The following is a 72,089-nucleotide window of genomic DNA, read 5'->3' on the forward strand; positions in this document are numbered from 1 at the left end:
CAAAGCACTTTTTTAGTGCTTTCAGATTAGGACTTTCTTAAGGTATTCCCTTTGCTAACCAGGCAAATTGGTTCTGAGGAATTCATATAGCTGTGAGATTTATAGATTGTTGGTTTTCCTCCAAAGGTTAGCGGAGACAAACATCTATATTAAATTAAAAAAAAACATTTGTTTTTTACTTCTTTTATTTTGTTTGGTCTGTTTTCTAATAAAACAACATATTTGTTAAATACTTGAAATAACACATTTAAATTTCGTATAACTTCATTCTAAATATTGGTCTACTGTAGATAGGCATCTATTGTGGATTCTCTTTCTGTGTATTGTGACAGAGTTTACGTTTATCCAGGAGTGCAGATTCTTAGTCTTAGTCTTTGACTTGGAAATAAGAAATATGTTCTGTTTAATCAATTGGACTCTGTGCTGCAATTATACTTAATTATAGCTATATCTGCCTAGTGGAGAAAGTCCTTTGCATGAATGAGTATATTACTGAGAAAGGCTGATTTCTAAACTTTCCTGTTGTACCCCGCAGTATTCAAAGTCTTCCATACTGGCAGACATAATCTGTTTACTTTGGTACAGGAAGCAGAGGAATTCACCCGAGCTGAAGGGTTTTCTGTGTTTGACTGGGTGAGTTGTGCCATTCCTTGGTTATGGTGGGGTTGAGAGTACGATCAGTCGTGCATCTTTTTGGTGTGTGTTTTTCCAATATATAACTTGTTGGGACTGATGTTTGGTTGTATACTGGGGTATTAGCACAGTGAATTCTTGTATTAAAGTAATTAATATTTGGAACTGGGATCGCAGGGACTTCATTCCATTCCATGCGGCATCAGATATGCTTGTATTTATTCTGAAACTTTTTTTTTTTACTTTTTACAGGGCATTTTCTTTATTAGATTTCTCCTTTCTCCTTCTCCTGTTCTCCTCCCTACTGGTTCCTGTGTTGGGTCCCACACACCTACTGATAGCTGATTTGTGGTGAGTGTACTGGTGCACTATGGCTGTGACACACTTTGAGTGGAGCTTCCAGAAAAGCGCTATATAAGTCAATTATTATATATATAAGCTATATAAGTAATAAGCAATTATTATCATTGTATTTCTGTATTTGGAATATTTAAAGTGGCCTGGACGAGTGGAATTTCAAGTGTTACTGTCTCTTGATATACTTTATGCACTCAAAATATTATTCCTTGATGACATCGGACTTGGTCTCAGACATACTGTACAGTATATGATAAATACTCCTATTTTGTTTTGTCATTCTAGCTGCGTTTGACAAAATAATAATCCAAATATTTGTATTTGTCATGGAGCAAGAAAAAGGAAAAAAGGAAATGTTGCTACGATACACAATTCTCATTTGAAATACAGTTCCATTTTGGTCCAGGGCCATACTATGGGTAACGTTTGAGCCAAGGTGATGACTTTTCAATGGAGCCTCCCCTCAGTTCATTATGAACAAGAAGATGCTGCCTTGAACAGATGTACACGTGAACTCAGTACTCCTCATATGGAAAATGAAGTGACCACGCAAGTGGACTGTTCACTTGGCAGCATGAAAAAGCTGTGGGTGTCTTAGCTAAGCCAAACATTGTCTGGCACACTTATTTTCTGATCACTGGCCTCTTGAAGAAAGTCTAGTCTTTCCATATAGATATCAGTATTTTATTTATACTGGTGCCAACATTAGACATTGCACATGTTTTCAACCTATAATTACACAATTAAATACAACTTGACATTTGGTGGAAAGACTCGCAAATTTAATTTAAAAAAATAGCATTTCTGCTTATTTCTTCCATAATCATAAATTCCTTACAGGTACAGTAATTCCCTTTTCTCTTCTCCACTTTGGAATGATGAAGAGACTAATATTGTTCAAGATTCTCTTTTTCAGGAGAGTGGTCTTTTACTATGATGGGACCTGAAATTGCCATATGAGCTAAATTCCAAGTAGGCTTGATCTGCTGGAACTGCAAAATAACTAAATTGTCTTCTCTTATCACAGTTAACTGCAAAGTAGAGTATGAAGAACCAAAAGCATCTCATCATTTTGCTTATGCACATATGTTTTTAGAAAATAAAGTATTTTTTCAATATTTTTTTAATGTACACTTAAAATGTATTTAATTGAAAATACTTAAACATCCTCACAACCTTGTTCTGGATAATGCAGTTTAGAAAATGGATGGATATTTTTATATTCTGGCTCATTACTACAAACCTCACAACTTCACACGGAAGAGCATGCAGAGAGGTAGTCAGTCACATGCCTTTTTTTACAACATGTCAGGGGCACCACAGCTCCATACTAGCAGTTCAGTGCTGATTGGAGCAGAGGAGTGTCCCTCAGACAGAAGTTCCAGAAAAGATTAGGTTAAGCCCAAGGTTGGGTTAGGGTTAGTTTTCCCTCAAAACAAAGATATTTGTTAATAGTATGGCTGTGCATTGGGAAGAATTTGAATTCAAAGAAAAAGTGTTATGCTGTAACCTTCAGGGTTTTTTTTCAGACTTAAATTGGAATTTACAGTATATTAAATTTATAACCATAAACCATAAATAAAAGTGTGCAAGTAGACACCATCACTCGATGCCTTAATGCCTCGATGCCACAAACAAATCAGCTTGTGCTCTGGCAAGAGACTTTATGAGCAGAGCCATTCTGGAGGCCCAGAACATTTAGGACATTAGCATCATTTTGATTAATAGTCATTACTAACTGTGATACACTCAACTGACTTTGACTTTTTCATCAGTGCTTAATTACCTCATGATTTGAATGGGAGGGAGTCGATTGGACACAGGTGATGAGATGATTTTACTTGTTGAATGTCAATTCCAGTGAAAAACAAGAAAGAAAAGTGGATGGAATAAACGAATAGGTCCTACTTATGAAGAGCACAATGCCTTTAGTATGATGTAGGCTGGACAAAGTCTGGGCACTATCGCTTGCCATCTGGGGTGCTCGCAGCCAGCAATTTCTAACTTGGCAAGACATTGCAGCCAAACACAGTCTGGCGATTGCAGGCCACAATCTGGGAGGCCACAACTCCCCACATGGAGCAGAATCCCACAATGGAACAAGTAAAGGTTAATTCCACATTGAACAGTAGAAAGAAAGAAAAGAAACAATGTTTTGGTTGCTAAGCTTATGAGCTGAAACATTGTTATTTCTTTCTTTCTTCTTTTCAGGATGGAATTAACCTTTACTAAATAATTACTTTAATTAATAACTTAATTATTATTATTTTAATTGTTCATTCTCAGCTAATGTACACTGATGCAGTTCCCCACTAGAAGCCCACAATTTCAGTGCACCTGCAACAGAATGATTTTGACATTTTTGTTTGATAATAACAGTAAAATAACAGTTAGAAGTGTTACATTCCATTTTAATGGTCATTATGTAACACTAACAAGTAATGAGTAAATAATGCCTAAATGGTAAGTATTACTAATGAGTAAATATTAATATGAGGCATTTGTTGACATAACCTCAAGACTATTGTGGTGTTCAAAATGAATAACATTTATACTGAAGGAGAGAATAATGGGATTTTCTGATATTAGGCCATTTGAGGCGTTGTTTTGATATGCAGAAAAGAAACAGTATCTCTCATTTAGTAAATTATGATAATTCATTGTGCTTGCAGTAAGTGTCCTTATTGTGTGCTTTGTACACCTGGTGTATTCATTAACAACACAACTGCTAGTGGCAGGCAACCTAGAGCAAGGAACAAAGTGCATGGAACAAGCACCATATTCAGATCAGTTTTATATAAAGAATAATGTTAATAAGTGGAAATACATGCAAAGTAGGTAATCAAATACCACCTGAAATGTTTGATGTGCAAAATGGTATTCATAAAAGTGTAACTCCTTTGTTCAAATTAGCATGGGGAGTGTTAGTGACTACAAAACCAAGGCAGTGTGTCTGCAATTTAAAATGTGATGTTTTTGATCGATTTGTTTTAATTTTTTATTAACTCAGAACAGGTCAATTTCCATAGAATCGTTTGCCTATAAAACATGTGAAATAATTACGAAACCCATTTTGTTTTATGAACCCAAATCACACAATAAATTCTAAATAAACATAACAGACAGTAGATTAAAAACCAAGAAGCAGAACATTTAAGGGTGTTGATATAAGACATTGTTTGAAAACTATAGTTTAAATGATGAATCTTCAGTGGCCTCTAAAATAAATAACATTAATCAGCTACTGTGTTGTCAATATCATTTCATTTAAAATTTAAAGTTTCTGTGTAAAATACTGCATTCTCCCAATCCCTTCCACAGCAAAATACCTTACATTTGAGAATTAACATCATGTCAAATTTCATTAGTGAAAGTGCAAAGAAAAGCCATGCAAGCACAGAATAGTAAATACATGGTAAAATGGCTAGTACTAACTAGACACACAATACAAATGTCTAACAAAAACTTTAGCAACAAGAACTTCAACAGTATGACGATTGTATGGTCAGTATGTATACCATGTTTAGTTAATTAAGTGCCATTATCAAGATGAGCAGAGAGAAAAACAATGCAGTTGTCAGAATTACACTGTAGTTGAGAGCCGAGCGATTGCATGTGTTGCCGGCACCCAAAAGGTTCTTATGGATTGAGCAGTTCGGATTTCTGCCGATGATTCACTGCATCGCAAGGAATGAAGGTGGAGGATTAAAGGAGATGGAGAAAGGAGATGTCTGGCAGAAAGTTGCCAAGCTTGAGGGATGTCAGAAAGAAGTAAGAGACTGAAGATACAGTAGGCAAGAACAGAGTGCAGCAAGTGAGAACAATTGTATGGAATTGGATGTGTGCAGCAACAGGAAGCCAGTTGTAGAACAAGAGTAAAACATTTGAAAGGAACAAACAAAGGTGTATTCCATGCTGAAAAGAGAAGAAAAGAAACAAAACATTTTGGCTGTGGAGGCTTCTTTGGGTGTGACACTTCTCTTTTCAGCATGGAATAAACCTTTACTTGTTCCTTTGCAGCCTACGCACACTAACGCAGCTACCCAGTTGAACTACTAAAGTATTTGAAAACTGAAGAAGAGAAAAGACAAGACAAACAGTAGAATTCGGGATTAGTTTTAATGGTTTATGCAAACGGAAATGTTTTAACGTTTTAACAGAAATGCAAAACAACATGGAACAGGGCTGTGATAACAGAATAATAAGAACTAGGACTTACTTGTGATCAGGCATTTGCTTTAGCACAAGATTCTGTGGAGGACTGATGTTGCAGCCTTGTCTCACATGGGACCAGGAGGGCAGTTAATTATGTTATTAGAAATGGTTGGATATGTTGACAAGGCCAAAACAGGAACTGACTTATATACCCTTCATTGAACATCATAATCCTCTACATAAACAAATCAAAATCATTATCTTCTGTGAATTGCACACAGTGACCTACCCATTAGCCACTAATTATATCAGATATAGTTGGCCTCGACCCCATGTGAGGCTTGCCCCGGGTCTTGCCACACTTAATTTCCAGGTTGACCTGGATATTACCTTGGGCCAGCCCCACTGAGCCTCTTGCACCGTTCTTGCACCATTCCCACTATTCTAGAGACTGCCCCCTGTGCTGCCTTTCCTGGCTCACCATCTTCAGTCAACATCATGCTTCACTAAAGGTGAAACATCAGCCTGGTCAATACGCTTGTAATAGATTAAATGCATCCAGAATGAATGAATGAGTCTGACACTTAAAAGCAGAGTGAGTGCAAGTCTCCATGGTTTCTGTATCAGTGAGGAAACACAACTGAGTGTTCTGAACAATACACTTGTATTGTTCAGAATGTGCCAATTAAGACTTTTGGAGGAAAAGTCTACAGTATTACTTTTATCTGGTGGCCATAGTGTGTTACAAGAGCACCCAACATAATGGGCTTTTTCAATACAGCACATTAGTGGTCACCAGCACCCTTTTTACCTTCTAACCAATGTAACCTTTCCTCCTCATGTTGTGCATTTCTCCATTCATAATTCCCAATAATCTAAACACTCTCACTCTGGGTAGAGAATTATGAATCTTTTTAGATCTTCCCTGTCAACATTAATTTGCAGCTAATATTGATGCACACAATATTTATTGCACACCTCCATATACAGTACAGTAATTCCAAGCATATATCTGTTAATGTCTTGTCTGGCTAGTGCAGCAAGGTCTCATACAATAATATCATAAGTCTGCCCTCATGAAATATTGACAGTTATATTAAATACAAGGCCTACCCTATGGTTTGTTTCTGTGTCCTTCAGTGCATTTTCAATGTATTGAGCTTCATGCTTCTTACCACTTGCAACCTGGTCAGCTACCCCTGCTGAGTATCTACTAAAATGAATGAGGTTCAAAGAGTTCAAAACAAAAATAGCAAAGCTTCAGAGTTATCTGCTCAAAGAGTATAATAACCCCAAGAAAGCTGCATTTTATCTACTGGTTATTGAATTCACTTATTTACAAACCCAGGTACCTGAAGAAGGAATACTGTCAATTGTCAATTATTAAAACTCAATCACATTTTTGTCACTACTAGCACTGTCACAATTGGTGTGATACATTATAATAAGGTTTTTAAGTTCCCAGTAGTTATGAAAATTGTATCAGCCATCTCAGCAGTGGTCAGGTACTAAATAAGCCTCTGGTAACCACATGTGGTTAAGTGAAAATATTTTAGATCGCTACACCCTAATTGATTCCTTTTAACTTGACATTTCCCTTGGCTATAGTGCTCCCAAGTGAAGCATGGTACATCAGTCCAATTAGATTAAATCCCAATGGTTATTGTCTATGGGCATTATAACAAAATAGAGTAGTTAAATATGCAGAGTCCTATTCCACTGCCAGTTCTGGCCTTAAAATCCATAATATCCACTGAGTATTAGCCCCATAATTGAGGACTACTGTGTCCTTCATGTTTAGTCATACACCTTAATGAAATGGGAACAATAAATCTAACATATTTACAGATGGAATGTTATTTCCTGTTTAAAAAAATCACAATGTTATACAGGAAACTTAATGACACCGCACAGAATAGCCACATATGCTGTAATAATCATCATCATCATAATAATAAGAATAATTTGCCATAAATAATTTAAGTCCAGATAACATGAGATTCACATTGTTTCAAACTCCTGTAGTATTTTGTAAATCAGTCTCTGGAGGAATTGCACTGACTATATACCTCCTGTTGTGAGCTATGGATTTCTGGCAATTCAGATGGAAATTTATGAACATTCCTCCATGTTAAATTGCTCCTTCAGACCCTTTGATTAGCATTAGGAAACTGACATCTTGAGTTAACATGTTCAGGATTTAAATCTGGAGATAGACATGGTCAGTTGTGAACATTTATTTTGTGTGTAGTTAAGTCCCTTGTTGATTTGGATGGATGCTTTGGAACCCAACCTAGGGGTTCCCAACCTATTACAGATCACGTCCCACATGACCGACCATAAAAACTTCTCTGGCCCATACAAGGACCAGGCCGTCCTTATGGTTTTGAAACAGGCTAGCTACAGTATATACATCAGCAGTAGCCTAATCGATATTCAGAGAAAATACGCATATTCAAGCTACAAACATGGCTTTACAAAGACCTTTTATTGATTACAGAAGGAGTCCAGTCAGCACCTCACCCAAAAATAAATACATGAAATAAATAAAAATAAAAATAAATATTGTAAAAACTAAAGCACCACTACAGCTCTTTCTTTTCTATGATCTCTCAGGCACTTAACGTTAGCCTGTCAAAAACAAAACTGAATGGGCGGAATTAAAACGAACTGATTTTTTTTCCAGAAGTGCGGAGTAGCCTTCTGTGCCCATGAACTTATGAAGATGTTGAGAAACAAAAATATGCTCAATAACTATCAGAACAATTACAAAACAGAAGTAGATGTTAACTCCCCATCCGTTACATTATATTCAACACATAGATTTTTCAATGGACGCAGGAATTCACAGTCACTCAACAGCCTACAACTAGCCTGGCAGTAAACACACACACCTTCTTTCTGGCTCACTTAGTGAGAGATCCAAATGCTGGATGTCGGGCTGCAGAGAGGAAAACCGCAAGAGGTCTGGCTCAGCATTAGGCTTACTCCTGTATTTGGTCTTTAGTGCCACCAGCGCAGAGAATCCAGTTTCACAAAGATATGTTGTTGGAACTGGCATCAAAAATCTCACTGCTGGGTCCTAAAGATCAGTATACTCCGAAATAACATGAAGCCAAAAATGTGTTAAGAGTTTCTGTGAAAAACTCCAGGACAGGTCCACAAGTTTGTAAGTTTGTCTCCTTAGCGTTCAAACTTGCAAGGGCTCTTCACATAGGTTTAAAAAAGGATTTTCAACCCAGCTAAACTGAACATCTGGAGCCGGAAGTAGTCATGGAATTGGGTCCTCAAACTTTGCAGGTGCTCTGTTATTAACTTTGTGACAGAGGCTGGTAGCTGCATTTTTTCTTTTGTTAGAAAATCTGACAAATTTTCAAACGAGACGTAGTTTGACTGGTCGATACGTTCGGCCCATAGTTCCAGTTTCTTTATTGTGGGTTCTATTTTCTATTTAAAAATTGTCGCTGCTTTACCTTGAAGACCAAGGCTGAGTCCATTTAAGTGACTGAAAATGTCCGCAACATAAGCATATTTAGCGAGCCACTCAAAATCATCTAAACGATTTGAGAGCTCAAATTTTGAGTTGGATAAAAAACGTACTTCATCATGCAGCTCAAAAAGCCAAGAAAGCATCATGCCCCGAGAAAGCCGTCATACCTCAGTGTGCAAAAGAAGCTGAACATGATCACTACCCGTTTCTTCACATAGCACTCGAAATAAGCGTGGCTGTACAGGCTCTTTATGAAGTTGACTATTTTAACTGCCTCATCCAAAACACTCTTAAGATTTGCTGAGATTTATTGTCAGCCAACGCTTCCCTATGTAAACTGCAGTGCACAGATGTCACAAGTGGTGCAGTAGCTTTCCCATACGTAACGACCCCGCTCACCCCCAGACATTTTGACCATTCTATCCCACACAATAAAACATCAGAAATGGCTTCAGCAGTTGAATGTGTAGGGAAAGACACAAGTAACATTATGTTCATATCTAACATATGCAAGGAGATTGGAAAGGTTTGCAATATCCGTAGATTCACCCAAAAAAGCGGCTCTCTCACGCTCTTTGTAACAGCTGCTGAGTTACATTATATGCCATCTCATTAATTATTCGTACTTGCGGGTATTCTCTCCTAACATGACACCAACCATTTCTTTTGCAGCAGTCAAAATCAAATTCTCCCCAATTGTATGAGGCTTTCCAGCCTTTGCTATTGTATAAGCTGCGCTACACTGTAGGAAGCTTCAATTGCTTTAGTTTGTTTGCTTCCCGCACAAGCAGATTCAAGAATTCTTTTCTTGCTCTAGTGTTCTCTAAGTTTGTTAAAAACAAACTCAATAGGTTTGGACACATTATGTCTTCTGGTGACCACAACATTTTGTCTCCAGGTGTCGACTTAATTTGTTTGGCTTTAAAGCCTCATTTGATAACACTTCGGAACACACAACACACAGCAACAGCGGCTTGTTCTCAGTTCCCACACACGTAAGCCCAGAGCCAGGTACTCACTGCTGTATTTTCTCTTTTTAGTTTGGGTTTGGATTTTGGGTTATTGGTATGAGACACTGAAGCGGTTTCGTTACTTGTAGATAGGCCTTCCTCTGTGTCTTTCCTCGTAAGAGAACCAAATTCAAGCCACTTAGATAGATGCTTTATTAATTCCGTGAGGGAAATCGCAGATTTATCCATGATATGAAGGGTAATTAGGCAGTCATATTACATTCTGTATTAGCTTTCTTGTCATGTCACTTTTAATTGCGCTAAATTGTAGTCTGTCAGTCACGCAGTGTCTCCCTGCAGTACCACCGCGGCCCACTGGTTGAAAACCACTGCTTTGGGTCATTGTGGTGCTGCCCGTTATCAGCCAAGTTTGGGCTTAATAGAAAGAAGCAGGTGGCAGGCAAAAATATATTGTATATATTAGGGTTCATGATTTTTAATAACAAACAACCCCAAAATTAAACATATCACAGCAGGCATAAATGTTTTCTAATTCTGGTCTCCTAACTGTCCCCCAAGCCCGTCTACATTGTATGGGTGACAGGGCCTTCTCCTGTTATTCCCCCAAGCTCTGGAACTCTCTGCCCAAGGATATCAGAGAGTCACCTTCTCTAAACACCTTCAAATCCAGACTCAAACCCTTTAGAAGAGCCTTTACTTAACTGGTTCCATTCTTTACCCCTCTGCTTCTACTTTTCTTAGTACCACCATCCACGGTCTCCTCTGTATATTGTAATGTGTTTTATCTTGTGTATTCTTTTTATTTATTGTTGTTGCCATTCTGTAAAGCGCTTTGAAAAGCCACCTTTACAGCGCTATATAAAATAAAGTTTATGATTTATATTATTTAGGATAAATGTTAAATTGCAACCCAAACAAACAGGCTGCTCCAACTTCATTAGGTCTTCTCAGCCCACCTACATTATGGGTAGCAAACACCTCAACCACTGAGGTCCTTCTCAGACAGATTCCTTAAATCTGCATGTAGGCTTCTGAAATCCCTGTTTGGGTGGAAAGGCAGTATTCATTCAGATTCTTATAGTGGGTGCTTTAGGCTGTTCACCATGGGTCTTAATCTAATGTTTTAACTTTAAATTTTATTATCTCTATTTATCTTAACTGACTCATTAGTTTCAGTACCTTCACCCAAGACTTGTTTAATGTACCTCCTCAGTCATTTCTTTCTCCACACATTTTATTTCTTAAACCTTCTCTGAGATCTACATTCCCAGCAGTCAATGTGTGTCTGTATGAAGTATCCCTTCTCCCACTTCCATTAAACCTGTTATACTCTCTCTTATTTCCCCATGCGAAACCTGATACATACCTGTACCTTATACACACTACATAATACACTCACAAATACACTGTACCTGCAGCTGTCTGCTGCATGTCCCTCATTTATAAAATCTTTTGTAAATGTGCCTTTTCGGAAAACGCACAATTGCTTCAGATTTTCATTCTTATCATCTACAGTACCTGTATAGTTTAGAATATCAATTTACTTTTTGACAAGTGTTGATTTTTAAATAGTTATCATATCCATGCTCTATTATTATAAACACATATCTGAATGAAAACATTAACACTGCCCTGTTATTTTCTATATCTTCAATGTGATAGAAAAGCAGCTTTGCTCCCAGTTCTCTTGCATTCCTAGTGTTGCGTCTGTATTTCCAATAAACTCTTTCTAATTCAGATCTCTTGTTTTTTAGTAATAGGGTTCTTATCTCCTGCCCTTGTTTGTGTGCTTTTAACCACAAGTATTCTGTTAGATCTTTTTGTTTAGGACTTACTGCATGGGCTAATAGTAATTGTCTTTCATCCCATTTTGTCTAAATTCCCTTTTCTAACTACTCGGGTCTTCCAGATCGTAACTCCAGTTTAACACTATCATCTCCTTTTGCTTTTTAAAACCCTAGTCAAGCTTGTACTTATGTCCCATAACACCAGCACATCTCATACCAGCTCTACTTGCCTTTTATATTGCCTTTTTTATGAACAGACTTTCTTCGACAGGTTTTCTAATTCCAAGCTTTCTCGCTTTTATCCTGACTTGCTTTTCCCCTCAGTTTAAATTCAGTTATCTGCTGGGCCCTTACCTAATTTATTTAATGATTCTGCCTTTGTGGCATGTCTATTATTTTACATAATGGTACATGTGCAGGACATAAACTAGTAAATAATCCATAACTTGATTTCTTAATAACTTGGCTTAGAGGTAGACAGCTTACTTATGAGCTATGTAGATTTGATATATTGCTACCTCTATACAAATTAAAAAAACATTGAAAGGCAGTTTAAGATATCTCTTAATTACTGCCAAGTAATGGCATGGGTCCTGTTAACCATGAAGTAAAAGAAAAGCTGCACAGCAGACGGCTGTGTTAACTAAATCTGGAATTGTGCAGTAACTCAGCATTGCTTGCTCAATCTGGTCCATGATAAAAAAATGTTCCGCCAAATTCTGTGAAGTATTCTGCAGATTCGGTAACAGATTGTGTATGCCATTGTTCTTGGAATTAGGTTCCATGTGATTATAACTATTGTGAAACAAAGAGAAAAGCAAAAGCAGTGTCCTTGTAGATTAAAAAAATATATTATACTGTAGCTAACTGACATCAATTAAAATTCACCCTATAGTTTCAATTTAAATTAAAAAATGCAAATCTGGTATATCTCCAAGGTAACCTGAGTTATAAAGGCAAATATGGTTTCAGCAGTGAAACAGAACCAATGAAGCTGAATTGCTTGTGGGAAAACAGTCCCAGTTCCCTTATGTGCCATCCTGCAGGTACCTAGACAACTGAGGAAATTGAGGATGTACAGTATAGCAAGCTGACGATATGAGAAAATCTCCCATCTAATAGTCATCTAATTGTGTGTTACCTCAGTAATATTGTATTTGACTTGGTAATTAATACATTGATTTTTTTTACATAATATCACAGTAAGAGGATTAATATTCATTAGTTTTTGCCTAATTAATATTTATACCCACAATCCATAATCACCTTATGCTCTTAAAAAGCTACAGTATATTAACCCTGGAGAGTGTTCCTTGGAAAGTAGATTAATTAAATAGCCTGAGCATCATACAAAGTTTATCACTCTATTTGTATGTTCCTAGAAAAAAAGTGTACAGATTTTGGATAATTAAACATTTTTGGCATCATTCATGATCATGATACATTTGATTGATTTTGACTGTTTAATAAGTACTAACTCATCGAGCACAGCTGTTGAAGTGATTTAGTCTGTCGAATGTCATATCTGGTCAGAATCAAGACAGAATATCACAGAAAGAAGCCCCTATTCTCCTCCTTTCAAGAGAAGATTGCCTTCATGCCACCAGTGTGTTGGAGTAAGGTGGACTCACCCAGATGGAGAGACAAATCGAGCCAAGTAAGGAATCAGGGTTTTGTACAGACCAACATGCTGGATGTCACCGATCATGGTGTACCAGAATGAGATTCTGAGTAGTATACTGACATATTCATGGTGAGATCTAAGTTTGATATTCTGGGCAGGAATGTCTAGTATCTACAGAAATTTACTCGCAGTGATGAACAGGTACTTGCTTATCCAGGTTCCACAAGCCAATATCTGCAACCTGATACAAAGCCTGCACTGCAGATGTACAGCTTAATAATGCGACTGCCCTGTGAATGTAACTGTAGAACCCATGTTTATCAACCCAATTGATGACAAAAGTAACCAGTATTGTAGCAGCCAGTGTTATCTCACTGGACATTCAGCAAGGAAATAGCCTGGGGCTGGAGTGGCTGTCTGCTTAGGGCTGGGTGAAGGGAGACGGGTGATGGATCCAAATGTTTCTCTGGCAGCTGCAGGGTGCTGACTCCTGCCTCTGCCACTTTAAAATCTAAAGTGAAAATTAGAAGGAATTATTAAAAATGTTTTAAGGGTACTAGAAATAGTACAATTTCTATAGCAACTACTAATTTACCATAAGGATATATGGTGGGAAAGCTATATTCATCAAATCAAGCAATGCACCTTTACATACTGTATTTTTTGAAGAATTGTCATATTTCTATTAACTTTAATGCCTTTGGTGTTACTGGCATTCCAAATTGGAATAAATATTAAAGACTTTAATTAAACATTTGTGGACATAATCCTTTATTAATTCAGACAGAGTACAAGCAAGGAGGAACCCTGTGCTGAAATGTGAGAATTAAGTTAACTAATTGGATTTTGCTCCTGAGCCCTATTCACTTGGGATAAGAAGGCAAATCACCAGAATTTTGCATGATCTTTGTATCACAGACAGTCTCCTGCAAAAGACTCAAATGTAGTTTAGACATGAATTTACCTTCTTGAGCACACCTACTTTGAATAACTTTTTCCTTTTAAAAAGTTTTTTTTTAAACTAGTAGTTTTTACTACTACTAGTAACTAGTATTTTATTATTCTAAATTATTAGAAAATACAGGACTTAGGTCATGATTTTTGAAAGTGCAAATGTCGCAGTGGGTTTGGGCAGTGAGATCCACAGGGAAGTGCTGCACACAAAAAGGTTCTGTTGTCCACAGATTATGGAGACATAATTCAGCAACAATCAGGTCTTCAGGAGAGAAAGTAGGCCTGAATTTCCAGTTCTGTGAATAAGAGCCAGACTATGAAATGCATGAACTGCAACAGTGGTGTCTGATTGCGGCAATGGTGTCTGGGTGTGTTTAGAACAGTAATGAAGCAAGTGCACGAAGGTGAGTGATCTGACCAAGAAGCAACATGCAAATATTCCCAGCACAGAAACTTTTGGAACACCATGATTAAGCAGGGCAACTGTAACGAAAGTGTTCTTTCCAGACCCTATAAAGATGACACAATCCAGGGATGAGTGAGGAAAACACGGGATAAAAAGCATGCGGGAGTCGGGAATGAAAACAGGGGGTGTGTCCATGGTGCACTGGTGTTCGGAGGAGGTGTGGCCGAGGCAAACAGTCCAGAGCCGAGTCCAAAAGGGGAATCCAAGATGGGCAAAGTCCAAAGCCAAGCGATCCATCCAAGACAGACGAGATTAAAAAAAGAACCGGGTTGGGACCGGCACGGGAACGGGAACAGGAACAGAAAGTAAAACCTTGATGGGACCAGGCGCTTCCAGGTCCCGGACTCGCCTGGTACGGGATCCAATGCAGAGCCCAGAAGAGAGTGAGCGCCCGGCTTTTATAGGACGAGGGGCAGGAACTGGAGGCAGGTGCAGGGAATGAGTACTAAACAAGGAAGGGCTGGAGCGTCCTTAAGAGGAGGGGTTTACGATTGTGACAACAACCTCAGAATTAAAACAGGATAGATTTGCATCTTGGTTCTTGGTAGCCAAATAAGAGCCAAATTATCTTAGGTAAGCACTTGTGATCCAAGACAATTCCCCATGTGATTCAGCAGGATGCCAAGATTGATAGTATCAAGAACTGCACTTAAATCGAGAAGGAGGGAAATATTAAGTGACCTAGTGTCAGACGCCATAAGAAAATCATTAACTGCTTTAACCTAAAGGGTTGTTTCAGTACTGTGTCTCTGTCAAAACCCTTACTGAAAAGGTTTGAAGAGCTCCATAGATGCAAAATGAGATTGTAATTGAACTGCCACCACTCATTCAAAACTTTCTGTGAACTAAGGCAAGTTGGAAAAAGGACACAAGTTGGTAATTACTAGGGGATTATGGCTAGGTTTTCTTTAACACATATGTGAAAGCAACAGCCTACAGGAACAAGAGTAGATTTCAGGAACTCATTATGAAGTTAGTAACAAATCTACAAAGAGCAGAGAAGGTAGTGAGAGAACTGAAATGCAATAGGAGGAAACATCTAGTTGTCATGTGTGCAGGAGGTGAAGTCTGTAACTGGTTATGAATATTACAGTATGTATCTTGATGTGAAAGAATTGCATGAATGTGTCACATTTTTTCAGTAGAATTAGGGAAAACAGAGTTATTAACTGATTCAATTAATTGATCGGGTAGAGGGGACTGAATGATTATCGCGACCTCTCTCAATAAGGCTGGAACAGATGGGGTATCTGGATGCCTTAAGGGCGTCTCTATAGGACAGGCTATATATCAACAGTCAGCCTGTCTTCCTCCACTGTAGCTCAAATCTTCATCCTGCAGCCCTTCATTGAATGCATTATGATGTGGAGGCATGAGTCAAAGAAACAAGCAGAATTTCAAAACAGCAAGACTATCAGTACCTTGCGTTAGGTTATCATTATAAAGAGCAGGAGATTCCTCAAGCAAAACAGAGCCAGCTACTTTGAGGGGTAGTAGATTGCTACTTTGTGAGGTTTTTGTAATTTCCCCCACCAAACTTGCTGAGGTTTACAAAAGGTCATAGTCAAATTTCTCTAGGTTTGAGTTGGAGGGATAGAGCATTCAGTAAAAAAAAAGGCCTACTAGATAGTCGATGTCAAGGTCAGGATAACTTTAATTTCCTGTACTGAGTTTATAAAACGAGAATACAATGTCTTTTTAAAAGTGTAAGGGAACTACTGGGCATGACAATACTGGATCTTTAAAAAAGGCAGGTCCAGAACAACAGCCACAAACACAATCAATAGGTTCAAAAACTGTGCTCTTTATTTAAAGTGCAGGGGGGCAACAGCTATCACAATCAAAACAATAAAACAAACAAAAGCTAAACTCTCTTTTGAACTCCTGTCTGACTTCTTCAATTCCCTAATTATCACATCTAGTCACATACAGTATACTGCTTACTGGCTTGAAAACTACTCTTCAAAACTCAGTCTCCACAGAGACTCTTCAAAAACAACTCTCAAAAACTCATAAGTTCAATTTGACAAAACTCACACATTCCTCGTGCCCACTGTGTCAGTCCTTCCACTGGTGAATTGAGCACACAGAGGGTGGGCCTTTTTATCCTTCAAATGGCGAATATCACTGATTGACCAAGAAACCCTCTGCTTCCTGCTTTTTAAATACACCTGACCAATTGTCTTCTCACAACTGGTCAGGAGACTGAGGACAGAAGAAGCTCATTCCCCAAAGGATTCTGGGGAATATGGTCCAGACACAGCTACAATCTTGTCCAAAGATCCATTAGCTAAACATTTGTTTTGCTCTTGATGAGTACGATTTTCTCTTCAGAAGCCATAGTGTCCAACCCAAGTTTAATATTCCATCCATGATGAAAAGTCACTGTCTTAACTATGTACTCCAGGCAGTGTGGCTCTTTCTAATGGGTTAGCCAAAAACCAATGACACTGTTGCATGTGATCATAATATGGTATTAGGTAGCATCTCACTTTTTACACATAAACAATTAATGCTTTAATTAGTTATTCTCACAATATACCTATTTTTCTTTTGCTTCAATATTATTTCAATACAGTAGAAGTACTCAGTGTATATCCCCAATTTTTATTATTTTTTTGTGATATGCAATGCTTTAAGGTTTAAGGTGCTTAATGCTTAATGCTTAAAGCTTAATGCTTAATGCTTTAAGGTGTTTGACAGAAGATTGTTTATTCATATTACATTGTTTATTTTTGTAAGAAACATAAAGTTATTGTTTTGGAATACTCTAACTTGTGTTGATATACCCCTTCCTGACCTAAGCAAAGGGAAGATTAATCTGATAAATTGTTGTCCAAAGAAATCCAAAGTTTATATACATAGATAGACAAATTAAACAGCATTTATATTTTACCATCTTAAAACTACAAACTATTTTTTAAGAACACAGGAACATAAATACAAGGAGCAGCTGTCTAAAGAATGTCTTCTTTTTCATTTTTATAATAGCCCAATGTGAATCCATTACTTAACAAACCCTAGTTCTCCTCCATGTGATCTTCAAAATATTATGTATTGTAGGTGTTAACCTCTCTTTAAATTCCCTCCCTTTTACAGTCTTAAATACCTTCATTAGGTCACTTAGGACTCTTGTTTCTAAGCTACTTACAAGTAATTCTTTTCAGCCTATCCTCATGACATGGCTTTTAGAATTAGAATTAATCATTTCGCCCTTCACTGTACTCTTTCCCCAACGATATTTCTCTTATCGCAGGGGTAATAGTATTCTATGAATGGTTGTGCTAGTGAAGAGTATACTTCAAGTATGTCCCCAAATCTAAATTAAGCTGTTTTAGTTGAATGGACACTAAGCACCTTTTTAATCACATACATGCTCTGAAAACTGCTATAACTGCCTACTACAGCATCTGATTTCTTCTGTTTCCTTCTTCTTGCTGTTGCCCTTACCATTCTAAATTCTTAACATGACGTAGATGTCTGCGTCAGCATGCGTAGGCTGCAAAGGAACAAGTAAAGGTTTATTCCAGAAAAAGACATTTCAGTTGTGTTTCTTTTCTTTTCAGCATGGAATAAACCTTTAGTTGTTCCTTTACATTCTTTACATGTGGCCCTCATTTCACTTTGTTTTGCTTGTTTCACTTTTATGACATTGCACTTTACATACAGTTTTGAATCCTACTGAAACACTGATTCATGAAGAAAACACAAAAGTTTAAGTTTTACATCACTAGCCTCTGGGCAAATTACTTAATAGTTTTTATTTTTTAAACAGCAAACAGGATTTGGATAGGTTTCATGCCTGTTTCAGTGATATTGGTTCAAGGGATGACAATGCTTTTACATCTGAAGGAAGTTATTGTGCAGTTAACAACAGCAGATCATTGTCCAGTTTAATACTTTAGTACTGTACGTAATATTATAATTATAGATTTGATCCTTCATTATTTAACATATGGTTTTCTGTAAAAAAATAAAAATGTGCAGTGAACCAAATAGTAACCTTAAATATTGACATTTAACAAATAGCAAGTATCAATACTTTAGCAAGTATCAATATTTGATATACAATTTCAGTTTTTCTCCGGTGAAAACTTCATATTTAGCTGATAAACCTACTGTACATACCCATTCATCTTGCATAATTATTTATATTTAATTTACAGTAAGGTTTTTTTTAATAGTTTCTCAGATAAAAAGACTTCGATTTCAAAAGGCACAACAAATCACCAGATGACTTTAACAGACAAATGTAACATTTTAAGTTGCCACTCTTATAAAGTACATTTACTGTTGCTTTCACAAGGGTCTAATTCATTTTCTGACAATAAATAATAGGGGTTCAGAAAACAAATATTGCGGGAGATCCATGACAGGCATTATATATAGCCTCCCATCTTTAGTTTGGGGGTTTTGCTTGTTTGTATTTTCAAAAGTAATTGTAATGCCACTTTATAACGTATGTTTGGAAATATTTACATCTGAGAAAAATGTTAAAGCTCTTATTTCTGAAGTTCATGAACCACCACATGTAAGATGAGAAGGTCTACATCATTATTAGTTGAAAAACAGACTGAAGACTGTAAAAATTTCAAATTGGACTCAGTTAGTCTTACTAGATTTTTGGAAGAAGTCAATTTGATAACAAATGTATTCATCTGTAACTCCACCTGAGTTAAAAGAGTCAGGCAAAGTTGAAGTGCATATCTGTCATTGCCAGTAAGATTCTCATTAAATGTCAATTTCATAGAAATTGCCTAAAGGGTAGTCACTGAGTATCTATGCGTCTAGAATATGGCCACATTATTCAATTACATACATTTCTTTACTTCAAAGTGCCTTTTTAGATAAAGGGAACTGGTTATAATTCATCAGGAATTTTTGACTTTTTGGCCTTTTGTCCTTAATGAAGGAACAAGAAGATAATGGGAACTGTTTTTTATTTTAATTTGTATTTTTTTATATTCAAAAGTCAGCAAAACTATTAATATATGTAGCAGAGAAAAAGTGGTTAGTGATCTGGCCTTTAATGTACTGCTATTGATTAATCCTTCAAGATTTGTCATCTAACCTTATTTAGATCAATAATTTATTGATCACGTCATAAAAAGAATCAATCATCTGTATTTTATTGAATAGCTTTGACAATCTAATGGGCTCTAACAAAGTGTGAATTTCTCCTTTAATAATAAAAAAGTTATCTGTTTATATTTTTGAAATTATTAAATTTGGGGTAGTACAGTATTTTAAACTAGGCACATTTAGTAAATTTTTTAGAAGATACTTTATAGAACCTTTAATGATGAAAATGGACACATCAATAAATTTAGGACAGAAAAATGAGTAAAAGTTAGAATTAACAAAACTGAAGAATTACATATTCACCTACAATTAAATCACTACTAAATGCAGTATTTCCAGTTTTAAAATGACAATATCCTGAAAAGTACCAAATTTCCTTTATACAAACATATCATAGGCTAAAAGCAACAGTAACAAATACATCGGAAAAAGAACTCAGATGTGCCATCAGGGAATTACAATAGTCAATTAGTAATGAGTTAGATGTGTAATTGTTGTTCAATTATGTACAGAAGTTGATATTGATGTTTGATTTGAAGGTGTCTCAGAAGAATAATAAGGTTATATTAGAACATTATTGGTACTGGAACGGTTGTTAGTCTGTGCCTTTAACATGCATTTCATGTACATAGAGAAGTAAAAAGCATATTTTCAGTTAATAATACATTTGAAATGATGTTCCTTACAGTACTGTATGTATTTCTTCATTATTTTATCATCACAATATAACATAATATCCTACACTTATTGTATCTCACACTAAAGATAGGGCATTAATGAATCTCATTGTCATTTCTATCTTCATACAGTTTAGATGACAGTTCTTAAAGGCATTTTAAGCCTATTCATTGAGTATTGACTATTGTTTACAAGGTTGATTTCAGCTAAGCCCTGAGATGACCTTAACAGGTTTCTAACTTGCATACAGTGTAGCTGAAGGAGAATCAAGCGTAGAGGCATTTCACCTCAGCATTCCCTTCACATACAGCATAGATCACCTAATCAAATCATTTTGCATTTGAGTCGATGAAATTCTCACACATTAATTCCTAGTGATAGCTATATGGTAATGTTTTACTAGGTCATCCACAGAAGCATTTACCAGATAAATTCCAAGCATGGAGCTTCATTTATTATACAATGATTAATTCCTGTTTTTGCAACATAATGGAGCTTTTATTTTCATTTCATGGATACTGTATATTGTAGATTTTGAGCACAATTTTACTATAAATGCATATAATACACATTCACAGCTGAATTTCATTCCACTTTGAAAGAAAAACATGTCTTCTATTCTATGGGAAAAAGAGGACAGGTTTTCTTCATATTTGTCATTCAAACCACAGAAATGACAAGAACTTTGCATGATATGAAAAATAGACAATTTTTCAGTTTAAGAAGGAAAATATGAAGGTAATTGTAAGGAAAGGTAGTGTCAGAATACAGAATATGTAATTTAATGTTTACAAGAAGGTCCAGACAACATTTTTAGAATGTGAAATTACTTATTACAGGATTATAACAAATATATCCTACATGATGTGGAATAAATCTCTTAAATCAAATGGACATGTTTGTAAAATATGTTTTTCTTAATCTGTAAGATTAAGACTTCATTTTTAGATTTCTACTGCTAAGAATTGACAATATGTTAGTTACAATATCTCCTAACAAACCTTAGGCTAGACAAAAAAAAATGTCTTCAAAGGGAAGATGAGCAATAGTAATGCTTTCATTTTCATTATCAACTTTAAAGCAACCATATCACCCTGTAGCTCACAACTGGCAACACACTGAAGCTCAGCAGGTGTGACCTCCTGGGAAAAACTAAGGCTGCTGCTGGAAGAGGTGTAAGTGGGGCCACTAGGGGGCGCTCACCCTGTGGTCTGTGTGGGTCCTAAAGTCTCAGTATAGTGACAGGGACACTATAATGGAAAAAGGCATCGTCCTTTGGGTGAGATGTAAAACCAAAGTCGTAACTTGATCATAAACAATCCCTGGGTGTTTCTCGAAAAGGGGAGGAGTGTAACCCCAGGATCCTGGCCTTCCCATTGGCCTTTACCAATCATGACCTCCTAATAATCCCCATCTCGGAATTGGCTTCATCACTGTGTGGAACCATTCTGTACTCTATTAATGAATGAAGGACACAGGGGAAGCTCAGACCACCTGTTAAGCTCTCTCATGCACCTCGTGCCAGGCAGCAGCTCCCTTGCACACTAAGGAAGGAAGTCTGGAAGCAGAGCGGACAGGACCCATTGAAGATGAAAGAAAACAATTTTGCAAATAGCTGGGATTTCCAGTCCGACAGAAAAATACAGAGAAACAGAATAATGCCCAGGCAGGCAGAAAACAGCATAGAAATGAAACCACTGCAGTGGCCAAAGGGGTGAGCAGGATGGCACTCCAATCTTCAAATATGAGCTAACAAATTCAAGAATAAGTAGGCAGTCAGAGGTAATTTTGTATGTCATACATCAGCGAACACCTGCAGAAAGCACAAATTTGCCTTTGTTGACCTATTTGGTCTGTCACAATGAGCTGTGAAATATAAGATCACTTTATTGGCCATATACAATTTCTTGTATTAGGAATTTGTCTTTTTGCATACCCCACCTTGCTCTCCATTGGACACACATACAGGGAGAGAAGCTTGGGGTCAGAGTGCAGGGTCAGCCATTTATACAGCGCCCCTGGAGCAGTTGGGGTGAAGGGCCTTGCTCAGGGGCCCAGTGGAGTAGGATTCCTCTGCCGGCCGCGGGATACGAACCAGCAACCTTCCAGCCACAGGCGCAGATCCTTAGCCACAGAGCCACCATAAATAAGAAGCACGACATTCCTCCCTGAACTGTAAGGTCAGACCAGTGAAAGGATATTGCAAAGGTGTGTACGCAGTGTGACATGGCGAACCAGACCACTTTGAGTTTCCCCTTCGCTGCAGTCTTTTCCCTGGGCTATCTAAGCGACTCACTTTCTTTTAATTTTCTCTTGTGCTCATCAGTCCGCTACACTGCCTGCCCGCACCCTTGGAAGTCCCAGCGGGCTGTCCACCGGATCCTTGGGGACTCCTTCTCCAGGAGCCCTGCCTTAGGGCTGGCACTGAGCCTCCCTTTTTCTTCCTACTGAGGTGTGGTTAGCCAGCTTCTCCTTGGTCTGTTGCACCTTAGCCCTTTCTTTCCCTTGCTGATAGGCTTGAGCATATAATTATCTTATTTTTTTGTTTCCTTTCTCTACCGAGCCACCTCTGAGGGCCCCATCGGATTCTTCCTTGTTTAGGGATACTTTTCCCCAGACTCTGTCTGGGAGCTCTGACCAAGACTGTGTTCTCTGGGGGCTTCTGGGAGTAGAGAGAGGACCAGAGGACGGACTTTTTAATGAGGACCCTTCCTTAGCAGATGTTTCCATCAGCCCAGTTCAGCAGGTGCCAGGGATTTCGGTTTCCACTGTAAAGAGTTTGGAGTTCCCAAGAGGAGTTTTTTCTGCCTGGCCATTGAGTTCTGTAATGAATCCGCTCTCTAGTCAGGGCACGGTTTTGGACCTGAGTGGCTCTTCCCTTTTATTTCCCCTTTCCTGTGCTTCAGTCTGCTAGTTCTCCTGCCTGCACCCTGGGTAACTACTGGAAAGCGGGCTGTCTGCCAGGTTGTTGATGCTTTCATTTCCCCAGAATCCCAAGTGAAGGAACCCTCTCTGACAAATGAGATCAACACCCTGGTGGCCCAAGCTCCTTGACTGGAGACTTTGGTGGATGGATTCGCTTAAGGGTGGCAAGCCTTCATTCTCTGCCCAAGGTGCAGTGAGTCGGCCTCTCCTTGGACTGTTGCGCCCTATGCTTTTTGTTTTTCCCCTGCTGTCCAGCCAGGACTATCTAAGCTCCGCTGGGTTGGGTCTCTTTTAGCATCTCCACCACTCTCCGGGTCCTTGCTCTTGGATTCTTTCCAACCAAACCCGCAATTGTGCTTTGTGTACAGCCGCTCACGACAGCGCTGTGATGCAGTAGTCTTCTCAAGGACTGGAGCATTGGTGGAGTGATGGGAAACTTGAGTTTAAGACTGAATGTAATTGTACTCACCATTTACACTGTCTTATACTGCATATTGCATACTGTAGATGGCTTTGTGAGGTGTATGTTACTCTGTTGTGCCTGCCCGTTTCACTGTTTGTATTCTTCTTTCTGTGTGATTTGCTGTCTTTCCTTACCTTCTAAGGAGACATGTATACCTATCCTGTGTGTGTGGTGTGTTGTTCAATAAAGGGTTTAATTCCATTATAATTTCCTGGGTTTTCTCCTCTTGCGACGCAGGTGGGCACGAGCACAACACCAGGAAAGGAACGGCGTATGATTCTTTATTCAACTCTTTGTTTGTTGCTACAGGGAGGATCTATAATAATGGGTTGGAATTACAGTTATGTGGTTATAAAGCGTTTATTTTCCAAGCTTGCAGAAAAGGTCATTTGATACGTGTGGACATTGAGTTGTATAAACTATAGCATTAAGCTTTTTTTCTGATTGACCTGTATGTGTATTAGGATTAAAGTCCTATCCGTATTAATTAATTTTGACCTCCAGCCTTCTACATTGAGTCAGATCAGAGTCTCTTTCAATATAAAATATGCAAAAAAGTATTATAATATTGGATTACAGAAAAATGGTCTGTAAGCAAAGGGTTATTGCTATGTGTTCAATAATATTTTAGTTCTACCTACTTTTTTATTATTTTACTCATGTTATTGCATTCATAAACTAGAATATTCTAGAATATTCATGGTTGCAATTGCTAATAATTATATTAATATACTGTCACATGGATACAGACAACTCAATACAGACAACTAAAAAAATAATACCTTACTGCAACTGTACAAATATTCATGTACTGTATCAGTTTGTGAACTTTTAAACATTCATTGTACGGATGATGTTATTTATATTTCACACTTCTCTTTGATTGAATCACTTAAAAATTTCATAGACAAATGTAGGGAAAGCATGAAAAATATACTTAAATGCCTTATCTTACTTTATCTTCAAAGAGCACTTCAAACAGTTATCTCCATTTTGTTTTTATGGTACAATGAAAACTTTTGTATGAGTATTTGTGCTGTAAAAACCTTTGATTTGATCTTGCACTAGGTGTTTGAAACATTATTAGTTTTCAAAATGGTTTCAGATATCACAAAAAAGGCCTTGTCACAGCGCCTCACAGGATAGTTTAATTTTTTTCTTGATCGATAAATAAAATGTGGGGAAAAAAATGCTTAATTATTGATACTAAGTGTGGTAAATAGAGAAAGTCTGACCAAATGAAAAAAAAGACAACAAATTAAGGTGGCAAACTTCAGAGTTATTGTCATTCATATCACGTTTACGTTTGATTGGGGGAAATAAGAGTGTGAATTACTCTACTCAAGTTACAGATTAGAAACCCAGTACTGTAGTTTATTATTGGTTGAGTCATAGTTTTGATGAATATAAAATATAGTGTTTAAGTGAGTTTGAAGAACATACATAATATCACATTTACAACACTGAAAAATAAACAAAAAGAATAGACTTTTTAAAATCTGTATTTTTTCAATGATTATGTTGCATTTTGTGTAAACAATGTTTACAGGTAGTAAAGAAATACCAGGAGAAAGGGTTCAATACTTGTATATTCCCTTAATTAGTGTCTCCTAGGGCAATGCTTGGTCAGTCTATAAATGATGTTGGTGGACTAGTAGGAGGCACTCATCCATCTGGACCAGAATTTCTAAAACTAAAGCCCCAGCATGGTAACAGTGCACAATATGTTGTAGAAGGTGTCAACCTCAACATTAAGCATTAAAGTGAGATCCTGACTATTTTGCCACTAAAGAGCCCATGAGTGTTTTTAAAAGAGCAGAAGTGCTAACTCTGGTGTCCTGGCTGAATTTCTCTTTGGGTTCATGCAATCTGGCCCTTCTAAAATTCCCCTTTCTTTCAGCTGGTGTAGAGGTCTCTCACTTCCCAACAATCTGGTGTGTAGTGGGGCTGCTGGCACATAATGTCTGCCACATGTCACCCATGTGGGTGCTGCACTTCAGGAAGAAAACAAACTATATACGGTACATTCAATGAAGATGGTCCCAAGTGGGGGCCCTAGTTTTATGTTTACTTGACAAAACTATATCACATAGAAGAAGTTGTAAAAAAAATGGAAATACCAAAGTAAAATCAATTAATAAGGTACTGGGCTAATATCTGCAGCCAATATGGCCTGTATGGATTGTGGTATACTGTTGTATACTGTGCCAATATGTCATAGTCTGGAATTCCACAGGAGGGATGTGTGGTAATTCTCTAACAATTTTAATCAATAATAAACTAATTTATTTAAAAGAGGGATCTGGCTCCTGCTATAAGATCACTTTATTGGCTATATACAATTTCTTGCATTAGAAATTTGTAAGGGCCTTGCTCAGGGGCCCAACGGAGAAGGATTTCTCTGCCGGCTGCATGATTTAGAGTTATTTATAGGAATGATCTGCCACATGATCTCACCTGATCAATTCCATTAATTCCAGTTCTTCAGGTGACTAAATATAACCAAGACAAAAAGATGCCCAGATAATGTACATCTGGTAATTGATACACCAAAAAAGATGCCAAAACATTTCCTGTATTAACACTTGATTCTGATTGGCTATTATATTATTGCTATTAAAAAGCAAAATAATCCTCGCTCTGTTGCAAAAACCAAATCTTTAAGCCAGATAAGTGTATTTTGGGGGGATCTAAAGTTGTCGAAGACAGGTAACGACTATGATAAATATGGTGGTTTGTTGTTAAAAAGATTGAACAGAGATGGGCTTCATATGCTGTCCTGTCAGAGACATTTCTTGATACATTTACTCCAAAACCCTGATAATCTGCAAAATGAAGAAAAAAACTTTTTTTAGTTTGTGATTTCCACATTGTAGAAAGACACTGAATTTCTATCTTATTCTTGCCTCTAGATGTCTGTTTCCTGAGGTAGTTAAGTCACTTTTCAGGCCATAAAGGCCCATGGGGAATGGGGGGCAAGGGCCACCATTTTTCTTTGACCATGAGACACTGGAGGTGGAGGTGATGTGGTCAGCATTACACTCCAGCCAGCCTATTATCCCCGCAAGGATTAACCCCACGTACTCACTTGGAAAGCAGGCTGAGTGGACCTGGGAGCCATCTGGAAGGAATGAGAGCAAGATAAATCAATTGCCCGTACCTGGGATTGAGCCAAGGACCTTCCAATCAGGAGCTAGACCCTTTGCCGTCTCATCTAACACGGCTCCCTGTTTCCTGAGTTGTTGTAAGGAATATTAGAAAAGATATATGCAGAGGTGTGGACAGTTGTAGAATATGTATACATGCGAGAGTAGAATTGCAAGAATACAGTTTGGTCAAACTCTATGATGAAAAGAGCCAATTAATATAAAGGTATATATTTTCCTCAGCCTGGCTGAAGGCCATAGCTGTCACAAAGTCCAAAAGGATGCCCAAAAACACAGAACTATTGAAAGATTGTTCTGAAACAAAGTTTTACAGGGTCCAATTGAATATGCCATAGCATGGAATGAATGAGAAGAGCATATGATGCAGGTGTGAACTTTGTTTGATTGAAAATGAAGTGAAACACAAGCATGTCTGATACAGGGCATGGAACACAAGTCAATGAACAGATGGCAGTACAGCCACAAAACCCTAGCTGGAGCCTGGATCTCTGTGGCGTGCAGTGGAAGACCCAGAAAGGTAGCCTAAGGTGAAGTAAGCTGATGTGGAAGTAGGATAGGAACTTAAGGAATTTTATCACTTAAGGAATTGTGCTAGACCTAAATGAATAAGGATAGATTCTAAGTGGAATTCTCCAAAAAAGAAATACCAGTTACCTAGGTAGATGGAAGCTTGGGAGGGAGAAAGACTTGTGGGCTGACACTGCACAAGTTGGACGCCACTGGAGGGAAGATTAAGTGGAGAGGAAACCTGTCACCAAAGCAGCCTGGGCTGTGACTGAGGTGCAGGCACCAGATATCGGGAAGGCTGTGAATTACCCAGTGCAGACTGATGTCATGTGCAAGCATGCTCAGGATGGAGCGGTCAACCTTGAGGACTCCTTTTGGGTCAGTAAAAAGGAAGATAAATTATTTGTTTATTATTTGTTTGTCTTACTTTGCCTATCATTTTTAAGTCTTTTACCCAACCTGTGCCAAAAAGCAAAGAACTCAGGTGCCTCTAACTATACCACCCAGTATATTTAGCAATTGGGGGTTATAACTTTTAATTTTAATTACTGATTATCCTGCTTGGTATTTATATTTTTGTGAAATTATGCTTGTCCTCCATTTCCTTAACATGATGCCATATTTCAGTATTTTGTATTTGGTACGGATACTGTCTTCTAAAGATGTTGTTTTGTAGCGTCAATTCTCTTCTTTGACTATCTGTTGAGGGAATACAATATCTGAGATCTCATTTAGATATTGCTAGTATGCAAGTATGCATTTGGCTGCAATTACATTTTTATCACCAGTTTGTACCATTAAGGCATAGCCTGACTCAAATCTCTTCTTGAAAGCCTCGATTTCTCTGGTTTACAACTTAAGTAATGATGGAGTTTTGAGTGGGAAGCTGCATCAGTGTGTAAGCTACAAAGTAAAAAGTGAGGTTAATTCCACCCTGAAAAGTAAAAACAAAGACATCTCGTCTGTGAAGCATCTTTTAAGTGTGGGTTTGAATGAGGTAGAGAGCAGAAATATAAGGAAAAAGAGAGAACCTGGGAAGACAAAAGAAACGGAAGACAATAAGCAGGGGGAAATGAAAGGCTCAGTAGGTGAAACTGTGGAAGACAAATTCCAAATTGCGGGTGACAGCAATCTTTACGATAATTGTGGAATTTCAAGAAGGAATTTTGTTTTGTTTTCTAAAGACAAACAGCAACTCTCTTATTCCAAGCCTTCTCTTTGTAAAAAGATTACATGCTTTAAGAATTCACACTGATTTATTTGGAAACTCCCCACCTTAACACAAACAAGATAACTTTTAACCTGGTCTGACAAGAAGTCTATAACCAAAAGTGCTATATTCATTAACACCAACCAACTGGATGTTTAGTTGTCAAAATGTCAAGCAAAGAGTGAATAGTCAAATTCAGTGTTTTTTAATTTTTTTAACAACCTATCCCTTTTTAAATAAATATCTTCTAACTATTCCTCTGCAACTTTGTTTTGTATTCTGTTATTTCTTTGTCCAAATATTGCAAGTTTGATGTACTGTATATGGGTAAAAGTGAAAGATCATCTCCACACTTCCTCATTGTTCCCCTTCAGGTATAATGGGCCATCAAAAACATCCATCCATCCCTCCATTATTTCATTGCTTTGTCCAGTACAGGGTCGTGGGGGAACTGGATTTAATCCCAGCAAGCAACAGGTGCATATTGATATTGGTTATCGCTTGGCATTTTTCATTGGCAAATAAACAGGGGGTTGAGACTAAAAGCCAAAGACCAGCAGCATGTCAACTTTTTGAACAAAACATGCCGTATATCTGTGATGTGTTCCAGAGCCTGGAAAAAGTATGAGATTTGTCACTGGTCTCTGAGCCCTAGATGATAGCATGCATCATTGTTTCTTATCCTGAAAATGTTCAGTGTGGTTTAAGTCTAGTTAGCTGGGCATCCGTGGTACTGTATAACTGTTACATTCTCATCTTGCAAATAAACTGTTGTTACATGAGCAGTGAGAGAACATGTTTTGTCTTGCTGAAATCTTGTCACTCTAGGATAAGCCTGCCAAAAGTGAATTAGAAACAAGTTGCCAGGCATTCATTTGTGACCCCAAACATACTGATGTTATGTACGGTTCCTTTCTTTCTCAATTTTCACCATTTCACATTGAACTGGTTAAATTACCTTATTGTATGATCCCAATCAACTCTCTTGCTAAGTATATTCAACATTCAAAGCTGTTTGAGTGTATCGCAATCATGAATAATCAATGTGATATCTAAAACATGTATTCGGTGTCTAAAAGATGTATGCTTTATTTTTCTACAAACAAACATGCTTAAATAGGACGATACTGAATATCTTTCAGCATTCATTCTATAAAAACAGTCTTAATTGGATGCTGTGGCAGTTTTTAAGAAGTTTTTAAGAAGTTAAAACATGTTGCTCCACCACCACACAAGTGTTGGGTAAAGGAGATTGTGGTGAAGATAAAGCATCCTTTTTTGGGGAAAATGTAGATTTAAAAATAAAGAATTTTCCTTTTCCATTTCTATTTTCTAACAACTCTCTCCTCTTTTATCTGAGTACGCTGTCCTCTATTCTTTTCTGTTCCTGTGTCGTCATATATGACACATGTACATCATGTCATGTTTTAATAATATGCTGTCGTTTTTTTTCAAACCATATAAAAACAAACTTTAAAAAACATCTTAAGTATACAGTTTGTATACAAAAACATCTCAGACTTAACATCTGGCTAAACATAAGATACAGAGAAATTTACACAATACAGTGTTAGGTGCATGTTATTACACAAACATAAAGTACAATATACAGTATATACAGTATGAGTAAATGGTCAATTAAGTAGAGTCAATTTTTCTTGTTTATAGTGGATATCCTTTTTTTCTCAGAAACAGTAAAATACATTCCCTAAAGCACAGCTGGATTCCACTCTAAGAAATAAGTTTTTTTTGTCTTTGATTAATCAGAGTTTAATGAGAAAGTAGCTGGAGGTTGATATGTGCTGTTAAGCTCCTACACATGCAATTCGTTTGATAACTTTCATATGGAAAACAATATTGAAAAAATATGTTTAAATATGTAAAGTAAAATCTTCCCCACTAGAAATTTAAAAAGCCGGGTGAGAAGTAGGACAAACGTAATTGCTATTGTATTAAGTATCAATAAACTGTAAGAAGATCTAGACAGAGACGTATTAAAAATAAAAAGTGATTTATATTGGTATCCTGAGACATGCCTTCAATTGATTTTCACATCCTACAGCACAATAACTGTAATTCTGAAAGCTTTTATGTTGCCTGTAACCTCAGCTCAATGATTCGGAGGTGTACAGCTGTGGGCTGTGAAAAGGACATCATATTGATGATATTCAGTGCCCATAGTGAAAACTGCATTAGATCTTGACAAATTTATTGAAAGTAAACTCTCACCTTTTTGTGGATTTCCAGGAAAGGGGATGTAAAACTTCATAATGCTGTTTCCTATTCTGACAAAATAAAAACTCAATATCTTGTACATAACTTAGCGACCTTGCCTACTTTAAGAAATTATAAATAGGAAAAATGTCAGTAGTTCCATGATAAATTTAACGTGGATACTTGGGGACTTTAATAGAAACCCTGTGAAGAACACCTTCCAGGTTTAAGTTCTAAAGGCAAACAACAATTTACAGAGAGACAGAATTTCATTATACATCTCTAATTGCGATACTTGCAATCAATGTGGTTTCAGAATGTTAATTAGGTCTATAAGAAAAATAATTGTTACCGAGTGCAGTGGGTTGGAAAAGCTTTGGAAATTTTCTGAATAACTTTGGGTTTTAGCTTTACTTTGAAATACAGTGACATGCATTTGTAAACACTCAAAGAATCTTTATTTTATTTATTTGGATGAACTATATGTGGTAATCCACCATTTAGTAAAAGTAATGCAAAAATTCATACTGTAAGATAATTATTTTCTGGAAATGTATCCTAACTCAACACAAGGTTATTGGCACTTTCCTCATTATCAATGTTTTACTGCTTGTTGAAAAAATGCATTATAATTACATTTCTACCCTCTGCAGGCTCAAGTAGTCATTTATACTGATAGATCATATTGTAAGACTGAATCTTAATAATCTGAAATTGATGCATAATCTGCTATTGAGGCTTTAAGCACTGACAGTAAATCTTTAAATGTTTCATTAGAAGAAATTGGAAACTACAGTGCCATCCAAAGGTATTCAAATCCTTGCACACTTTTCATATATAGTTGCTTTTAAAAAGTGCAGTCATTTTGACACTCTGAAGTAGCAATCACTGTTTGCTATACTGTATATACAAACTATCCCACACATTTTCAGCAAAAAAGGAAGACATATATAGCCAGTTCATATGAAACAATGGAGAAGTTATTTTTGTATAAGTATTCAAATCCTTTTCTGGAACAAACCTAAATCAATTTAAGTACTCAAAATTATCTCAATAATGCCATATAAGTAGTGGAGTGGCCTCTGTCTGTGTCAATAATACTATATTCACATTATTTCTGAATTAATACACATATCTCTGTAAGGTCCCTCGTTAAGGTAGTGAATTTTAAGCAAAGATTCAACCATGAAGGTTAAAGACCTTTCAAAACAATTCAAGGATAATGTTGTAGAACAGCACGGGTCAGGAAAAGGGTATAAAACATTTCAGAATCACCGTGAAGTACTGTAGATCATTAGGAAGTGTAAGGTGCAATAATATGGAGGCTGTTCCTCCAAACAGCAGTCAGACAAGGAGGAAACTGGTAAGGGATGGTCAACAGCTACCCTGTAAGAACTACAGAATTTGATGGCTGAGAGTGAAGAAAATGTCCATGGTTTAACAATATTCTTATTTCTCAATGTGGGCTTGAATTGAACTGAAGAAAAAAAATAACACATGGTCAGACAAGACCAATTTGGATTTTTTTGACTGGGATAAAAGCTCACCTTTCAGCAGGCCAATTGTCAAAAGGTCAAGACCAATGCTACACTGGAGTGGCTTATGATTAAGAAAGTGTTGAGTGGCTCAGTCAGGTCCTTACTTGTATCTTCAACATCTGTTGAATGACTTGAAAACTACTATTCATACAGTATGTGACCCCAAGAAATGTGAGAGAGCTTGAGCACATTTGCCAAAATTAAGAGACAATATTCAACCAAAAAATTGCAAAATTGTATCAAGCTGTTATTGCTGCCAAAGGTGTTTTCACAAAATACATGGAACAGAATAATTCTGCTATCAACAGTTTTGTTGACATTTTCTATAATTTACTATAATTTGAAATGAAAGTTCAGGAGGGATGACAACAACCACGCTCAATCATTCCCAGACGTCAGTAATTAGCAATCACTCCCTTCGTCCTTCCTCCGCCGAACACTATAAATACCGAATGCGATCTCTCTCTCGCTCGCGTGCGACTTTTGCATCCCACCTCCACCCCAACTCCACCTCTGCAGCTGCCCCTTGGTTACCTTACTGGGGGGTCCTGGCCTCCTCGTCCTGTGGCCAGGAGGTCGGCCCTCAGCCAAGCGGGTTAAGCCAAATATCCGCTCCACAGCAGTTCATTACGCTTTGATCTTGGGCGTTGTCATTCCTCGTGAAATCCTATAAATTCTGTAGTTTGTGCACTCAGGTTTAGAATAAAACATTGAGATTAAAAAAATGTAAGTGCATAATTTCACAAAAAGGGACACACTAGGAAGGGTCTGAGTAATTTTGTGAGCCGCAGTACATGTGTTATTAATTAAGCTGCTAAATTGATTATTAAAAGTTGATACAGTTTGTATACAAAATGTTTCCTGAGAACATATACTGTATAGTGTAGTAAAGTACGATTTTATCTTTAAGGATAGTAAGACTGTGAGGTGATTTTCAGAAAATCAAGCTCTTTAATGTCCCCAACAGAAAATAATTGCAGAGCAGGAAAACTACAGTTTATCTCACTGTGCCCAGTAGAACAACCAGGTAATTTTCTGTACACAATGAATTATTAATGCATGGGATGGATTATCAGGACATGTTCTGTGGACAAAGACAGCTTGATTATAAACCTATGACTGATGTTATCAATTGTTTTTGCCCTTAACTTTTCTTATGTTGAGATATCGCTAAGTGATGTATGGTTCTTGAGATCCCAATGTATCATAATATACCACAAACCAGACAGTCCTGGATGGCCCCTCGTCTCAGCATGCACCTGTCCCGTCACTCACACCTCAGCCTTTCTTGACAGCCTTATAAGACCACTGGTTGAAGGGCTTCCTTCACATATTAAAGACACTACAGTAAACCATGCTCTTCAACCTTTTGACAATTTTGATTTTCAGGTCCCAGAATGTTTCATTTTTACCATGGACATCATCCTTATACACTTTCTTTCCCCACAATTATGGTCTTACAGCCCTCAAGCACATGCTGGACAAGCGCACAGTGCTTGATCCACCTACCCACACTCTTGTATGTCTTGCAGAACTGTTCCTCACACTGAATGTCTTGTGCTTCAACAACCTTTTTTATCAGCATGTCAGTGGAGTTGCCAAGGGCACCAGGATCGGATCCAGCTATGCAAATATTTTTGTTGGCTGGGTAGAAGAATGCTTCTTTGCTTTCTCTATTCCATTTTAGGCAATACATTGATGACTGTGTCGGTACCACTACATGCTCTAACAACCAACTAGAGCATTTCCAGCATCATTTCACCAACTTCCACCTATCCCTGAAGTATACAGGTAATATATCTTTCACAACTCTTCTGTTGTTGGACCTCTCCTTTAACCATCCACCACTGTCTACTTCTATTCCCTACTTACATTTATTACAAGCCCACTGATTCACATAGCTATCTCTTGTACAGTTTCTTCCACCTCACACACACTAAAGCGTCTTTTCTTTTTTCACAGTTCCTCGGGCTCTGACAATAACCAAATAGAAAATACTCTGTCCATATTATTGACATGGCACTCTCCTGAGACAAAAATAGCCCTTGATCATCAACCCAATTAGGAACTTCTGGACTCCTAACCACCTTCTATTAGTGCTTCCCTACCACCCTATCACCCTTTCTATTCCGAGGACCATTAATGACAGCTTTCCAATCTTACAGGATGACCCTTCAACTGGTACCCGCTTTCCTGACTGCCCCATCATCTCATATCACCAAACACCAAATCTGCAAAACCTTTTTGTTCAGAGCTCCCTTAACTGCCCACAGCATTCATCTACACCAGGCACTTTCCCCTGCAACACGGCTCGCTGCATCACCTGTAAATACTGTATACAGTATATCCATTACCATGCACATTCAAGGTCCCCCTGGACAATTCCGGATTATCCAGATGACATTACTGTATGTATTTTTAGCAACCTCTATTTACTGCATCTCTTGCAGAAAACGCCCGACTATTTAGACTGGTGAGTCAGGAAGGAGACTGCGAGACCATTTCAGGGAAAATGTCAGGGCTGCGAGGATCAAAAAATCTCTCCAGATCCATAGTTTCCCATTTCACCTCTAATGGCCATGATCACAGTGATCTTTCCATCTGTGTCCTCTGACAGGTTTTGGAACTCCTATTGCAAAAAGAAATCCAAAACCAAAATTATCCTGAAACTAGGATCACACCTTCCCCCTTGCCTCAAAGACAGACTCGTCTCTTAAATCCTCTCTTTTCATTTGTGGGTTTTGGCTATACACCTCTTCTCTTGTTCTCCCTGAATGTTGATACCCTTTCTCTCCTGCTTCCTACGCCTTAACTACCATGTCTTTTGTTCTAAAATGCTTTATTATCTGCCAGTGTCCCTCTCTCCCTCATACCGGAATAAGACTCCACAGCTGAAATTGTGTCTCTGTTATTTACCTTTGAGTGTGGAATAAATCTTAACCGGTTATGTTTCATAAAAGTTGTGTGAATTGAATTAATATTACAGAGTTCTTGAGAATGGTTTATATGGATAGACACTGAATTTATTAGAAGGTGAATACCAAAGTCTAACACTGGGATATCTTTCACAACTAAAAATGGCAAATTGAGATGTGATTATCTTTTTCTTAATCTACAATAAAACAGATTATGTTATTGTTCTTTTAAGCTTTGCTTAGCTGTACTCAGGATGCATTTTACTTGATTAATTTCCAAGTGTATTTGTATTTTTCTCTCCACCTTTAGTTGAGGCAAAATCATTATTTAAATTGTGCAGTTAGATAATTAAGAGATATGGCAACTTTTGAAAAACCAAAGTGTTATTATTCTAAAAAACGAATGATTTTTTTTCTATTAATTAAAGTCTGCCCCAGTAAAATGATTCTGATGACTCTTGAGAATGCATGCCTTTAATCAAACGTTAGACAATGATCTCATGGCTACTTACATGATTGATTAATGGCTAAAAGGATTCAACTAGAAATATTATACATTAAGCATCAATACCTTTAATTAGCTTGTATTTGACTCAATCTGGTATGTAATCTAAATCTATACTAAATCAAACTACAAAAGAACAATGTTGCTTGGAAATAGGCACTTTCGAAAGTTTGTGTTTATTTCAGATTTCAAAGATCTGTACATTCATCACTTATATTCTAACATTACTAAAATACATTTATGTCTTTAAGGAATCCAGTGAATAAAATATTTTGTATCACAAGTTCTCTATATAAAAGATCTGTACTGAATGGAAAATGTACAGGATCTTAATTTTTTATCATGCCTATTCCTGTGCTAAACACATGTAAAGTTTTTCTCTACGTGTTCTGACCTGATTTTTCAGCTTTGAGAAAGACCCCCACAGGACAGTCTGCAGCAAGAGTGGAAAACTTGGTTATCGTGTTCTCTGAGAGACAGAATAGTTCTACACCACCAATTCTCCGTGATAATCTTAAAGAGAAAGAACATGATGAAAATACTTAGAGACAGGATATATTGCTCCATTACCATAAAAAAACATAAAAAATTCACATATTGTAAAAGATATTATTCACGTGCATGATTTAATATCACAGGATAAAATTAATTAAGCTACCACAAACATATATTTATATACACATCACATGTTGCCGTACATTCAGGCATTATTTAAGAAGGCACGGGAGAAGGCACAAAATGTCTTATTTGTCATTTTTGCCAAGTGCATACAGTATATAAGTAAAAAGATCATACAAAATCCTTTGGACTGTGGCTTAAATGTGGCTTTCCCCCCAGTATTTTGTTTTCTTCATTCTTATTTCTGAACCACCCAAGTCTCAATCTTACATTTATGAGATTTGCCTCTCTTGTTTCAACAAAATGCCTATATACCCCAAATATTGTTGTTTTAATTCTCAGCAAACCATAGCTTTTTCCACCTTCTTCAGTCTCTGTTTACCAGACCATATTTTTGCTCTGTAAAATATCATTTGTTCCATAAAAATTAAAATCATACACTGTTCACAACTATAAATAGATCCTAAGCATGTTCACTGGATTTGATGAATAGGTGTAGTGTGCACTCCTAATTTAATTGTGAAGGTCAATTACTTTCTGGAATCGTTTTTTTTATTAGAAGCATAAATTAAATACATGTTTATTCTGTACATATTCTGTACATGTACACAAATGGATTTAAATCCAACATTTAAATGTTCTGAAACATTTCCTTGAAATACTCCTATCCTTGAACCAAGTAGGACTTACCTAGTCAACCGCAGACTGACCTAGAACGTGCAGTTTAGCTGCACATCTAACTAGATAGATGACTTTCTTTCCACAGAAAGGGGTATTAAAGTTTTATTTGTCACACTGCAGCATTTCTGTTCAAAATAGAGCTGCTTTATGAACAGGGTCACCCTTTGGTAAACAAGCTAATTCTGCTTTTAAAAAACTCACAACAGAAAAAAACAACAACCAGAAAACAAAACTTATTCAAGTGCTTTTGTCCTCCTTTTTTATTTAAAAGGCTATAGGGTGGCACTGTGGCACAGCAGTTAACATTGTTGCCTTGCAGAGCTGAGGGCATAGGGTCAGTTTTGGACCTGTAGTGCTATCTGTACATTCTCCCCATGTTCTCGTGGGTGTTCTCTGGGTGCTCCAGTTTCCTCCACAGCCCAAAGACATAGCGGAAGGTTAATTGGCTTCTGGGAAATTTGGCCCTGGTGTTTGATGTGCATGTCTGTGTCTGTCTGTGCCTTGTGATGGACTGGTGTCCTGTCGAGGGTATATCCTGCCTTGTGCCCATTTCTTACTAAGAAATGGGATATTCTTTTGCCCCCTCGCAACCTTACATTGGATAAAGCACTTAGAAAACGGATGGATGGAAAAGGAAATATGAAGTAAACACAAATCTGAAGATTTGTTTTCAATCTCCTTAAAGCTTCCATAGGATCAAATGAATCCCAAAAGGTTTTTTTTTTCTGTCAAGATGCTTCAGGCAACACAATAATCACAGGACAGGTAACTGCTGCAGGAGGAGACTGAATGAACTAGCAGTGAGATTTTAAATAAAACCTCAATGGCCTTAGCATTTTGCTTGATCTAATTTGTTTTAATTATTCCAGTGCTGATGAAAACCAAATTTCGGTGTCACTGAGAAGGTATTGTTCAGAAGAAGGAATTGGTATTAAAATCCATATGGCATCTGCTCAGGTTATGAACAGTGTAACAAATGACCAGAAGCAGTTGTTTATCATCCAGGTAATTAGGTCATTACAAATGACACAGTATGCAGTAAACCATGACTTGTTTTACTGAATGTTTAGCCAGTTGCATGCCTGAAGCGAAAAGGCTGTAAAAACACCACAGAAAAATCAATACTATATTACCCCAATTAAACTTGCATAACCACAGTGGTCATGAGCCTTTAGCACTGAAAGGGCTCAAGATCAGGCAGGCCATTATCTTGTGATACTGTCTAGTGATAAGGTTTTAATTGGGGACATTTTTCATTTGTGTACACTAGCCAGAAACTGACCATTAGATATCTTTGCTCGTCAAATATTTACCACTTTAAAGAACACAGGAGGCAATTCTACACAAAAAGTGGAAGTCAAATTGAATTCAAGAATGTCTGACTATACTTGTTCTTTTCAGCTTAAGCACAAACACAGTGCTGACAGGTATATTGTTATGCCTTGTATAATCTTGAAAATGTCAAGGATTAGGAGCTAAACAAAAATGACAATGTGCCTAAGGTGGCACAACACAGGTTATCTGTTGAAAAAATACAATAGGAACTCACTCACCATGAGGGCATGGAAGTTGCTGCTGTCATTTACAGCATTACAAAACAAACTGAACAGTGTGAAAAATCTGATAATGTCTCGAAATATCTAAAAAAAGCATTGTAAAGTCAGAATTGCTCATATTTAAATAAATATAATGCAATAAATGTAACAATAACACACATAAATGCATAATTTTCAGCTTTTTTAGGGTCTTGATTTTCTATAAACATGATTTTCATTCTATTTCAATGGCTGGCAGATTGTGTTAATATGGTTTTATCCTGAAGAAAGTCATGTAGAGTTTTGTTTTAATACAGTTATCAAAGATAATGTTACAAAAATAGGAGGGATTCAACTTACAAAACAAGTATAAATCAGACCAATCAAAATCAGGTCTTTGCAACAACTTGTTATTAATAGAAAACAATAAATTTGTTAAAGTAACATACAATTGTAAATATGTATTCCTCAATTGTACACCTCCAGTTGTCAGGAAATGTTGAGTGCCATAAGAAATCAGTTTTCTTTCTTACTCAGTCACACAGTGGTAACGAAGCAATAACCAAATGACAAATTTAAAATGCATTTTTATTTTCAATAATTTTCACAAAAACCCAATGCACAGCTTTTCATGGTTGTGTGCAGTTATTTGTAAAAACGCAGCAATAAGTTTTACATAATTAGATTTAGGAATGTTCATTATTCTCTTTAACTTGAATAGAGGCCATATCCATAACAAAACATATTCTTCAATGTTTAAACACAAAACCTCCTCCAAAGTGGTTAGGATTTACGAGCATACCTGGGAGGTTATACATTCGAAAGCTACTGTACTGTAGGTGGTGTTCTGCTGTTGTACTGTAACTCAGATTGCTTCAGTAATATGCCTATTAGTATGAAAGGTTACTAATGGAAATTTTTATGGATAAAAACTGAGTCAAATAATTTAGTATTTAACCTAACCAGCCATGATGTCAAAGCCGATACCATTGCTTCTTTCAAGACATGACTGCATGAGATCAAATATGAGCTCATAATCAATCGAGCTAGATGGGCTGTAAACATTCTTTCTTGTAAACATTTTTATGTCTTTATGAAAAGTTAGCCAGATTGTTGACAGATTTTTTCCCTACCTCTAACACGCCGGGATATTTTAAGACATCAAAGATATCCAGTTCAAAACCCTTCTGGACATCATATAAGCCTCATGAAGCCATTTGTGTACAGTTTCTATGGAAATTCTGAGTTCTGTTTTACCTTGAAGGCCGGGTTTCATTCATGAATAGTAGATGCCTTTGCTTTGAAGTCCTGCTGGTATGCTTTCAGATGGATTTTCTCTCTTTTACACACTCCACCATTCTTGTTATGCTAATGGCTGCTTTAAATATTAAAATAATTATCAGAATCTTTTGCCTGTTCAAATCTGCTTTATTTTGTACAAATTTCTATAAATTATTTGCATAACATGTTGCAAATATTTTTTTTAAATCATTGATTGCAGTTATCTATTTAGTTTGTGTGTACAGTTATTATATAAAGTAATACATTATCTGTTAAAATTAATTTCCCCCAACTTCTTATTAATTGAAAAATCCATAACTGCAGTGGATTACATCTTAAAACTAGCTTTCCCCCAACATTAAATACAAACTGGAAAAACAGAACCTAGCTTCTTCACTCTATGCCATTTTAAAAAGGGAAACTAATTCTACAACTGAATATTTTGGGGTAAAACACAAAGCTCATGGAGGAAATACTGGAACAGAAGCAAGAGCCTTAATACTTTTCTACTATTATACTGATAAAAAATAATACATATTTGTATAAGAATCCACAATTTCTAACACAGGTAGGTTATTTTCCTGTCACTAGCATCACACTTCCATTTGAATCACAAACAACATTCATCCATGTTCTTGTCCAACAGAGGGAGAGCCAGAGTGTATCCCAGCAGGCAATGGGCACATATACCCAGGGCAGCATACACCCTGAATGGGACACCAGTCCATTGCAGCGCACACACAGACACACACAGGAGTTGGACCTAGAGTGCCAGTGTGCAGGGCAGCAATATTAACCACTGTGCCCCGGTGCTTCCCATCATAGACAACAGTTAATACATTTATTCAAATACAGTCTGAAGCCCAGCTGGGTATTTACTGGGTTTTCCCACAGATGCAGTAGAACATTTAGGCACTTAAATTGGGTCTAATTAGGTAATACACCCAAATTGGGAGCCCTAGTTACCAGTATTGGATAGCAAAGCTTTCTGTCCAACAAAACTAGCAAAACATTTGGTTATGTGATTCTGTGACATCTATGTAAAATACAGTACCCTAGGTTGAAATAACTGTCTTTGCTTGCCTTGTTTTGCTGGTGTTACAGTACACTGGCCAAGCAAGTCAGTAAATGGGGTGCCACAGTATTTAGAGATTGTTCTGGCTATGAGTGGTCATCAACCTTTTCTCGTTTTCTTGCTGTCTTCCTCTGCCTCCATTTGTTTCGTGCCAAGAGTGTACTGAGCCTACAGATGTGTATTCTTCTTCATCTCTTCTATCCAGACCTGCAGTGACTAGACCTGGGGTCTTGAACAATGGAAGGAAGCAAAACTAAAGTGCTATAAGTTGAAGCAATGGACAAAAGGTTGAATCAACATAGGGAAGAGCAGAAAGGATAGGGGGACCTTTTTGGTGTAAGATGCCTTTTTGTGTACTGTATCTTAATTTAATTTATAATAATAACTTGTGCATCTTCTGTCTTTCGTAAACGTAGCAATTCAAAAAGAATCTGTGGATTACAAGGTGCATGAGACTGCTTCCTTGTCTGCTTGACACACATAGAGTAAATGTGTGTAATTCACAGCTTGGAATGCTTGGAATTGCCAGCAGCCATATCACCCTGCAACTCACAACTGGCAACCCAAGCTAAGCAGGTGTGAGCCTGGTCAGTACCTGGATGGGAGACCTCCTGGGAAAAACTAAGGTTGCTGCTGGAAGAGGTGTTAGTGGGGCCAGCGGGGGGCGCTCACCCTGCGGTCCATGTGGGTCCTAATGCCCCAGTATAGTGACGGGGACACTATACTGTAAACAGGCGCCGTCCTTCGGATGAGACGTAAAACCGAGGTCCTGACTCTCTGTGGTCATTAAAAATCCCAGGGCGCTTCTCGAAAAGAGTAGGGGTGTAACCCCGGTGTCCTGGCCAAATTTCCAATTGGCCCTTACTAATCATGGCCTCCTAATAATCCCCCTCTATGAATTGGCTACATTACTCTGCTCTCCTCCCCACTGATAGCTGATGTGTGGTGAGCGTTCTGGCGCACTATGGCTGCCGTCGCATCATCCAGGTGGATGCTGCACATTGGTGGTGGTGGAGGGGAGTCCCCATTACCTGTAAAGCGCTTTGAGTGGAGTGTCCAGAAAAGCGCTATATAAGTGTAAGCAATTATTATTATTATAATGCAAAAATTCTACATAAAACATTCTCTTTTTGAAGGTGTGTATGAATTACACTGAGTAATTTATCTGTCACCTTTCATAACATGTTGGTATACATCTGCGAGTGTGATCCATTATGAACACCGTTGAACAGGAGCTGTGATTTTTAATTGTGTATACAATGCAACTCAGAGAAATCCCAGAAGACTGTCTTCAGAAATAGAGGGATTATTATGGAGGACAAATATACTTAAACACACAAAGCATCTGTGAAAATGCTTTCCTGTGACTGCTTCTTTGGTATTTCATAGTGTATTAAGATCCACCAATTCAATATTGAATGATCAAATTGAATCTAATAAATTGCAGGCTGCAGGATTTGCTAATGACCAAGGCTACATTTGGAAAAAAGACCAAATATTAGACTGGCTGAAAGTTTATCCTGTACTGGAATGTACTGACTTGTTTCATTATTCTTGTTAGAAAAGCATTTTATTTGTAGTATGTGCTCTCTGACAGAAATACAACCTGTAAATACAAAATAAATTTCTGCAATTTTTTTAATTTAATACCTTAACTGTATGAAAATACAGTGAAGGGCAACACTCTGTTGTTGGTCACATATGGCTTTAAAGATAGATTGTCGTTCAATTATTAACTTATTTTCTCATTTCCTCTTTTATAGACCCTTTCATTTAATAGACTGTACTACATTGTTTCAATAAATTTGTAGGAATGATTTAAGATCTCAAATAGAAGTGCTTATTACAGCTTTGAGAATTGTATTAAATCTCCATGACTTCATGTGGTTCACACTAATCCATCTTATCATAGCAAATATGTCCACCTTATGGAGACCATTAGTTCCTATTGGGTTAATAAAATTTGGCTAAGCTCTAAAAGGCAATTTATAAAAGAAATAAATGACAAAGAAGTACAAAATAAGTTCTACTCATGGACATATGCTATGTGTTATTGTGCATAATTTTAAGCAAAAAAGTTGCATTTAAACTAAATTGTAGGTCATAAGGAAATACTTAAAATAATAAAGACAACTTAATAAATGTATGTTTTTAATACAATGGAAAATGTTATTGGCATGTGATATATGGTCTGCATAGTTCATTCCCTATTATTATTTGGAAATAACCTTGTAGAGACACAATGGTGAAGCCTTAAATTAACTAAATTAAATGTAAGCAGTGCATGAAAGCCACTTTGTATTAATACATAATTGGAAACAAATTGTCCAGAAAAACATAATGCAGCACTCCATCAAATATCGTATGTACAATACGCCTGCTTATATACATCATTGTCTGTTTTTTTTAAAGCAGACCTATGGTAAACACTGATTTTATAGACGCTGTCCATCTGGGTGTTAATGTGAAATTTGGGCACTAATTTCAAGGCAGTAACATGTTAGGTTTTACAATAATACCAACCAAAGACACTGATCATAAGACACTACATCCTGTCCCTGTAAACAATACTATTATAACTGGTCTTCAGATTATCCAGGAAAACAAATTATTATGAGACACTATTTGAAACGTATTCTACTCCTTTCATTTTCATATGCCCTACATTAAAATACAGTTTCAATACCATAGTGAAAGACAATAAAGAAATACACAACGATGTTCTCTTCAGGGAAATGCAGTAGACCCTCAGGTCCCTTCTGTCAGCAATATCACATATTGTAAGCTTAATGAATGTTTCTGCACTTGTGAAAAAAACATATCAGTGTTGTAGTTTGGAAGAGGAGTTATGATGGTGTGGAGTGAAATTAATGGAGTTTTGATCAGAACTTATTATACAGGATAGTGTTACAGGCCAGTATCCCCCTTCTACTGTAGTTGACTGCTTATTTTCCAACATTAAAATGCTTGGACCACTTTGCGTATACACATTCCTTTTTGTGCTGGATTGATCTCTACAATCACCTGAAGCAAAAACGATTGAACAATGTTTTTTATCTGACACTTTTATACTGAAATAAGATAAGACAAGATCACATTATTGGCCGTATACAATTTCTTGTATTAGGAATTTGTCTTTTCACATATCCCAACTTGCTCTCCATGAGACACATGGACAGGTAGAGAAGCTTGGGGTCAGAGCGCCGGGTCAGCCATTTATGTGGCTCCCCTGGAGCAACTGGTGTTAAGGGCCTTGCACAGGGTCCCAACAGAGTAGGATTCCTCTGCTGGCCGCAGGATACGAACCAGCAACCTTCCAGCCACAGGTGCATATCCTTAGTGTTATGTCCCAGTGTGTGCTCTGTGTGTGTTTTTTTGTTATGTTCCACACTGCTGACCTTTGATTGTTCTCCCTTCCCCATTGGCCCACCATTACACCACTGTTCCATATGACATCATCATCAGTCAGCCTCTCAGCCAATCAGACTGCATCTTATTCAGTATAGAACATGGAGGTTTTCAGGAAGGAGAGGCCTTTCGTTTGACTTCGGTCCCGCTTGGTTTTGCTTTGCTTCATTTCACTTTGGTTATCGCTTCATTTTGCTTTTGCTTCGGTTTTGTTGGTTTGTTGTTTTGTTTTTTTTGTTTGTATTTTCGTATAGCTTCGGCTTTGTTGTTTTGTTGGTTTCTGTTCGTTTCTTTGTACTTTGTTTGATTGTGTTTATCCTTGTTTTGCCATTACCTTGCCCTAACGTGTTACATGTTCAAACTTTGTGTTCTTTTGTACCCTGTTCCTGTTGATTACTCTCATTTTCCCAGATTTGTATTCCTAGTTTACTTTTTTGTGTTTTAGTTTTTGTGTGAACTTTTGTGTATAAGGTTAGTTTAGGTTGTTGGGTACATTCTATACACTTAGTTGATTTTGTATTAGTAACACTAGTCTAGTACGGGTGAGTGCCGTTTGTCTTGTATGGTTTTGGGTAGTCAGTGGAGGTTAGCTAGGGTGTTGAAGACGCCGAAGACCGTGTGTTTCGGGTTTTCTTTTGTAGTCAGGTTAGCTTTCCCTTACTTTCCTAGACAGCTCCATTTTGTTTGTTATTTTCTTTTCTTTGGCACCACTCTAGTTTCTTACCCTGTGTGTTATCGTGTCTTACCAGTCACTTATTCAACTTAAAATCATCACTTTTGCACCCACCTTTGTTATCACGCTTCCTAGTCCCTCACCAGAACCCACCTGCTTCCAAAAGAATTATCCTAAATGTTACTCCCCTTTCCCTACCCCTAGACACTTGGGGTCGTAACACTTAGCCACAGGGCCATCCACCACAATGCATATATCATCAAGTGAAACATTCACTATTGCATTCATATAAACCTGTGTGGAATGTGTTTGGCTGCAGTGAACCTTGTACACACTATAAAAAGGAAAGGGGGGTAAATTCCTCTTTTAGAAGACAGGAAACCGGGTGACGAAAGACAGAATATTCAGATATATTTAGATCTGTTGCAATACAGAGATAAAAACAATGTACTGACAATCCTTTTGTGGTGCACCATGGGATTTTCAACAAAGCATTGGCTCCAAGGAATGTGATATTTTACATGTCAAATAAAGGAAACAAGGAATACAAGAAAAATAATGCTGAAAATCATTTAACTTAGTTTTGGATAGATACTGTATTTGATGTCTTACTTTTCCATGAAAAAAAAAACAGAAATTAAACTATTTTGGGAAAGGTGTTTTAGTTTTTTAGACATTAAATAATGTGTTGCATATTTCACAATTATTGATTTATTTTCAAAAGATAATTTATTATAATAATTGTTAAACTTATATAGCGCTTTTCTGGACACTCCACTCATGAGCTTCATATGTAATGGGGACTCCCCTACACCAGTTTGCAGCCCCACCTGGACAATTTGACAGCAGCCATAGTGCGCCCATCTGTTCACCACACATCAGCTGTCAGTGGGGAGGAGAGCAGAGTGATGAAGCCAGTTCAGAGATGGGGATTATTAGGAGACTATGATTGGTAAAGGCCAATGGGAAATTAGGGCAAGACTCCAGGATAACACCCCTACTCTTTTCGAGAAACGCCCAGCGATTTTTAATGACCACAGAGAGTCAGGATTTCTGTTTTATGTCTCATCCAAAGGACGTCACCTTTTTTACAGTATAGTGTCCCCGTCCCTAGGGAATTAGGACCTACACAGACCCCAAAGTGAGCGCCCACTACTGGCCCCACTAACACCACTTCCAACAGCAACCTTAGTTTTTCTCAGGAGGTCTCCCTCCCAGGTACTGGCCAGGCTCACATCTGCTGGGCTTCAGTGGGTTATCAGTTGTGAGTTGCAGGGTGAAATGGCTGCTGGCAAATACTTTGTGCTTTATGGTCTGTGCAGACCTGCGGATTTGAACATAGACCCTCATCGGCCGCATTCCAGCATCCTACAGGACGAGCCACAGCAATACCATACTGTAGGTTTATACTCTACAAGTGTCAACATTTCTCCTGAGGATGTCGTTCTCCAGCCCTGAGAACTATATTACTTTTACCTTATGTCAGAATATGTACTGATGGAAAAAAGAAACGCAACACCTCCTCCTCCACACTCTGGCCCTCCCGTCTGCATGGATTACTGAAGGGTGACTCATCTGTGAAGAGGACCTGATGCCACTGCTGACAAGTCCACCGCAGCCTCTGTCTGGCTCAAGCCAGTCGGGTGGGACATCTAGGAGGTGTGAGCGGAGGGCCTCTGACAGGTCACCTTGCTCTAAGGCCTGCAGCATGGAGCCTCACTGTCCTGTCACTAATGCAGGCATTGTGTCTGCTGGCAGTTTCAGCAGCAGTACGGGTGGCAGATCTGAAACGATCTCTCAGATGGACCAGTCTGATGTGTCTGTCCTGCTCTGGTGTGGTCACTTGAGGGCAACCAGATCTTGGACGGTCATCTGTCCTGCCGGTCTGCTAACTGCTGAAACCTTCTCTGCAGTCAGGACACAGTGGAGCGGCTCACTCCATAGTGTCTGGCAACGCTGGCACATGACATGCCTGCCTGCAGCATGCCAATGGCCCTCTCCCTTGCTTCTGGTGACATTGGAGGCACTATGGAATGCACAGAAAACTGACTAAGTGTGGCATTTTTCTTACAGCGACCTAAGCTTTGAATTAAGGCCTTTCTAAAGGTGACCTGATCAGGCATTGTTTCAGCTGGACCTCGTTGGGTAAAAGTGCTCCTAATGAGCTTTTGTGTGATTTTCAAGTTGCAATGCCTCACTGCACAAACTGTATTGCTGGTCAGAGGGCTAAAAACAAATTGAAACCTTTTTGTGAAAGTACATAAGCTACTGTATAACTATAGTTTTCTCATTCCAGAAAATATTGCATTTCTTTTTTCCATATGTACATACAGTTTAAAATACTTGTAGACAGGACTTGACTAAATGTTATCTGCCTATGTTTTGTGATACAAAAGTGTATAATTTAGTATAATGTAGTATACATTTTTTCTGTACATTTCTTTGATAACAACTCACTTAAGCAGGATGGGTTCTCACTTAAGCTTTTTTATTCACCTTTGTTCTTTGCAGAAGGATTTGCCTTAAGCCTACCTTTTCACCTCTTGTGCCTCTGGTGAGTAATTAGCTTATGTTCTAATCCTGTTTTTAAGAACCATCACAGAATGCCTTGCAACATGGTACCATTTTCACTTCAGTAGTATTTTATATAATGTATTATTTCTAGCTTAAGAATTCCATTGTAAGACTATGTTGGTGATAAATTATAATGGCAAGTCAATAAATAAATTGAATCTCTAAATTACAGAATATACCACCAAATGCAGCCTGCATGTGGGGAAGTCTCTTATTTTTAACACGGTCCCCTTGTGCACGTGCATCTGTCAAAGCTTTGCAAGGCTAGAGCTGCCCTTGGAATAAAATGTCGATCTGTCTCCATTTTACTCCCGGCCCCACCACTTGCACCTCATTGTCATCACTGAAATTCCGACCTTAGAGAGCTTCCTGCACAGGGCTGAAATCATTCCATAAATGCAGCTTGTTGATGTACACGACATCACTAATTTGCAATTTCTTGAATCAATTTGCCACGCTCTTCATGAAACATGTTCTCCACCTGACATTTCTAAATTAGTCTTGTTGCCCTGGAAAACATTGAGTTCTTTGCCCACAGTCAATAAAGACCGTCAATGTGCACAAAATTTTGTAAGGGGGCAGTTTTCTTTCTGTTTCTATGCGAAGCTTACAATGCCGTAGGTACTTCATCCATAATTTCAAACTGCCAAACATGTCTCTGTTGCATTCTTATACCTCCAGCTCCATTTAATTATGTCTTTTGGTTTCTTTGCCATGAATGTTTCTCATTTATTACACCCTCTTGTTCTATAAAGCTCCAAAATACAGCTTGGATAATAGATAAAGGTATAATCCATATTTATTTTTTTAACACTTAAGGAAGGGAACCATTTAATTATGTCTACAGTCTAATGACTCTTTTATGCTGAGCTACATTTCAAAGCCCTTTGAAGTAAATTATATTACAGAAAGACAAATGCAATCAAGAACTTAAGCTCCAAAACTAAATTAACATAAAGGTAACCTGACATATAGGACTCAATATAAGACCACGTTAAATTTGAGAGGTCACAAGAAGCTTGTATAGTTTCCATGCATCTAAATAAAGTATATCTAAGTAAGGTTACAGGTTAAATATTATGGCATGCAATTTCTTAGACAGATACACATATTTTTTCAGGGAAAACGAGGGAAATGAAAAGACTTTCATCAAAAAGGTAAACATACAATCAATGCGTGCTGGATACTACCTGGAAAGCTCATCAATATCCAAGTAACAGAGAGGTTAGAGTTGGGAGCTGCATCTGTGTGTGAGCTGCAAAGGAGCAAGTAGAGGTTAGTTTCATGCTGAAAGGTCCAAAGAAAAATCATTTTAGCTGTGGATCCTTCTTCAGCTATACAGTATGTACGAAAGAGGGACAATGCAGAGATATGAGGAAAAGGGGTCAGATAGGTAAGGTAAGTAAAAGAAAACATTAGAACAGGGATAGATGTAGGTATATACAATATGAGGCTAAATTTTGGAAACTGGAATATGAAATTTAAGATAATGTGTATTTATCAGCAATCTGTAAATAATGGAGAAATTAGGAAATCAACTGATCATTGAGAGCCAGGGACAAGCGCAAACCAAGTTTAACAGTAATTGTGGCTTCAGACTTCTTAGAATCCTTGTGAAAGTATGTGGATAGAAATGTCTGAATTGTTATGATCAAGAGAGGTCAGCTTGTCGGCTATCATATTACTTTATTAAATTCTTCACTGTTCTGGGGTTGTTGATGTAAGCAGATGGTGTGAGCGTCAGAAGTTTGGAGTTGCCTATATATTAAGATCATATTGTAGGCTTTTAGATGTGTAACGACCAGTTCTTTCCGGACCCTATGAGGACAACACAATCCGAAGAAGTGAGGAAACACTGGGGAAAAAATCATGCAGGAATACGGGGATGAAAACAGGGGGGCGTGTCCATGCAGTGCTGGTGATCCGGGAAGGTGTGGCCGAGGCAAACAATCCTAGAAAAAGTCCAAAGGAGAATCCAAACGAAAGCAAAAGTCCACGGCCGGGTGATCCATCCAAAATAAGAGATTAAAAACAGGTGCCGGGTCGGGACCGGCGGGGGGAACAGGAACAGGAGCAGGAAGCTAAAAGCATAATGGAGCCAGGCACAACCAGGACCCCGGTTTGCAAGGTATGGAAATCAGATGCAGAGCCACGATTGGCGACTGTGTCTGGCTTTTATAAGGAAACAGGAAGGGGACTGGAACAAGGGGCAGGTGCGGGGAATAAGACCTTGCACTTTTAATCTCTACCCACTCATACAGGAATCATTTTGTGGTCATTATTATACACATTGTACTTGCAACTACTGTATTTCAGTTTGTTTTATGAGCGCTATCAGGTTTTAGGTGTGTAGCACACCTTTTTTCCAAGTTGTCACTTTACTTCCATGTGGAAATATTGGCCTGTGATTAATGGAGTTGTGAAAAGTTAATACCTTTACAACATCATAGTGAAACATTGTACACATTCAGAAAAACAGTGGTTTGAATAAATATTTATCTCCACAAAGTTTCCACATTTTGTTGCCATCTGTTTGTTGGCACTTCAAGAGGGGGCTTTAAATTGAGAATCTGCACAATATACTCCAAAACAATAAAGCTATATTATGTTATAAATATGCAAATAAAATACATTTTAAAGGAAAATATACTGATCATACAGTAATTGCATAAGTATTCAACCTCTTTGGTATGGAAAATTAGTGTATAGTCAAGTTTAACCACCTTGATGACATATTTTGTAAGTTATCAAAGTGGTTTTAACTTGACTTTAGAGTAAGTGCATCAGTGTCCTTAGGTTTCCCCAGATAGATATTACAAATGAAGGCATAACTCAGACAGTGATATGATAATTCACCCATGACGATCAAGAAGCTATTGAAAACAAGTCAAGGACAAAGCGATATAAAGGCACAGACTAGGGGAGAGTTACTCAACCTTTTAAGTGCAATGAAATCCATCATTAAGCAATGGAATATCACATTATACCACCCACCAAGATAAGGCCCCCCTTCCAAACAGAGCAACTGGACAACAAGGAACCTGATTAGGGATGCCACTGTTAAGTCTACAGTGGCTTTTAAAGATCTGTAAAGCTCTAAATCTGACATGGGAATCACTGTTCATATAACAACAATTTCCCAGAACTTATTCAAGCCTAGTGTAGAACATCAGAGTCAATACCTTCCTAACTGTCATGTATTTTATGATGTATGATGGTGGTTGCATCATGTTATGGGAATGCTTCTCATCAGCAGAGATCAGAGGGAATGCCAGGACTGAGGAAATATCGTGGAAAGTATAGCTCAAGCCTAAAGGAAAGCCTGCTCTAATCAACCATGAATTCAAACTTGGATTAAAATTCCCATTTGAGGAAGGACCTGAAGCACAAAACCAAAGTCATCTGGGTGGATGCTCCACATTGGTGGTGGTAGAGGGGAGTCCCCATTACCTGTAAAGCGCTTTTAGTGGAGTGTCTAGAAAAGCGCTATATAAGTGTAAGCAATTGTTGTTATTATTATTATTATTATTATTATTATTATTATTATTATTATTATTATTATTATTATTGTTGTTGTTGTTGTTGTTGTTGTTATACTTGAACAGGTCTGAAAAGAAGACATGGAATGTCCTCAAGTGGCCAACTGAAATTCTTGGATTTAACCCAACAGAAAATCTGTGCAAGTTTTGATAATTACTGTCCATCTACTACTCTCAACAAACATGGCCGAACTGGAGATGTGCAAATCTGTTTCAGATCTATGTAAAACTACAGAACGTAGTAACAGATGACAAAGGTGATTCCATCCATACTGACTTAGGAGGCTGCAATATGGCTGCATTTTTTTACATGAAACTTTGTACTCTATGTTTCCTTTGCACATTTTTCTGATAATCAACCTGCACCACATATATAGTAACAGTGTTCTGTCTGATCATTACAGTTCTGAATGTAAAAAAATCTTTTTGAAAAAGTTCTTTTTATAAACATTATCATTGGAACTAAGAAACACGTTACATTATTGGCAAGGTACTGCATCTTTTCTCTATGATATTTAATGTGACTTTTTAACAAACACGTATATTAGGTGTAGTGTATCATTTAAAGAAAGAACATCAATCTACAAATATACAACATATTTGGAAGATAGTTAAAACATATTTAACAGTACTGTTTATAGTAGTTTCAAAAGTATTGGAACATTAAAATCAAAACTTGTTATTGTTTTACAGTCAAGCAAATTGTGTATGTGTATATAAATGTAACAAATGCATGAAGTGTGCGACCCATGAAACTAAGCCTTTGGTGTAGCCAATTTAAGTTATCGTTTTCCAGTCTGGGTGTTTTGATGTCATCCATTTCTTCAGCATTTAAAATGCATGTCATTTGGATTTACATTTAGAGATGAACTTGGTCAGTCTAAAATCCTCCTGATGACCTCTTTGATTTTATTAGTTGTATGTTATGTGTGTTACTAAATACTGCCCAAAACATATGGAAGCAATTTCTTCTACATAAGCACCCAAACTGTTTATGTAAACTTTAGAATTCATTCCACTGCTGCCACCTTTAGTTATCCATCTAAATGAGCCAGTCGGTTAATATAAGATATACGTGAGCCAGTTTCAGATATGGCTGTGCATGCCCAGGCTGTGAAATTACCTCCATTTTTACTTCTGAATTTGTTCAGAAGTAGAGATGAGCCAGGGGAGTTGTTTTATGGACAGATAGACCAAGATAAACCTTTAGATTAATTTATCAATAAAGATAAGTGAGTCAGTTCCAGAGACAGGCATGCATGCCCAGACCGTGAAATTACCCCTACCTTGCTTCAGAATTTTCTCGTAAGTACAGAGATGAGCCAGGAAAGGTTTGGAACAAAGTTTTATGGACAGAAACGCCCAACATAAACCTTTACCAAAGTGACAGCAAAGTTAATGTATGGAGAAACAAGGTAACTGCAGATGCTTAAAGAACAAGACCTCATCTATGAGGCATGTTGTAAAAATGTATTTCAAGTGGGTAGCTGCGTCAGCATGCGTAGGCTGCAATGGAACAAGAAATAGTTTTATTCCATGCTGAAAAGAGAAGAAAGAAAACACAACATTTTGGCCGTGGAGCCTTCTTCAGGTGTGAGAAAGACAGGGCAGTAAGCAAAGGTAATGTAGCTGGAGAACAAAAGCTGGGAGAGAGGAGGAGCGAGAAGCGGGAGCAGGAGACAGAAAGAGAGGCCATACAAGAGGTGTGAAGTCAGGATAGGTGAAGAAAGGTGTGAAATGAAACATACAATGAATAGAGAGAATTTAGAAGTAAAGTAGTCTGTCGTTGAGAGAAGGAGGAAGGTGTGATCCTAGCTGCAGGATAATTTTAGTTTCTAGAAAAGATGGTCTCAGGCTCTTGTATCAGGTTGTGTATTGTGCAATCCAGCTCTCTTTCATGTTCTCACTTCACTTCCTATTTCTGATATCTTGGGGTCTCACACTGCTCAGCTTTTTCCCAAATACCTTTCCTACTGTATATCTGGTCCTGTCAGAAATAATATTCAAGGAGTTGATATTAATATTGTATTTCTTAAAATTTACTTTCGCCATATCTTTACAATACTTTGCTAGTCTGATTGTCTAGGCTAAGCTTTGAGAAGATAAATTTCATTGGGAGCCTGGGCTTTGATATCTGCATGACATAGCATATCCAGTTATGCTGATGGCAGATGATCATAGCTTTAGTGAACATACAGTAACTAAAGGGAACACCAGGACTGGTTTGACCAGAACTACCAGGTAATCAGTTAACTTGATCACAAATCTTCTTTACAATTCATAGTTACCCAAACTCCAAGCAACTGGAACTGTCACGCCAACAAGAAAAGTTGTTGGTTCAAATGAGAATTAATTATATGGATATGAAGAGCTGGTGGAAGACAGACAACAAAAGAAAATTCAACATAATGATAATGAAATTAATATTGCATCTATTATTTATTTACTGCCACCATGACTCTTTTTGACCAAAGTATCCAAGACCACTCTCTCTGAGATGTAACTAGGTGAGGAGACCAGATTAAGGAAAGGGAAGGCAGTTCTAAAATGTACTCACTTACCTGTTTTCACAACACAGGTCCCATAGTACCTACAGTGTAAGAGAGGTGGGTTCAGGTGGTTCTCTGAGGTGGCTCTCTCTGACAAGACAGCAAACTCAGTTGTGCCTGACAAGTCACAGGGGTTGCTCATTCTTCTGTAAGTCAAGCTTACTCAATTGGCTGCCTCAAGCCCAATTATCCTCAGCAGTGTTCAGTCTTCAGAATGCATTCAACCCTCATTTAAAACATAATCCAACTCACTTAAGAAGACAGCCATTTACAGTAATGTTCCGGATACTGTTTAGGTGTCCATGTGTGTCTATTTATATACAGTATATATCTAATGAGGGAATCAGGCTATAAAACAAAGTAAATAATGAAAAGATAGAGAGGTTTTTTAAAGATTTTTAGGTTTAAAAATAATGTTTTTATTCAAAAGAAGTTTTAAAGAATACCTTGATAATGAACTCGATAATCTTCCAAAAAGGTGCATGATTTTCACAGTCCAGCCCTTCAGGTAACTAGTCAGGTTCGTTTAATGAAATGGGTTATTTGAAAAGCAACAGGAAAGATGGAAAAGATCCAGGCTAACTCCGGGGAACAATCTGACAGAATAACAGTGTAGCAACAGTGTTATTTTATTTCAAACATTGACACAGATTTGTGACTGTTGTCTTTAGAAAGCAGCTTGTAATTTATTTAAACTCATGCTGTGGTTTTAAAGTTGCAAGCAATTCTCTCCAGAGAACTAGAAAGTTAGCTGTCTATTGGCATCCTTTGAAAAACGGGCTGCCACCCTTAAGGCAGAGGTACTGATGAGCTGACCAATGAAAACAGTGGAGAAACTGGGGCAGAAGCAAAAAGCAAACCCTCTCACAATTTTTCCTCCTCTGCTTTTCTATGCCTTTGATAAAAGGTGGTAGATAGCAGTGCAGCAACTTGAAACAAGTTATGCATTAATATTTTAAAAAGGGCACCCACTACTTTTGATGTAAAGATCTTCATGCAAATCATGTAGTGTGATACAGGTCCCAGTAGGACTTGCGTTGCTTTATTCTTCATTCTCGCTTTTTTCTTGATAAATCTAAATGAACTTTTCATACTCCCTGTGCAGCCCTCTGAGCTGCACAGAAAAAAGTTAAACTCTCAGTTCCCGCTGCCTGAGACTGTTCTATATTTTTTCTTTCTCGATTTCATTGAAAAATGCAAACCCTACACTGCAAGTTCTATCATCGTTTTCAAGCCGCCCCCATTTGAATTGCTCATTTATTCATTTAAGTGTATTTAATTAAACTTGTGATGCAGAAAAGAGAAAAGACTCACGCATATGCTTCATAACTGTCATTTCTTTCCCCATGGAAATACAGGTAACGTGCTACTAGTCTCTATTTGGCAAGGGCCATGATTATTTTACCAAGTAGGCACCTCTTGGGAGTATTAAACGAGATTGGGAAGGTCCAGTTTTTTATCTAATTTTCTATAAATAAACATAAAATGGGCCTGACATTGTCAGGACTCCATTGGTGCAATCTTATTTGCTCCTCATGAAACTCAGTTCAGCTGATGTTATCTAAATAAAAGAAACGAAAGCAGATAACGGAGCTATCTAACCCAAGGACTGCAGATGCGGTGGATAAAAACCAGAGTGGAAGTGAGATTAATGCGATCTGTGACAGAAATCTTAAACACATGCTCCCAAGGCTGTCACAGGATAAGACATTAACGTTTTCATGTGAAATGTGACTCTCTACGTGGAATAGGCATGGACTATGTTTTTGTACCTCTCTCATGTTAATGAAAACTACCCTCACTTAGAAACACCCAAGTGGCTTCTTTTCAAATGGGCGTTTTTGTAATGTGCTTTGTTTTCTTCTTATGAAGGTAATCATCATCATTGTAGATGACTTTCAGAAAAGTGTGACAAATTGCAAAAAAACACACATGTACTGTATGCAGTAGCATGGATTTCCATTGCATAAGAATTAGTGTAATTTAAGTTGGGACAATTTTCAGGGAATTATCATGTCATAAGGACAAAATGGAATAAACAAGCCTCCCATCCACCCACATATTCATTTTCTATCCACTTTATCCAATACAGGGTCATGGGGCAGGCAGAGATTAACCGGTCAGGCGACATGCGCAAGGCAGTATACACCCGTGATGGGATGCCACTGTGTCGCAGGGCACACACACCTATGCACACACTCACACCTGGGCCAGTTTTCCCAAAAGCTTATTAACCTACAGTACAGTATGACTTTGGACTGAGGGGGGAAGCTGGAGCACCTGGAGGAAATACACAAGAAAACAGGAGAGAACATATAGAACCCATATCACTCTGCAACTCACAACTGGCAAGCCACTGAAGCTCAGCAGGTGTGAGCCTGGTCAGTACCTGGATGGGGGACCTCCTGGGGAAAAACTAAGGTTGCTGCTGGAAGAGTTGTTACTCACCCTGCGGTCCATGTGGGTCCTAATGCCCCAATATAGTGATGGGGACACTATACTGTAAACAAGCACCGTCCTTCGAATGAGACTTACAACCGGGGTCCTGACTCTCTGTGGTCATTAAAAATCCCAGGGTGTTTCTCGAAAAGAGAAGGGGTGTAACCCTGGCGTCCTGGCCAAATTTCCCATTGCCCCTTACCAATCATGGCCTCCTAATAATCCCCCTCTATAAATTGGCATCATCACTCTGCTCTCCTCCCCACTGAGAGCTGGTGTGTGGTGAGCGTTCTGGCGCACAATGGCTGCCGTCGCATCATCCAGGTGGGGCTGCACACTGGTGGTGGTGGAGGGGATCCCCATTACCTGTAAAGCGCTGTGTCCAGAAAAGCACTATATAAGTGTAAGCAATTATTATTAATTATTATTATATAAACTCCAAGCAGATTGCAACCCAGTAATTCACCCAATGGCCCTCGCTGTACATCTGTGCAGTAGTAATGCTAATCACTGCGCAACTGAGCATGCCTCCCAACCAAAATATTCAGACGTACAGTAGAAAATTAGTTTAATAACATCCTATTTCATATTAAATTTTTCACACTGTCACTTACTCTGAGCTTTGCACTTGTAGTCCAGTCACGGTTGCACAATTACACAGATAAGCACGATAAATGTTATTAAGAATCTGGTGGCATATGTTCAATGAGAGTTTCACAGACGAGAAGCTAGATAGCGAACGTTACCCAAGGCCTTGTGGGACAGGAAGTCAGCAGAGGTGCTGCTTTCAAGTCAAGGATGGTGAGGGAGTGCTCCGACCAGACAATATGCTGATCAATGTCTCTTGTTTTCATCGCCAAAGAGGTGAGTTTGAAACAGACCAAGGAATATTGAAAATTGTTCCTAATAAAGAAGGACAGATACTATATACAGTAGGAATCACCAAAAAATTGAAAGTTCAAATATCCTCCTTCCACAGCACTTTTCTCTTTAAATTTGTCAAATAATTTAGTGCCCATTCAGTGATCTGCTATGAATTTATTTTATAAATATCACATTAACTTCATATCTGGGTCACATTAGGTCATTTATGGTCCTTTTAAAAATGTTTTGGAGTGTTCCATTTAAAAAAATCGTCTTGAATGATCATTATATTGACAGACAGTAGTAACCTTTGTCGAAAAAGATTCTATACGTATCTGAAATGTTATTTAAGATGAAATGCTATTTCCATAAATGTCAGTGGTGATTTTCCAGTAGTGTGTCGGTTTATTTTAATGAGTTTTTGATATTAAACAATTAAATAATATCACACATTTCTGCTTCATCCTCCTCATTCCCACTGTCAATTCTAATTTTTTGTCAATTCTATATGTTTGTGACCTAAAATACATGCAAAACTCTCATATTCAAATATAGTTTTAATTCATCTCCCACAACATTTTATTTTTAAGACAAGACATGGGAGGTAATAGTGTTCACAGGGTAGGGATTGAGGAGTATAGAGAAGACATCTCTGAGGTTGTAGACATACAGTAAATATTCACACTACTTTACCACTATTTCTAAAATAGATTAATATTTAGTCATCATTAAAAAGGTAGCCATAATACATTTAATAAACAATATATAAAAAATAATATAATTGGAAAATAACTTTGTTTCACATTACGATTATTACTGCGTTTTGGTTTTCAACTATACGTTGTAAAATATTGCTTCCCAAACCTGGTTTTAGGGGACTGCTGCGTCTTCTGGTATTTGCTTAAGCCTGAGCTCAGTTTTTTATCTGGGGACATACACGTTGAAATTGCTTTAAGGGTCTTAAACCATGGAATATGATTTATAATTGTAAACAACCCTTTGCCAATTTCTGAGTTTTAAAACTCTCCTTTTTGGGCATGTTGCTTCAATGGTAAATCTTCAGGAAATACAAAATAAAATGTTAATTGTGAGAATGTAACATACTGTACTTTGCCGTTACCACCTGTTTCCACGAATCAGAAATTAATCACCCATTAACAGATGTTTAAATAACAAGGTTGAGGAGAGACTGCTTGAAGTTCAATATACAGAAACTGAAGGAAGCAGTATGCTTCAAGTAGGGAATTTTTGTAACTCACCACATAGTGCATAAAATAAGGAAACCAAAAAGCCTAAACAAGTAAGAAGATCAATTAAAAAAAAAAACATACATTTGCTTTGGGGATTTAGAGCTCAACTAGGAGAAAAACAGCTGGGGTCAGGGCTGGAAAAGTAAATAAGACAGTTTTTGCATTGTACACAAGGTTTAAATGACTGAAAATCATTTGTTGCAAAATGTATTATGCAAACAGTGCAGTAAACAGTTCTTACTCAAAACATTCGGTGCAAGACTTTGCAATGATGTTAGAACAGAACGCTCACTTTAAAAGGTTCTAAAATGAATGAAAACTAAAAACATTTACATACTAATTCTTAAGCCACTCTAGTGTAGCTTCGGCCTTGTGTTTTGGATCTCTGTCCTGCTGAAAGGTGAATTTTGTCTCAGTTTTTGGTCTGAAGCAGGTTTTCCTATAAGCTGTTCTAAGATTGTTCCATCATGTACATTGTACCATCTATGTTCTCATTAGTCTCAACAAGCTTCCCAGTCCCTGCTGTCAAAATATATAACATCAAGCTGAACTCACCATGCTTGACAGTAGCAATGATGCTGACTGCTTCGTGCATTATGTTGCATTTACACCAAAACTTTTCAGATTTTTCTTGTCTGACTGCAAAACCTTTGACCAAATACTTTCAGTATCACATAGGAGCTGTGTTACAACTCACATGCGGGTATTATGATTTTTTTCTTCAGTTCAACACAAACCCCCTTTGTGGAGGAATCAGAATATTGTTGACCCATGGACCCTTTCTCCTGTCTCAGCCACTGACTCTGTACTCTGTACTGACTCTGACTCTGTAAGTTACTATTGACCTCACAGTGGCCTCCCTAACCAGTTTCCTTCTTGACTGGCTTTTCAGTTGGCAAGGATAGCCATATATAGTCGGTGCCTGAGTGCTTAGCACTTTTTAACTGCTGAGGTGTTCTGAATGTTTCTTGGTTTTGATGATTTTCTCTTTGCTTGAAATTCACTAACTGACCAAGGAACACTACAGAGATACTGTAGGTGTACTTATAGTTAGGTCCACCACTATTATTGCACACAAAGACCACTCAACTAATTGTGCAGCTAGGTAATCTTGAGTGCATAAATTATTTTTTATTTGCCACACCAAAGAGTTTGAATATTTTCCCATTCTTCTTCCATATTAAAAGTCTGTTTACATCTTTCTTTTTGTTTTTTGCTTTGCATATGCATAGTAGGTTGTGAAGATAACAGATATCAATTGTAACTTCAAAGTGTCTTGACTGCAACGTTCAAAGCAACATGTGCAGGTGTCTGAATCTTTTTGTAATACTCCATAGAAGAATTTAAAAAGGTACAGTTGCTTCTAATCGATCAATATATACTTCTTGTAAATGTATTAATTCCCGCACAGATAAAAGAAGACCTAAATCTTTAGTCACCATACAAAATATGCATCCAACTATACCATGGAGAAACTTACACATGATAAGCAGACTGCTTTGTGGAACATTTACAAAGCATTCAAATTAATAACATTCATAACATTATTCTGTATATATTAAATAAGTAACACTTCATTTTTAGATTTTTTGATTAGATCTAAAAAATCTAGGTTAGATTTTATTCTATTCCAAATATTTAAACATAATTATTTACATCGTTTTAATACAGTATGCATTTTCTATCTGATAATTCTGACCACTTATAACAATGCTCTTAAATTTAATAATTATACTGAAACATACTGTAAAAAATGACATTTAAAAACTAAAAACCTACAGTATAAACACTGAATGCAGAAGATACTGGCAAATTAATTATTGCCTAGGACTAGAAAAGCAATTCTGCAGTACTATTGAAAAAAACATGTGTACACATTACAAGGTAACTTGGTACAACTATTCAAAATCCATGAAGGTATTGACAAAAGTCAAACTTGGCAGACTTCTTCAGAAAGTAACCTTCAACCTACCCAGCAATGTTTTTGAAGCTGGTACTCTGGCTTCTTTCAATAAATCTTTGTAATCTTTGTAAGATCTTAGGCTCAATTAGTTAAATTACTAAACAAGATGCCGTAGATGGGTTGAATAGCCTCCTCAAATGTGTAACCTTTCTTATGTTCGTATGTACTGTATGCAGCAGAAATGAAACATGTCAAAACTCAAAAGAAACCCTCAATCAACATCTAGGATCTTCAGAAAAAAGGGGGTAGATTCTGGCATATTATAAAATGTATGGAATGTAAAAGAACAACTGGACATGATCAGTGCAATGAGAGTAGACTGCTGAAAAACAATAGCATGCCAAAAATTGTGATCTTTTGTTTCAGTATCTAAATTTATTAAATCTCTTGTAATTAAGAAAAAGCTGATTATCTCATAATTGCAAAATATCAAATTATCTCACAATTACAAGATTGAAGATTACCTCGTAATTACGATATACTGTAGTACATTCTCGTGTTCTTTTTGTGATCATCACATGATAGCACAATTGTCATACAGTACAATACCCAACTTTCATTATCTAGTTTCCTGCATTCTCCACTAACCTTCTATATACTACTGTACCTCTTAATTCACTGACTACCTCATAAATGCACTTTACATGACATAATTCACTCTTTCTTGATTGTACATCACAAGCAGAGCAAATGCTAGCTATCTCCTGTTCAGCACTTGAAGTTGAAATTTCACTGCAAAGACTTATTCAGTTTATAGAACAAGATTACTTATTCAGTCTTAACAAATATTGACAAAGCTATTAAATATTATGACGTGATAGTTAAATCTTTTTTAAGAAAACACAATTGTTTCCTAATGTTCCCTTCTTAAGACTAGAATGGAGTTGTGGTAGTAATTAGATAACAAGGGAACAAGTAATAGGTTTATTCCATGCTGAAAAGAATAGAAAGAAAACACAACATTTTGGCCATGGAGCCTTCTTCAGGTGTGAGAAAGACGGGGCAGTAGGCAAAGGTAATGTAGCGGGAGAACAAAAGCTGGGAGAGAGGAGGAGCGAGAGGCAGGAGCAGGGGACAGAAAGAGAGGCCAATCAGGAAGTGTGAAGTCAGGATAGGTGAATAGAGGTGTGAAATGAAACCTACAATGAATAGAGAGAATTTAGAAGAAAAGTAGTCTGTCGTTGAGAGAAGGGGGCAGGTGTGATCCTAGCTGCAGGATAATTTTCTGTTTCTGTAGTCCTTCTGATGTATGAGTTAGGAAAACCATCTTGGAGAAATCTTTAATGTTCACAGCCCTAGCATGTTTTCTGAAGTGGTCTCCAAGTCTCCTTCCTGTTTTTCCAATGTAGATGGCTGGGCATTTACTGCAAGAGATACAGTAAATAAGGTTGCTGGAGGTACAAGATGTCATCTGAGGAGTGATCCGGAATTGTCATTAGACAACAACATCTTCATCAATGTAATCATTGAATTTAATGCTGTATTTACTGTATACAGTATGATTAGTGAGAAATTGCTAATGGGTTAATAAACATTCGGTACTTACTGCAGTATACAGTACCTACCAAATACCTATCACACATTCTAGATGGCTACATCTGTATAGTCCACCAGAATGAAACCCGACAAAGGATAAAGATAGTCCCAAAATAAATATTTATTGAAACATGTCAGATTAAATAGTGATAGGGGATACTGGTAGAAAAATCTCTCCTTCAGATGGGTTATCTCATCCAGCAGGGAGATAGAAGCCTGTTCTTTCTGTTCTGAAACACTTATTTACATATGGTGATAGCTGCCCAACTACAGTAGGTTCTCAACATTCAAGGGTAAGACATTTAAAACCCTTGCGAAAACTGAAATCTGAGAATAACCTGCGGCTTATAATAACCCTTAACATAGTTTCCCCTTAATACCCCTTAAGGTATTAACTAAATAAGGGGGAACAGGCCTTTAAATGTATGTAACAGTTCCAAGTAAATGTCATTTCACATTTGTCATACATAAGTTAAAAATATTTAAATGTCATTTCAAGAAGCGTAATTCTCTCCGTAAGATCAAGTGGATGAGGAATGAAGCACAGGCTGATCATGTGGCTGCAGAACCATTTCCTAAGAAGTTGAAAAAGCTTATAAATGAGAATATAGGCTAAAACAAGTCTTCAACACAGATGAAATGGACTTTTTCTGAAGGAAATATATCTTTCAGACAAACATTTGGAAAGTGAAGAGACAAATGTCAGGATTTAAGGTGTACCAAGCGATGCTACCACTGTGTCGTACTGTGGCCGGTCACATGTTAAAGTCGTGCTTGCTGTATCACTCTGCGAACCCCAGGGCATTATGCAACAAGAATAAGAAACTCTTGCCTTGACTGTATATTAGTAGTCAAATAAGAATAAGAATAATAAGGCTTGGGTGACGATGCAGATCTTTCTGAATCGGTTTCATAAAGCACTTTATACAGTACCTATGGGCAGATGGGTGGGTAAAGCTCAATCACGAGAGTGCTTAAGAATTGAAATTCACCTCACAACCTTGCGATCCCGTCCCGCAAAACGTATCTTTCACATTGTAGCCCAAATCTATCCCTATGACTTTGTTTTCAAATAAACAAATCTGTGAATGTTTAAAACACTATGGTTATATTCGCAGTTGATACAACAGCAGGGGGAGTGTCACTTACAGACACTGCAGCAAGGGAATTACAAGACAGCTTAGACAACCGAAATAATGGATTGGGCAGATACTTGGCGAATGAAATGTGGTGTTTATCATTTCAAAGCAATATTCACAGAAGGTCGAAACACTAAGAAGCAGAAAATTACGTGTGAAGGAGAATTGTGTGCTCATGTAGATTCTTCTATGTGTTCATCATTGCAATGTAAAGAAACAGTGCATACACAAACATAGGTTCATAGCCAAAAGTGTGGAATTTAAAACCAAAGAGATTATGCTAATAGGAACCCACTAAGTAGAACTCTTCTGTATAACTAATAAGATATCATACTGTATACGGTAGATCGTTATATGAGGGTTTTGTTACCATACCATCATATTGATATTATAGTATCAGAAACAGTGAAAATAAGAAGAACAAGAATGGGATATACTGTATATCCTTCAGTCTAAATTAGAAGACTGAGATTTGATGCAAGTACATAAGCACCTAAGAGGTATACATAGGGTCAAAACAGAGGACAGTTTTGCACTCATTAATGTAGCAAGGCCAAGGAGTCACAGCTAGAAACTAAATTTATAAATGACTTGCAATAGGAAACTTTATTTTGTGCATAAGCAAAAGGGTTCATCAACATTTGTCTAATGCTCACAGAAACATTTTGACTCCTTATGTAGAAGAAAAAGGTTTATGAACTTATCTGGTAAGCCATTATCATGCAGCTTGACAATGTCAGGAAACATGTGGCCAGTTCAACCAAGTAGTTCAAGTCAATCTCCACATTTAAATTCAACCGTGCGTGCATTTTACGTGAGAACTGAAATCTGCATACCCAGAAGTGGCATGAGCTCAAAGTGGCTGCTACAAGGGCTTGGCAAAGCACCTCAAATGATTTTGCAGGGTTTGGCAACCTCAGTGGGTTGCCGACTTTGTGTAGTTATTGCTTGAAAGGGATACTGTATGTAATTACGCTACAGTAAATACTGACTTTTAATTCATAAATGTACTTTAAGTGAGTGTGTCCCAGATTACTTGAAATCACAGTGTATGGACACAGTGTATACTTTCTAATATAATAAACTGTATGCGTGGAATTAACCACAAATAGAAGCACATTATATTGTACCTATCATTCATATGAAACTTGTAATCACAAATACAAATTGTTTGACTGTCATACAAAATTAAAATTTTGACATTGCTGTCCTAGGACTTTGGAATCATTTTGTATTGGTATTGCTTCATGCTCCTTAAATGTAATGGCTCAGATGTCTACATACAGTATGGTATAAAGATGTTTCTGTGTCAACACCCTGGGTTACGTAACATCTGGGTTCATTGCATAGTGCAAAACCAAGAATAGAAATACAGTATATAATGTGTTATCTAAACTATGTACAGTACACAAGTTAAGATTACAATTAAGAGCAACGGTAAATAACAGTTTTGGAATATTTTGCAATAATCCAATGGGTGAAGAATGATTTTGTTGTCAAATAAAACATGTTTTAACCCAAAATGGTAATAATAAAAAGTCATGAAAAATGACAGTCACAGGTTTTATCATCAGTTCATAAGAAAGAAGTCCATATATAATACTGTTGGACATTTGCTACCCTTCACTGTGTACATTTCCTGTGTAGTCAGACATGTAAGTTAAATCGGAGTAGGATGTCACACACTTCTGAGCACATTTCCAAGAAACATTACCCAGAAGCAGACAGATTAACTATATAATTCAACAGAATACCCCCAGATTAGGGAGCCAGAATAATTAGGACCTGGGTTATAAATTTCGCTTAGGTTTACTGTATGTTATACTTATGTCATGCTAAAATCAGAAATGTGATTGATAATGAATTGATTGTATTACCACCGGGTAACACTGAGTGCAATATACTGTGTCACATACTGTATAGTAATCTTTAACAAAATTAAAATAAATCTCTGACAAAATTAATCTTGATTCCTACTGTACAGTACTGTACATCCCACAATAAGGTCTTTCCCAAAAATATATTTTATTTTATATTTTATTTATATTTTATTTTATCTCTATTTTGTATTGCACCATGCTGAAAATGAGGCTGTATCAGTATCAGTTACAGGTATCATCAAACACAGAACTATTCAGTAATAAGAAGTGATTTTCATGTCTTACATGACTAACCTAATATTTTTAAACAAACATAAAATATCTTTTAGCCTGGTGAGAAGATTTAAAAAAGTAAGCACTACTTACTCCTGAGAGATAGATTCTCAAAAATGAATGCTAGATAATGAGGAGAAACAGCTCAGTTGAGATTCTCTTTAGACCCTGACTCTTTCTTTGTAGTATCATCAAAAAAGGAATACATTTTTCATTTAAGCACCCTTTATTTTTTCATGATGCTTGGCCGTCACTTAATCTGTTTTTTTCTAGTCAGGTTATAGTAGGGTGCTACATCACCAAGTGAGCTGCAAAAGCACATGTTCTGGTTAATTGTTCTCTAAAAAGATTAAAAGGCAGAAAGAAGAATGAAACACAATGTGTATAATGGACATAAGAAGGCTCCACATCCGCTGTATTGTGCTTTAAGGTTAATGTACTGTAATTCTGCTCAGACGTGGGAAAACCTCAGCCTGTGAATGATGCTTAGGGCCCAAGTGCAAGCTGACCCGGGTGAGGGATGAGAAAACGAGATGTAGGCCGTTGGTCCAGGAGTAGTCAGCTGTCAGCTTCCCTGGTGGCTGGTGCGGGGCAGACCCGGCAAGGTGACAGCCACTACGATACTGCTCATCCCAAGCTGCCGGCGGGAATCTGGAGCCCTCGGCTTCGGGACGGAGCCAGCAACCGTGCCTCCAGCTGGAGTGGGCCGCACAGGTCCGGGCAGCAGCTCAACCCACAGAGAAGGGTCTCCTCAGGGTCCCCCCTGCACATGCCCTGAGGGGCTTTGCTGAGAGGAGGGGGTGTCGTCGTGAAGGCGAGGCAGGAGACGGAAATTCAGAGGCACACGCCATAGAGGGGGGTCTCCTCAGAGACCAGGCCGGGCACGCGGTGTCAGACCGCAGCTCCTGGGTGCAAACAGGAGCAGGACCCCAGAAGACCTCAAGACCCACTGGGGTGACGTCTGCGAAGGACGGTTGAGGCGGACCCATCCCACAGTCTCACTCCACTCTCGGTTCCCTGCCCCCAGCACGGCAGCCAGAAGCAGATCCAGTCTGGGCCTGAAAACAAAAATCCTCTGGGGCTGAGCACACAGCAGGACCAGGTTCAGAACAAACAACTGAAAACAGGAACAGGGTCTGACCACGAACGGAATCAGGAACTGGATTAAAACAGGCAGGGCAAGGTTAAACATGAAACCAGAACGGAGCCAGGAAACGGGCTTGCAGAGCAGAGCAGGAGAGAAAACACAGTGGCCGATCGCCGTGGAAGCTTTAAATTGAAGTCCAGCAGTGGCTACAGATTGGACAATGAGAGAGTGAGTTCACCCAGAGGAGGTCTGATTACGCAGCAAGCCCTGGAGAACCGCAAGCCCACGTGAGAATGTGACGGTTTCCCGGGGAAACCGCAAGGCGAGAAATGCTGCACGGGGGGCAATCGTAACAGAGACATCCTACTGGAAGTCAAGAATCAAAAAGAACCAGAGAACATAAGAATGTTAACAAGCGAGAGGAGCCCATCTAGTTTGTTTAATTTTTACCAGCTAGGTATAAATGCCTTGAATTTATAAAGCAGATTCTATTTCAAAGAATGTCGAGGTATTCAAGAGGATTTTGCAGTATTGTACTACAAAAAAATGTAACTTTACTAAAACATGCTCTGATGTTCATATCCAGCCTTTTCTTGAAAGAAGCCAGGATATCAGCTCCCACAAAATGGCAAAGCAGCTTGTTATAACACTCCCACAACCTTGTGGGTACAGATGTGCTTCCTATTCTCAGTTCCTGAATGCAACTCCCCATAGTTTCTGCCTGTGTCCTGTGGCTCATGTTTCTCTTTGACTATTGTGAATTCATTAATCGGGTTCAAATGTTTCAAAGAGTGTTACCCTGTGCCCTATCAGATTCCAAATAAGGCTAGCACAATCCATCCTACCCAAATCCCTCCTTAATTCAGTTATTGAACTAATCTGCCACCTTTCCTGATCTACTGTGTATAGAGGCTGCCGGTGCTAAGGGCTTCCTGCTGTACATCTCTCTCAGTGTTGGAAAAATGGGGTCCCCTCCTACAGGTATGTGGAGGTGTTGGGATCCCTCAAAATGGAAAGCATTGTTGAAATGAAAGAAATTATCATTAAAGTAAGGTACTGCCCTTTGCTGTTTACAGTACGTTTAAACAGAAATATGTAAAGACATTAAACATAAGGGCAGAAATAGAATGGGCAACTGGAGAACAGGCAAAATAATGCAGCAAGCAGCTCTGAGAAATGTGAATTTGGAGCATTATCTTATATATGACTTGCAACTGATAGGAAAACCTGACAGGAAACTTGAAATGCTTTCACATAGCTCTGCATAGATAATCACTTATGATAAGGATGATAATGGTAAGTACTATTCTCCTGTCCTCTCTGGAGCATGCTGTGACACTGATTAATAGTGTCATAAAGACCACACACATTACACAGGCTGTTTGGTTTTCAAGTCTAGTAATCCCAGGCCACTTGTGATACATGACACCAGCCCTAAGCCAATTCTGAAAAATGTCTGTTCTTTCAAGAATAACTGAGCTTTTGAAACATCTTTTGTCATACTTAGTTTACCTTTCTCAATTGTTTTTTTTTTTTGGGCTGGATCTAACTTTCTTTTATTAAAAGCAGCTGTGGCAAAGTAAAGTATTGTAGTTTCCTGCAAAAAGTATTACTTCAAACCAAGGTAACTTTAGAATTTGGTAGTTATGAGGTAATTAGAATATTTTCAACCATCTCAATTTTCTTTTATCAGATGCTTCTAATTTATAACTGATATAAAAAAAAATCTTCCCCCGTCATGGAGCAGTACTTCAGTTTAAAAAGGAAATTGCAATGTAACTTCATATTTTATTTGGCGTCACATGTCTTTAATTAGGCCATCTAACTTCATGTATGCTGTTTTTAATGAGATACAGTATAATACAAAATATTACTATATACAAGTGAAAAGAGTAATGGAAAATTTTCCTTCTTTTGATTTTCTTCAAAATCTAAGATCTAAATCAGGATATTATATACAGGTATATACTGTTCACTTTATTAGCCATATACAATTTCTTGCATTAGGAATTTGTCTTTTTGCATACCCCAGCTTGCTCTCCATGAGACACACAACAGGGAGAGAAGCTGGGGGTCAGAGCACAGAGTCAGCCATTGTACAGTGCCCTTGGAGCAGCTGGGGCTAAGGGCCTTGCTTAGGAGCCCAACAGAGTTCCTCTGTTAGTCATGGGATTCGAGCCAACAACCTACCAGCCACAGGTACAGATCCTTAGCCACAGTGCCACCACTCCACCCTATATGTATATATGTCTGTCTATAGTACCTTCATATCCAAAACTTGAATGACAACACAAAAATCAGCACCATCTACAGAGGGTTGATATGACCTGCTATGCACCATCTACTGTAAGTGATAGGTTTCAGCAATAGCAGCACTCGGCACTCATTGCATTTATCCATGCTGACATATATAAACTCAAATCTCATAGCATTCACGCTCTAAAACATGCAAGAAATGAATGTGCAGTGTAAGTAAGGTGTAAATGGCAGGCTGAAATTACATTGTGAAAATAATGAAAAACCAACTAGTTCATTTTTCAATTTTCAAATGGGGGCCTATTGTTTTTTAGATTGCAAATAACTAAAACCACTTCAGCTCTTTTTCAGGTTTGAAAAACAGAAAAAAAACAAGCATTTTTTCATCCTTTGAGTAATAGAACTTTGTTTTTTTCCAGCTTTAGAATAATGAAAAATAAAACACATGCAAATGAAATGTCAAATGTCATTGATATACCTTTTCAAAAACAGAATATACCAGATAAAAAATAATTGCTTTCACTTTGGGAAATACTAAATAGGTTGACATATACTGTATCTAAGTTCAAAAGGTACACAAAAAAGTTCAGAGTTATCTTAACATGATGGAAATGTGTTATATTACTGGAAAGCTGAGGATACTCGTTTTTTTAAGTCCAAATTTAAAGGTACACTCACAACCCTAACCAAAATTACAAAATTATGTAAAATGCAGATAAGCTTCAACTTGCATATATCCCAGTTTTCTACGCAAGTCAAATTTTCATAGGTATGCTATACATAAAGTATTTTATGTGTTTATTCTGTACATACAATCACAATATTATCTATTAAATAAAAAAAACTTGACAGAAAATAGAATATACACAAACAATTATTGCATTTGTAATTTTTTTCATTTTGTAGGGTGTTGTTACTGTGTATGTAACGACCATAACACCTACGACAAAGCTAAGTATTACATGCATTCATATGCAAAAATTACAATTTCTGTGTACATACTGTTTTCCTGTCTACAGAAACAGTATGAAGTCCATCCTGCTTCTTATATCTCTGAAACTAGCTCTTACTGACTAAAAATAAGTTATTCCTTTTTTGTCTTTAAATCCTCATTTCTATCACTTTCAATCACTTTTTTAAATGAAAATCATGTTTAGAGACATGTGTTTGTGTTTGAACTTCTATACACAAAATTCCTCGCAACCTTTCCTCTCTGCTTTGTTATAAGAGTTTATAGTGTACCACTATTGTTTTTTTTTGTATTCACTGTGGATAACTCTAGTTCCAGTTTGCATGTAATCTTTGATAATAAATCACCTTTTTCACAATATCTATCATATCCACTTTTGTTTTTAGCCTAATCCTTTTACGCTGCTTCTTCACTGCACCAGTTTGACTTTACTTATCAAATTTACAGGTAGTGGCCATGGTAAAGAGTAAATTCTCAAGGAAAAATAAAATACGTGAGCAAACAAAGAACACACCACTAAGTACAAATGAACATGTGGGACTGAAGTTAAGACAGGATACAAGGCAGCTGAGTGTGTCCTTGCGAGACATGGCTACAGTACACTACTCAACAGTACAGTAAGTAGTTCTGAGTTACATATGCTAGATAAACGCTTATGTGACTCTGAATTAATGTGTGAATATGAGTATACATCAGTTGCACACTACATAAGTCAGTGAAAGCTCATACCTATAAAAGTCTTGCAATGGAGCAGCTGGATCTGGGAGTCTTTAGTCAGAGAAATAAACAATTACCCATTCACACGGGGCAAATAGAGGATTCAAATCTAGCTGATGGTCATTAGATTCCTCTACACACAAGAGAGGGATTACTGGTTGAATCCTGTTTCGGGATTAGACCCATAAAGTCATAGGAAAGACAAGAAAGCTTGAGAGTCTAAACTTTGCAGTGAGGTTACAATAGTAAAGTCTCAGAGACAGAGAGAGTCTTTATTATCCCCATGGGGGGCAAGTTATTTTACTGCAGTAGTGTTGGTGTACAGATGTACAGAAGAAGAAAAAAACGACAGGAACAACTATATACATATTTGCATAGAGGGTCAAGTGTTAAGTAAGGATATGGCTACAGGTATGAATGAAAATTTTAATCTGTTGGTTTTGGAGTTGGGGAGTCGATATCTGCGTTCTGACGGAAGTGACAGGAAATTATTAAACAAGATCAGCGACTCACACTAGATTAGGTTTCTGACTAATGGGGAATCTGGAAAAGCCAGCAGCTGACAGACCAGACTAGGGTTGGGAAGTTTTGTAACACCAGGTTGGTCACGCCTGAGACGTGGTTCGGCCCGGTTCCATTGTCTCCCCATAGAACCGGAGGTGTACAGTACGTACTGCACATAGGCCCTGCGATGCCATGTTATGGGTTAAGGGGAACCTGACACATCCTGGTGACAAGCTGTACAATAGATCTATGAAAACCCTTGACTAATCTCCAAAGAACTGCCAAACATTTTGGCAGAATCTGGGGCATCAGCAAATGAGAAAACAGACCAAAGATACTTGGATAATCTGATTATAATGGAACAGAGACTCATGTGTCACCCAGTAAAATATTAAAATGTCTTGGGACAGTACTGTATCCTTAGTCTCTGCCTTCAGCAGTCAGGAGGAAAATAAAAAGAATACTCTGTTGATGAGCAGAAATGGGAAATTATTACCCACATTCTTATTTCTTAACAAGGCTCAAAATATTCAGACATCATTTGCATATTTGCAAATTCATGCAGGCTTGCTTTACAAAACAGAGAAAAGCTCACAAGCACACTGTAACACTAATGAGTTTTAATATGTTCAGATCTACAATCAGTTTCTCTGTTTTCTTGTAGATGCTACAGTACATCCTGATAATTATAACAAACTTTAATAACTCATAAAAGTGAGAAGAAAGCAAAACACAAAACCTCCCTTAAAAAGTGATTTCATAGAATGAAAAAGGCTGGCGCACAAAAAGGACATACTGCTATATTATTTGTAACAAAGAAAATTGGGAACAAAGCTAAACGGGAATCTTATTAAATACAAATTTCCTTTTCTATAGATACACTATACTGTATGCTTTATTCTTGATTCAGAGAGAAATCTGTGCCATCCTAGCACAACTAGATACGACTTACTGCATAGATGAATATATTCTGGTGGGAAGCACATTCTTGTAAAAAGTAAAAATACATAAAGGTTACATAATTGTTCACTTTGAATTCGAAATCATTTTAAAATAAAATTAAAACAACTTATTAAGACATGACTGAAATGGTAACAAGCATTGATCACAGAAAACACACATTTGAGAATTTCAGCAAATTCTTCCCAATAACCCGGAATGGAAATCACCCTCTCAATTTCCATGCCTTCTACCTGGCCAGATGCGTCCTTCATTCTCTCACAAAGAAGAAGGTAAAGGTCCCGTCAGTGACAGACATGGCCATCAAGAGTAACAGAAATGGCTTTTACCCTGACTTGCAAAAGTACTTAATTCAACTACCATGTTTCATTGGTGTCTCATTTTGTTGATTTGCAAATGATGCATACACATTTTTAAAATAAATCGAACGTTCAAACTAAAGACTTTCATGAGAGAATGAAGTGAAAGATCACTGAACACTGCAAAGTTACAGCAACCACAATAATTCAGATACACAAAATTACAGTGCCTTGACACATCTAATGGTATCAGAAGGAACTGTATGGAATTAGGGAATTAGCTTTCATTTAGTATTTTAAAAAGAGTCTAAATGTATCAAACCAATTCAATAATGCACAAAATAAAAAAATGCAAGCAAAAGTGGAATTTAAATTAAC

At 37.6% G+C, this 72,089-nt stretch overlaps 1 long non-coding RNA gene across 1 annotated transcript; it reads left to right on the forward strand.

Annotated features, from left to right (window-relative positions):
- The first annotated feature begins 500 nt into the window (after positions 1-500).
- Positions 501-47,347, forward strand: LOC148675437 (uncharacterized). Its single transcript, XR_015935598.1, has 4 exons — positions 501-633; positions 886-984; positions 33,909-34,012; positions 46,235-47,347. It is a non-coding gene; the product is annotated as an uncharacterized LOC148675437 (long non-coding RNA).
- The last annotated feature ends 24,742 nt before the right edge of the window (positions 47,348-72,089 follow it).

Source organism: Lepisosteus platostomus, chromosome 3 (genome assembly GCF_059453375.1).
Source record: "Lepisosteus platostomus isolate fLepPlt1 chromosome 3, fLepPlt1.hap1, whole genome shotgun sequence".
Lineage (NCBI taxonomy): Eukaryota > Metazoa > Chordata > Actinopteri > Semionotiformes > Lepisosteidae > Lepisosteus > Lepisosteus platostomus.